Here is a 69,706-nt window from a genome sequence, read left to right on the forward strand (position 1 = left end):
TCCCCAAATCCAATAAAAGGCCGGGCAGAACCGCTAACGTGAGCTTAAACTCTGATATAGGTTGTTAGCAAACAAGACCAGTTTCCATAAAGTGGGAAAATACTCATATACTCCTAAATACAGATAAAGTTAGTGATGTGCTTACTGGCTTTTGGGGAAAATACAGTTATTCTTGATAGCGCGCTAGTTAGCCAAGGCCTTACACTTTTGCACATGTGCTTTTTTTGGTTTTAGAAAGCCCAGAAAAAAAATGACCCGTCAGTACCAGCAGATCTGCCATTCGTAGTTATGAACTAAAATCACGGGAATGACTACAGGGTTCATCAGCTAACGGTCAATTGTTATGGATGAAATACCTGGCTTCTTTATCCCTTGTTGCCATGTTGGTACAGCTTCCTATTTCCCTTTTATTTATTTTTTTAGCCCACTCTGCATCCCAGCCTGTGTGTTGCGTCTTTTCATCTCACTTGGTGTTGTGACAGCTGGGTGAGATGAAAAAAGGTCCTGCTGGGTGCCATCGTGCAGCACAGATATCGCCACGCTTATTTTGCATGTTTTCGCCTCCTTCAACGTATGCCTTCATAAACCCATGAGACTGAAACACGCGGCCCGGTAATTTATAGACTGCGGCGTGAGTGGCGGTCAAGGTCAGAAACTTCAATGTCGTAACAGATTTGTATTAGTCACGCTGGCCTGAGCCGCACATGAAAGACACGAGACGATAAGAGCATATTGTTTGTTTAAATGGATTTTATTGAACATATAAGGTGAGGGCAAACAAATTAGGGCGAATTCTTTATGGTCAGCGCATAACAGATTAGACGCACACCACGGTCAACATGTCACGCATTCCCCCCCCCCCCCCCCAGGCTTCTAACCAGTGGGTGCAGCTTGTTGCGTAATCAAGCGAGGCAGGCGGGTGACATATTAAGGAGACAGGAACGTTGCACTCATCCACAGTCTGTGGGAAGAGAGGGTCAGAGAGTGCAAGAAGGACATTCAATGCACACTACTGCACTATAGCCAATAGAGCTGACACAGCACTACTGCGTGATTAAAAACCAGAGTGAAATCTGTCCTGTAGTATAAGGACAGTGAAATCCATTTCCACTGAGGAAAAGGTTCATAAGAGACACGGGGTTTACTTAATTTCACTCAGTCAGGATGATAAAGATGACAAGTTAAGGTGGGGCTGTTTACCACACTGTAACTCGATTTGGTATTGATATAATTTTATATTCTTGAAAAAGGTTGATACTATTTGAATGGGGAGAGAGGGGGGGGGCTATTGGAGCCAGAGGTTTTGGTTACACCGAAGTGGTCCAATGGACTGTGGGGTGTATTGCCAAGTCCTCCAAATTCATTGAAAAAAATATGTTGGTCATCTGAGCCCCCTAGAATACTTTTACATCTTCTAAACTCATTAGAAATCACCGTTAAAAAAAAAAAAAATCGAGCAGTTTTAACCCTGTGGTTAAAAATTTGGTTTGGTTCAGGTAAAAACGTGACTTAGTTTTAGAGAAAGATCCTGATTTATCGCAACGGCATGACTTGAACAGGAATGTAATATGATGGTATTTTACTGCCTAAATGTCTGTCATGTCTTGTAGGGATGTGTGTTTTTGAAGGTACATCCAACATGTGTGTAGGGAACATGTGGTGTTCATCAATCACTTATAAGGTCATAAGGTCATGTGCCTGCTTAAGGAGGTCTTTGTGTGTTGCTAATAGGCGTGATGAAGATCAGTTCAGGCAGGACAATACACCAGATTTAACCTTTGTTTCAGAATGACTTACATATTATTCTTCACCGAGATGTACGTTTGGCAGCATGTCTGGCTTGAGATCAGGACAAAGAGGTCTTCAGAGAAAAAGCAAATTACAAGAAAGAGGGATTGTGAGAGGCGGTAATTTAGCTCAAAACAGGATGAGAAGAAGATTGCAAGGTGGATAAATGTGAGGTCCACATGTCGTTTTTCTTTTTCTCATTTATCCTGATTGTGGGGTCCGCACCGCCTTCAGATATCTGCAAATTCCTGTTATTTCCTCCCACTCGCTGCTGTCACTTCAGAAATAATTGTTGAGCAAGAATGTCTCCATGTTAACATTTCGATTGCGAATTTCCTCAGTAATTTCCTGCCCTCAGTCTTCATTGCTGCTTCATGTAAACAGCCACTCCTCCCTATGTGTGTTTCACTGACGATATCTAAAGTCCACTGTCACAAAAGTGTGATTCATTTCATTCCGTCACTTTCTCCGATCGGGTAATTAATGCTTCAAACACACTCTGACCCCCTGACAGGTTGATATAGATCTAATTTAAACAAATCCATCCAATCTAAAAAATTCGAATTCTTTGTTTTAAAGATGGCGAGTGTTTATTTTATTTCCCAGACGTGCAGAGTATAATTAAGTCTTCACAAACATTGACTCTGTGTGGGACTCCTGAAATGTAGCCGGGCAGCAGTGACTACAAGTGAATGTGTAATTCGATCAGTACGTTGAAGCTGAGAGAAAATCCTCTTCTAATAAGGTTTGAAACTGCACGTTGTTTACGGTGTAACTTCATGGAAAAAAATAATGCACAAATTAAACACTAAATACATTCCATGAATAGAAAGATTTGCTGCTGTGTTTGTAGCCGAGGCACTTTGGGACAACAGGATATTTGCCTCGAACATCAACAACCGTGTTTTCACATGTTAATCCATCAGGATGATGGCGTGCTCTGTCAATAAACAGAGTAAAAAAAAAAAATGCAAATATTAGTGAAGTTTCTATTTAGTTTCTCATGAGGAAAAGCAAATAAACACAACCACTTTTAATCTTGTCTGATAGCTGAAATCCAGATTTAGCCTCAAAATGAGTCACCTCCCACTGTGTCCTCTTTTTCTGTCCTCTCATCGTCTTAATGCCAAAAAGGTCCACTGTAAATATGGTGACTTAAATGGACTCCCACTGACAAAATAGCCGTTTGAAGCTCCTTAAAAATGGAGGAATCGAAGCATTTTGGGAAAAAGCTTGACACTCTTGATCCTAATTAGCTTTTCAGTGAATATAAATAGAAAAGACTCAAAAAAAAAAAAAAACACAAAACTTGACAAGCCTGCATCAGTATGATGCTGCCTTATGTCCACATACTGTAGCTGTAACTTTAATGAGATCATGAGATAATCCCTGTTAACTGCAGGGTCATGCTCCCGCTGAAACTACACTGCAGCTCACTACACACTATTGTAACATATGGACCGTCCACTGACACATCTGTTGTTGCGGTTTATTTGCTAATCATTCTGGTAACGGTCAAATTGTGTAGTGATGACTGTGCACTTTCTGTGTGGGCTCCCTGTAAGAGTCTGCATGTTGCAAACTGGTAATCCACATGACGCTCATTCATTTTGATGAGCAAAGTGGTTGTTTTTTTTCCCGGTGCATTTTGATAGCAGTTTGAAATATATATTTCTGGCTCAGTAATGCCCACCTACCTTCATAGAACATGTGCAGAACCTGTCTACAGTTTGGACACACCAGCTCATTCAAGGTTTTTTTTTTTATTATTATACTTTTGTGTTCAACCCAGACTTGTGAACACGATATCTCAAGAACTCCTTGAGGAAACTTTTTTCAAAATTGGCAAGAATGTGCACTTGCACTCAAGGATGAAGTGATGAGAGTTTAGTGGTCAAAGGTCAAAGGTCAAGGTCTCTGCGACCTCATGCCTGCCCCATCCATTTGTCTCGTTATTGTGAATATGGTATCTCAGGAACGCCTTGAGGGAATTTCTTTAAATTTGGGAAGAACGTTCACTTGGATTTAAGAATGAGCGGAGTATATTTTGGTGGTCAAAGGTCAAGGTCTTTGTGATCTCATGTCTGTCCCATCCGTTTGTCTCATTATTGTGAATAAGGTATATCAGGAATATCTTGCAGGAATTTCTTCAAATTTGGTACAAACGATCACTTGGACTCAAGGATGAAGTGATTATATTTTGGCGGTCAAAGGTCACTGTTACCTCACATATATCCCATTCTTGTGAATTGGGTTGAAGACGTGTGAAGCATCCAAGTTTTCGATTTTGAGCTTCTTTCCAGCACCATCCATATTGGAAGCAGTGTCTATTGTCATGGCTACACCTTTGTCTTCTATCAGAATCAGCTTTTTTTTACTAAATTCCTTTAAGGTCTTCACTTCGAATACAAGTCTGGATGTAAACTGTAACTTGACTGCTTGGTGGAGGAAGTAATTCTAGATCTTTTTCTGTATTTTTATGTTTATCTCTTGACTTACATGTCAGTATTTCCTACTGATAACAGAGAGGGGGGGGGGGGGGGGGGGCTTTGACAGCAGAGGGCTGTGTCATCATTGAAGGCCGCCCCACTCGCTTTGTACAGGACAGGAATAACCGTATCTAGGTCACCTAAACAGAACCTCACTGCGGCCTTCTCCTGCTGTCCGACTGGCTACGCTGATAAGAATGGGTCTATTGAACGAGGCTATCAGGCCGGTTTGCTTAGTGAGAGTGTGCCAGACCTGTCCTGGTCCCAACCATTTCTTTGTCCATTTGAATGCTCTTTTCTTTCTTTTTTTTTCTTTTTTTCAGATCCGCCTTCTTTCACTCTTTGTGCCTCACTTTTTCAAACTTCTTGAGGTGGAGAGATGTTTCGCCTGAATAGATAACAACAGTCGGTTATTCAGTTTTCTCATTCCCGCTTCTCTTTGGTCCTTTGTTTCCCAATCACGCAGTCTAAGAAAAAAGTCTTGTTTCCTTCTTCCTCATGTGTTATCCACTGACTTCCCCCTTCCTGACCACAGTCAAACCAGCCATGGGCTGGATTTCTGTTCATGCTCCCGTGCTCTCTCGGTGGTATGCTGGCTAGCATTATTCATGGGAGTAGAGTTTCCTGTCCATCTGCAGGAGATCATCTCTCTCATGTTACCACCTGTTGGCTGGTGCCTCTGAAGGTGAAGCGCAGTGCTACGGCGACATTTGCTGTTCAGCTGTTCATGTATGCTCACATGCTTTTATTTTGTTAAAAAGAAAAAAAAATCCTTCATAGTATGAGCATTATTTTTAAATTGAGTTGTATTTTAAAGGGGAGTCGTCGCTGAAATGTCACAGTTAGGCATCAATATTCAAAGGTGTGTATGTGTTTGTTTTAGATTACGTATTAAAGGTCTCATGTTTGTTTTACCTATCTTGAATCACACCAACTGTCAGGAGACTACATGTAATCTACCTGTTTATCATCATTCCTTGTAAATTATTTGGCAGTACTTGATTTACAGCTACTGTGACTCTGAAGTACAAATTGACACAACAATGATTATTTTTTTATTTTTTTATTTTTATTACAATCTAAATCTTTTTTTTTTTAAACAATTTCAACTTGCTTAAAAAAACATGACAAACAAGGATGTACGGAGATATATAAGCATTAATGACACGACCAAAGTGTCATCCAAAGTTGCTAAATCTGAATGTGAGTTGTCATTTTTGTCATGGTTCTGCTTTTTTAGATGGTAAGTAAACAAATATATAATGTTTTATTTTGGAATCACTCACCGCATGTTTTTTTAGCCCACTTCCTGTCTTTGTTAAAAAAAAAAAATGTCCCGCCAGTTTTCTTACCCACCTGTGTGTCGTCAGCCAATCAGCCCCTCCGTGTATATAAAGGGCAGCGAGGTAGCTGGGAATTGGGGAAGTTCCCACAGGCAACGTGGTTGCATGCAGAAAATATCTCGATAGCGGCTGTGAGAATACAGAAACGAGACAATAAATAACCTTGTCATCAAGTGATAAACCAACACGGGGATGAAATTGAGGAAGTCAATATTATTTGACGCTACATTTCTACATGTTTTATTGCCAAGTAGGCTAAGCTAACCAGGTCGGGCTATTTCACCTTGGTGTACATTTCTTCCTTTCACTACAAAAGCTTCCATGTCAAGTGACGTCAAACCACCTTCCACTTTCCCGCTGCAATAGTCCTAGAGGTGTTCAGGTGCTTTGCCACTTCCCAGTTGTCAACGAATGCACCGATAGTCCTGCCTCTCCACTTTTCAGTTGCCAGATTGTTTGCTGTGTTTGTTCTGCATTGCTTTCTAGCTTATGACTCTCATTTTGTAAAATTTTTGCCAGCTCCTTAGTTTTTGCCTTTTTGTGTTTTTTTTCTTTTCCTGAAGCTTGCAGAATGAGCCAAAACTTGCAATTTGCTTCAACCTCCGACTCTTTTGTGTGTTTGGGTCCCCTCCCTTATGTAACTGTGAGTTTATACTGATCTTCATGACTCATGACGATAAATCCCCACAAAATCCTAAATCTGTTTCCCACAAGTGAAGAAACCCAGTTTAACTTTCTGATGTTTGTACCAAGATTGAGTGGAATAATGTGACATAATATCCAACATTAGAGGCACAAAACACAAAATAAGTCAAACAACACAGTGGACAGATTTCCCCTTATTCATCTGTCACCTGTGAGTGGTTCCTCCACAATTACACAGTGAAAACACATTTTTGTAAACACATCAAACTCGTGCTTTGGCGAAACGCTGCGCATTGTTCTCCTCGGAAATACACGAAGATAAAGACAAGCAAAGAAAACCGAAAAAGAAAAATCTTGGGTTCAACACTTATCATATTGACTCGGGACCATCTGTCGCCATAGTTCAGATGTCCAAAGAATCCTTTTCATTTCAAAGGAGCACTGGTCTGGCGCCATGTGTACAGGGAAGGAAATACTATTCGGTGTGAACAGCTACGTACAAAGAGATCACGCCTTTGATAGTCCAACGTAGCCTAAATAGCTGCAGCGTGTTGTTGATGAACTGATAAAGTGCAACAGCAACTACCCCCATCAGTTTTCAAGCAGGACGGAGACGGCAGAGATTCTGCAGGTCTTAATGGCAGGTGACAGACACATAACACACGAGGCACATTTAACAAGCTCGAAACCTCAATGTAAAACCAAATTCACCCACGATTACTGAAATTTTTTACTTTTTTGCTATCGCAGCACTGACATCAAAAAGAGTCGTCAGTCTTTGTGATGATGGCAGTTTGTTTCTATCTGAGCTGTTGGAAATATCAGTGACGACACTGAACAAGTTTAGAGAGAATACTGGAGTTTAAAAATTAAATTAGTCCCAGATGTAAAGTATTAACACAAATATAGACTGCATGTAGAAATGGATAGTCTCCAGGTCTGAAAGGTGAAGCTTATGCAGGATTGTCTTAAAGTGCAGCACTAACTAGTGCCACTAGGTACTGCCTTCAAAAAAACATCTGCCTCCCATTCAATAATACAATAAATTAGATATCAGGATTGATTGACAGGTGTTGGGTGCAATCTGGTTGCCTGCACAGGTGGTCAGGAGTAGTGCCCTCGCTCCTCCCCAGCTCGTCCAAATATGTTCATTTCTGGCTCCAAACAAATCAACATGGCGACAGCTGAAATGCCAGATTTCAAACCAGTATTTCTCAAACCAATAGGTGACATGATGATTTTTGGACACTTGGTGTCTTAAGAAAAGACACATTTTATCAGCTTAAGCAAAAAAAAATAGTCGATTACGAGCCACCAAGAACAGCAAGATCTGATTACATGAGGTAAACTGGCAAAAATATATTTTCTGTTTCACTGTGGAAAACAAATGGCTGTTAAACAGTGGTTAATAAGAGTGTGACATAATGCACAACAGAACAAATTGGAGGTTCACGGATATCCATACCTTTTTTTTGCATATTATGTTTTGCATATGCAAAGCATAATACGTATTCTCTATAGTCTCAAAATTGCGTAAGCGTGAGGAACATTCGAGTATCTCAGGATGGAATCTTGGTGCTTCATTTAACTAAAGCTCATTTGAATAAATGAAACATTATTTCATAATCCAGCATCCAGTTGTTTTACAGTTATCTATCATTACAGAAACCCTCACTCATTCTTGGCATCACTGTCACAAACCTTTTAAGGAAGTTGACTATTGGTTCCCAGACATGTGGGCACAGTGGGTTTCACACCAAATATGTCATCAGTCATCATACACTTTATGCGAAATGACATCTACACTCTTTCCCAGGAATTAGGAGGAACATGTGACGTGTGAATTTCATCACGTTGCTTGAATTATTGCCAAAGGCAGTCCTGCACGGAGAATTTATCGGAGGATGCATTTAATTGCATCGGTGTTGTTTTAAAAGCTCACGGGTTATTAAAGTGTCATCATCAGAGAAGGTAATAGGAAAGATTAGATATAACCGTGAGAGAGTGATGCTGGACAAATGTGTTTGGGTAAATTGAAAATAGGTGAGGAAGGAAAATTTTGGCCAATAAAGCAAATGACAAATTTATGATTACAGATGATTCGATAGCCAAGCAGTTAAACTATCTGACAGAATCAACCAATGGAGGCACGGAATTACTGTTACGTACATATAACACTGACAACTTACTGCTTCTGTGTCGTTACTGTATGTCACTGTTAATGGCTTACCAGCTCAAAATCATTCATAACACTGACAGAGAGTTAATAAGTACAACTTTTACAGCTGCATGAGCTTGAATGATGAACCGAATCATTTCTAAATAAGCAGCTTGTTTACTAAAAGCTGTGAACATGCTGCAGAGAAATGCATCGTATCTGATGCTGCATAGGGTGCGGTTGTTCTTTCCTCCAGACTCCAGACACCATATGTTGTTTCTCTGATAACATACAGTTACACTGATAACTTACTGTATGTTCATTTTGAGGGGAACACAGTGGAAAAAGACGACTCGAATCAGTAACGTACAGACGAAATGTTTAAGACTCAAGAAACGTGCCAAATGTGCTTCATTTTGTTATTTAATTATTGGTATCAACACGATTATTTTACCTTTCATACATATTTGGATTTTCAGATATTTTGTACTTTACACCACATAAAATACAGATTAAATCATCAATCATCTAAGAAGTCACTCTTGGCAATCTCGAATCAGCAGCTCTGCTGGAGCTTTCAGATGTCACAGTTTGATATTCTAATTATAACTTAAGGCAGCTTTACGAAAGTCTTTTGGACAATGGAAATTTAAACATCTATGGTGCCGTTGCAGGAGGCCAAACTCCATTTACTGTGGATGTTTGGATACAATCAAAAGCAGTAAAAAAGACCATGTGGTCTGTTTTCGGTGTCCAAAAGGACATTTTTCGATCTAAAATCCATGAAACACTTTTTAACCAAGTGACATTTGTGACTTATTTTGGGTATTGTTTATTGGCTTGCTTTCTTCCCCCCCTCTTCAGGTCCAAATCTTTGGCTCGTCCCACTTCATTAAAGGATGGTTTTCTCCTGTGGAGGAGTCTATATAAGCTGGTCTTCTCCCAAAATGTCTCCTTCTCCCAACCGTTCGGCTGCTGCCTTTCAGGCTCCCGACTTAGTTTGGTTTGACCGTGTCGGATTCCTCCTTTAAGTCCCGTGTAGCTCTGGGCTTGTACTTACTTGGTTTCTGTTTGGTTTATTTTTTTAGATATAATTAATAAACTGTTCTCCCTTCTTTAGGCACAACACATTTTATTTAACATTTTAGTAAATTTTACAGTTTGAAAATGTTCAGACTACTACTACTATTGTTGATTAACGTTTTAGAGGCGCGTGTCCGTACTGCATCGTGTCCGTACTACAATATCAACATTTACCCTCGGCACAACAGAAGCAAATATTTATATTCTGCAACGCTCCGAACATTTGCCTCGCATCGGTCGTAAAACAGTGTCGCACTGCTCGAGATACCGCAGCATGTGCGTGCAGTCTGACAAAAAATGAGTTTAGCCGAAGTGTCATCGAGCACAGTCGCTCGCCTGCGGGCCCGCTGGGTGTAGAAAGAAATACGAAATGACAGCTTCGTTGTAAAGCTGACACACAGCACGGCCGGGGGAAGACCGCGGGGGTCAAGGCGGCAAATCTGTGCGCTGTTGATGCAAGCGTGTGTGTGTGTGTGTGTGTGTGTGTGTATATAAGTGTAAGAGTTAGACATAGAGCAGGGGCAGTAAGAAGACACAGAATAAACAGAGACAGCTCAGACAGTATTCATGGACACCTTCCAAAGGGAGAGCTGTTGAGTTTCTCTTGCAGCTGTTTCAGCAGATGGACACAACCTGTCCGCCTCTCCCGGGCAGGTGTTCGGCTCAACCTTGTCCTCTGCGATGCCGATACAGTTGATCATACGGTTTTTCCTCCACATATTCCCTTCTTATCGTCGTAGAATTAATTTTCCAACCTCTACAGGCAGGATCCCTTGTGCATTTAACAGTTGGCTGAATGCTAATGCCTATTTTTTTTTTTCTTTCCACTATTTATGCGACAGCCAAAAGCGCAATCACATGGACACGTTTCCTTTCTGCAAAACTGTCTCATGGAATTTTTTTGCACACTAGTAAAGCTTTGGAGCTTTTTAAAAGAAAAAAAAAAAGTGTATTAGCACGCAAGTACGTTGGTATGTTCAAGTCAGGTGTGAGGTTTTGGGGCAACTTATTTAGTTCGAAACATTTTAATTGGTGGCTAACTGAGTCATTGCATCAAATCAGCCTCTGTGATGATAATGAAATGTCTCTCAGAGATTGGTCATGTCTAAGTAAGCGTCAGGAAAACAGCAATGCGATGATCGCCCTGAAAATGGAGGAAAGCAAGCTGTAAAGTAAACTACCGCCTGAACCGATCACCGCCTTTTTTTTTTTTTTTATTATTCGATTCACTAATGGGTTTCATAAAATCAAACATTATTAATGTTATAATCAGTTATGGAAAAAAAAACTACTACAAACTAACTGCAGGGCAAATATACACAAAATTTGATCAAATTCAAAAATTGAGCCCGATTGATTGCAGGCTGGATGTTACAGTGACTCACCATCGCCTCCTAATGTACACAGTGGTATTACAAGACAGGACGTCTATCCTGCATACCGCATCTTTTAAGTTTAAGCATAAAAAGAAGGTAGAGAAAAGCTTCATGTGTTCGTCTGTGTTGAGAACTCTGGCATCTACATCGGCTCCACAAGCTGCAGCTGATGTGTGGCCTCCCCAAAAAATAAAGCATAACGTTGTCTCCGATTTTACATGTTGCAGGGCACGATGCCGACTTCACTGCTTTTTAATCGAGGTACACATGAAGCCGGTGTGTAGAAAACTCGCTTGGAAATACAGCAAGAAAATGGGAGCGTCTGAAGTTATGTAACGGTGGAACTGTGTGCTTCCCCTCTGCTGCTCTAGTGATTTGTTCTGATCTCCTTGCAGATACTGGTGATTGCAGTTAATTATCGTGCAGTAATACGCGGGGGGAATCAGGAAGCCGGTTGGGCTGGGTGCCGTTGTCTATCGCTCTGCATGTGAGATACTGTTCCAAAGTCTGCTGCATGAGCCTGCTGACCTAAATTCAGTTTTATTTTTGTTTTTGTTTTGTGTTGACACACGCCGCTTGGGGTTGTCATCAGCAACAAAAGCTGAAATCTCAACTAAAAATAGAGCTTCACATCATGCACAGTTTTAGGATGATTTTGTTTTCATTATTATGGAGGGACGCGCGCTCGATTCGCGTGACTCTTCTGTGACCTGCGCTTCGGATGTCACCACAACAGCCGTCTTATCTGCCCCCACTCAGATGCTGTGCCTCACTGTTGGCAAAGCAAACACACACATGCCTCAGTCATTTGAAGTAAAAACAGAGACTGAGTAATAACGCAGATGATTGCCATCACACACTTCCTCCCCGGTGGGCTCCGGGCGAGTGTGAGGAGGGAGGAGGGGAGGGGCGGCGGGCCGTCATTGGGCCTCCTTATGCAACCGGTCCGGGACCCACATATCACCGCGAACTGATGTACAAACACCGAGTGAGGCGAGGGAACAGGTTTGTAATGTTTGCATGATAACGATCACACAAATATCTGTTTGTACGTCAGAGTTTAAGGGTTCACGGGACACCCGCTGTAATGGCTTTTTATTTTTATTACATCATCCCCATTTTTTGAATTGGATAAACCCGTTAACCCTACAGGCAAATGAGCCTTGGATAGCTGAAAATATCTCGTGTTTTCACCTAAATTTGATCAGATTAAGATTCAACTTTATTTTACCGAATCGCTGAAAAAAGATAAACTGTATATGACCTTTTGTGGTTAAATCTATAAAAATGAAGATCCACATTGACTGTTTGCTTAAATCCAAAATGATACGCGCAGCCAAGCATGTCAATAAAGGCTCATAAAAATAATATCTCACCTCTGGCAAAATCCATCACATAACAATAACACTGTTGACTGTGTTTCTTGGTTGTTTGTATATAATATATATAGATATATACTGTACTGTATATACTGTGCATTTTATATTTTTTACTGCTATTTTATTGCTTTTCTATTATTCTATTATTATCTTATTGCTTCTGTATGCTGCTGTCGCAAAAAAAAATCCCCTCTGGGATTAATAAAGTAACTACCTAACCTAACCTAACCTAATATGCATCCAATAAATAGGGGGAAAACTTGTTCTTACACCTCACAGGCTAAATGACTGTTTTAGAAGCTAATATTTTGATTCACAACAAACCTCTGTTTCCAGTTTTACAGCGATTACAGCCGCCTACTTTCGCCCTTCTGCTGAAACCACCAGAATATTCCTTGAGAAGATTATGAATGAACAAAGGTCTGCATTTATCAATAATTAAGACAGCTTTAATTATGTTAATTCAGGGGTGATTTTCACCTGGGGCTTAGTTATGGTTGTTGAGGCCACAATTATGGTTCTGATCCAGCCAGTGCAGCACTCTTTCGCCGCTGAACGTTTCTTTAGGAAAAACAATGAAAACGGTTGTCACGAGATGCTGAGTCGGTGAATGTCTCACCCGTCAGCTCTCTGTGAAGGTCGTTCCACATATCCCTCCTCAGAAAGTAGATCTCATTATCTTAATATAGCACGCAACAACGTTAATCCGGAACCTCGCTGCAAACACACAGTCGCAGTCTGTAGCTATCAGACTTTAAGCTCACTGACTATTAAATATCGGAGGCAGACAGGTTTAATGGGATCGGACTATTTGCTGGATGCTGCAGGTTCAACAGCTCTATACGGCCGGTGTGATAACCCCAAACACACGATGTGCGAGCATGCATATCAGACTGAATCATCACTGCATCAGATGTGTAACAAAATGTCACGAAGCTGCATTTAACCTTTTTAGGTTTCACCCCCATGAAGAACCTTCCCTGAATATTTCATTAAAAAAAAAAAAAATGGCTTAATAACTTTAAGTCTGCTGCATATGGTAAAAAGTATGTATAAAGCCTTTTGTACCTTGGTCCCATTTGAGTCGGTACTGGTTGGGTGTGTTGACTGAAAATCCGGGAATGTGGCGTCAGAAATAAGTGTGACACCAGACCTCCGTGGTACCCCATACATGTCAATCAAACCAGGCACGCCCCCAAACATAGCTCTCTTTCAGGGCTAATATTTAACTAATAATTTTCAGAAGGACCGTAAGAACTGATTTTGTATTTCATGAGAGAAATTTAATTTTTTTTTTGATGGAAGTCTTTTGTAGCCAGAGTATTGTTTGGCGCCAGCCCCTAGTGGCCCTCGGTAGTGTTGCACTTTAGCTATAGGTCCATTTTTCAGACCGGCTACGAGCATAACACACATGAATCTCCAGACGAAGTCTCTCCGGCCATTTAGTTGCATAACGGGCAATGTATGCGCCAGTTTTTACAAAGAAGGAAGAATATGTGGAGTAACAAAAACAACAGACATTTTGGGTTCTGCTGCAACAATTTCGACAATTTAAAAAAAAATCTATATGTTGGCTGTCTGCCGTGAGCCCTCCAGTGTTACAGGTCTGCAATCACTTAAGTGATTAAAGGGATAACAATGTTATTGTTAACTTTATTTAACAAAAAAATCAAGTTATTTCACTGAAAGTTACTGAACAACATGCTTTTTCAGGATCGTATTTGGCCTCTCTCTGCCCCATGGCTTTAAGGCCACTGAAGCTCTAGTACATTGTTTTTAATTGCTGAAAGAGGATTTGACTATTAAAGGGTTCAGCAGGAGCAACAATCAGTCATGCAAGAATTAAAGTGTTTTCACGAAGGACCACTACTGCCTGCAAACAACAGGTTTACACCATTTACCCACAATGCTTCTTCTGCCACATTATGCTGGACAAAAACGGGCTAGTGCACACGGAGGTGTATGTTACGGAAGTGGTACAGTACCAAGCCCCGTAAAAATAATATGTGGTGCAAGGTTAATCTTTGACAGGAAATTAGGTCATTGCGGCAATAATGGTTTAGGATTTGATAGTGAACAGGAAGTAAGTATGAGAACACAAACAGCATAAAATATGCAATAAAAAGATAACAGAGAGAAATCTGGTATTTTGATGTATGGATTTCTTTTGTATTATTACTGGTTTTAAATAAATATACTGTATGTTTCTTGGTCAAAAAGGCTAAAAAAAAATATGCGTAATTTAATATTCATATCCAAACTGTCGAATTTGATGCAACTGATTATGTAAATTATAATACAGGGATTGGACCCGACCGAAAGGGATAATCCATCATTTTATAGGCTGAACATTAGAAAATGGTTTCCAGGAATCTAATGGCCTCGTGGTGATCAGCGTTCGCCCCTTTCTGCTCATTTCTCCGAGTCATCATTCATCAGCCGTCCTTTAAAAATTAATGTACCGTATGGTCGCCATTTGGTAACTCTCAATACTCGACGTTTCTAAAACTATCAGGTCAAACAGCCTATTAGACTGTAGTGTAAAAAAATATGGACGTATTAATACAATAAAGCTGTAAGTAGCGTGGAAATGCACAATTGAGTCAAACGATTGCTGGAATCTCAGAAAGAGTCATTTGTTGTGATTTTTTTTTTTTTTTTTTTTTTCCCCATCCATTTTCAACAGATGACCTTCCTCAGAGGAAGACCCGAACAAGACAGTAATGTGCTGCTGTTTTCACTTTTACTGTCACACACTTACTCTTGTTTGGTTGTTGGGTGAAAGAACTCTGTCTTTAACCGAGGAGGGGAGATGTGTAGCTGGCGGCCAGAAATAACCGGTGCACACGCACAGCATTTGCCAAGTCTCCCCTCGAACAGCGATGCCGTACATCGTATCACCGCGAGGCTCAGAAATAAGACCAGCTCTCCATTGTGCTCATCCCCAGCCGAAGTGCCTGAGAGAGAGCACAGAGGACGCCTGCAGCGACGCGCCGTTCCCTTCAGCTTCGACTTAATTCACAGTGTATGCTAACAAGATGTGAATGTGGCGCACGAGCGTTGCAAGTCTGGAGCCTCGTCTGTACAGTCTGTCGCCTGGCTGGCCGGCGATTTTCAGCACCCTTTTTTCTTCTTCTCAGCTCTTCATCAACACCTGCCATCTGTCCGTCACCCGCTGGAAGGGAGTGGTCTAAACCAGCAAACAAAGACCTGAAATGAATGAAGGGATTTAAAATTCTACCCCCGCCGACAATAGGCCCAGTCAGCACACTTTACACTGTAAAATATCATGCAGGAAGTCTTATTGTGAAATGAACATGACATTGAAGTTTCATTTATTTGTAATTGATTTAAAATAACTGGTATAAAAATGCGTCTCAAAAAGCCAGAAATGCAAATTGAAAGTAAATCTGATCTTTACAGTTTTTTTAGGGTAACAAGACATTTTTAGTTTAATGGTCTGACTTGCTGGTAAGAAAGTAGTCTTGTAGTCTTCTTGTAGTCTCAAGTTCTTCTGATTTTACATTTTCACATCTCATCAGATGACTGATGTGTTATTCAAGTTCAGTTGACTTGAATTTTGACGGCAGCAGAAACACTTGGGGCAGCTTAAAATGTTTTACAGTGTATAAAAACAAATTTTATTCAACTTATGTTTAAGCCCACGGGTAACCAGAGAGCAACTTATCCTCCGTGAACAGTCCAAATTTTGTCATCGATTTAGTAAAGCTCTTATGTCCTCGAGTTATTTCATGTTTTTATTTGTAAATTTAAATTATTATTTGCCCTTGTTGAATCTACCTTTTAGAATTTTTGGATTTTAAAATTTTGCAAAAAAAAATAGCATGCTAAATTAGCCTTGATCCAAAATGCCCATAATTTTTTCTGCAATGTGCCGCAGAAAATTCACAACTAGAATTTTCAATTTTATAGTGTTTGCGCACAACAAATGAAAAATGCAGAATTTGTGCGCGAGAGATTTGTGTGAAAAGGAATTTGCCATTGCCTTGGTGATGGTTTGTGTTGAGCATCTGCTCAGACCTGAAATCCCATCGGGGACACAGACTTAAGAACATGAGTGGCATATCAATAGTCCGTGGGTGCACTTTTGTTTTTTCTCACTCTCTCTCTCTCTGCTGGAATATAAAGAAGTGCCAAGACTCCCTTGTTACTCCCTCATTCAGATGCATATGAACCCAGTGAGTTTCTCTGAGCCTCACACTCTGGGCTGATGTTTCTTTTTAGAGTCCAGTTTTCTGTCACTCCGACCCTGCAGCTCATTTCCTGTGAATGTGTTCAGTGAATAGCAAAGAGCTCCTTGCGCTCCTTTTTTTTTTTTGCTGTGGACCCCTTGTCCCTTTCAACAATTACACAACTTGTGCAGAGAAGACGTGCTTTGCATGGCAAAATAAAGAATTTGAATCTATTCATAGCAGGTATTATTCATCTTCTGAGTGTAAGATTGAAGAGTGTTTACATACTTTGATGACTACAGAGCAGCTGGGGGGGGGGAGGATCTTTGTATATGCAGGACTTATACTGCGTATGTATATACAGTAAATATACTGTGTGTGTGTGTGTGTGTGGTGATTTATCTCCTGCAGCGCTTGTTAAGTGCTTGTCTGGCATCCAGTGTGATGCAGCGATTAAAATAACTCCTACTACAGGATTCACTACTGTCAGGACAAGTGGCAAATCTCCAAGTTGTTCAAAGGAAGCTGCAAATCAAATTTTAATCTGAAAATCTATAGACATAAAAAAAAAAAGCAGAACAAAAATAGAATAAAGATGATTTGGTGTGCTGTAATCCACTTCAGTGTGGTTCTGTTCGGTCCGTGTGTGATTTTTAATCCATTTGATCGGTGCTGAAATCTAGTTTAAACACCAACTGGGATTATGTGACACCTTACATAATGTAATCCCTAAAAGGAAAACAGATGAAACCAAATCTGTGTCCTGGCGGAGTTCGTTGGAATTTCATTTAATCCACAGCGGGAGTCTCACAATGAGTTGAACCGCTCAAAAAAACAAATTGTTTTAAGGAAATATGAGCAGACCACCACCATCATCATCATTAACCTGGTGTCAGCTGACCAGATGTACTCACATGCACAACACAACATTAGCCAGGTCATTCTTCATCCGGGATGCCTTTGCAGTCCAATGTTTCACCACATACAGTCTGAGTACTCGATATAGATCATTTTTATTATCTATTATACATTATATATATATATTATATATTATATAAATAATTCCTCATTGTAATTGTGTGTCATGGGTCGGGCTCAAGAGCCCCCAAAATGTCCCGAATCAACGAAGCAATAAAGCAACACAGATCTGCAGTTTGTCATGGTTTTGTGTCTGTAACGTAACCCTGCTAGAATTACATAAAACAGCGTCCCCAATCCAGTTGCTCCCAATGAATCATCTGGACTCGGCTTGTGTATTTTTGGATCCCGTCTGTCGGAGAAGCCTGTCGGGCAGCAGGAAGAGGACAGAAGAGGTCAGAGTCTCTTGCTGTTGTAAGAAAGAAAAAAAAAAAAAAAGCTGTGCTGTTATTACTCCCTCCCCCCTCTCCCCTCTCCCCCCCGCCCACCCTCCCACACCCTTCAGATGTTTTTTCATGCCACTCATCCATCACAATCTCTGCTTTCCTTCAAACCAAATGTGCTCTCCGTACCTTCTGTGTTTAGGGCCCCGTGTGCCTCCGCATTGTGTGACTGCAGAACGACCTTTTCCACCGAAGGCACAGGACGTACTTTGCATTGCTGCACTGCACTCGTGTAACGACATAATTACTGTAAGTTGTAACTGCCTTTTGGAATAAAACAGGCGAGCGAGTAAATATAAGTGCACATACATGAGAAGAACGTGTCGCAAACATCATAAAGAAATGTCATTTCAAACTGTTTTGCAAGCTGTTCAGTTGGAGTGAAAAGCAGCCTTGTCCTAAAGTCGACTACATTTAGTGAAACGATCACAATGAAATTGCAAATGAAAGTTATAGTTGGTTGAATTTCAAATATTGAATCACAAGCCGAGAGGAGTTTACTGCAGTGACGCTAATTAGCTATTAGCTTTAATTGAAGCTGTTGGCTAATAACAGCCATCTGTTTAATGATGCGTGGGTCTGTTTTTTTTAAGTGCACCCAACATTAATAAGAGAAGTGAAAATTAGCCGAACTAGTTCAGGCACTAAAACCAAAACAATGAGCTGAAAGCAGCTAAAAAGGCCAAGTGAAGCTGAGGGAATAATGCAAAGTCAAAATCTTTGTCAGTTCGTTGCCAGCAACCCATTTCACATACTAGCATTCATTTGACCCACTGTTTACATGAAAATACTTGTTAATGCTGCTTAGACGTTAGAATTATTCACATATAAGTCGTGGTCGAGCAGCAACTCTGTAAGAACTGCGCCAGACGAGCAGTTTTACAGTTCAGGCAGATAAGTCGTGGGTTGAGAAGATTAATCATGTCATTATGTGTTCTGACATCACTGACTGTCGTGTGGATTAAAACTGCAAATCACATCACTTTCCCAGATTTTGCACAATTCCCTGACTTTGTGCAGCTGAACTGAAACTCTGTTTAACTGTTTTCTCTCCCTACGACCAGTAAATGTTTATTAAACCCCATCTTAAGAAAGGACACAGGAGGGTGTCATCGGCAAAGAGAACAGAAGATGGGCATTACAATGAGTTGATACACATTTATCTAGAAGTAAAGACAAATAAAAGCTGGATCAAGAAAGGACCTTGGCCTATCCCAACTTCGCCTCATAAACTTCAGGTCATGCAAAATCACCAAACCAAAAGATAGTAATTTTCTTATTGAAATATTATGGCCAGCATTTAAATGCTTTTTGATTCGCCACAAATAAAGATGCAAAGGAATGTATTTTATCAGGAATCCTTTCATCACAGTTCATAACTGAAACTTAACAAACGTGGAAAGAGAGTTAATCTCAACACACTGTATGTTGATGAATTACTGGACATAAATAATGCAAGCAGGTGGCTTAGGAACAATCAATACAACAAACAACGAGGATGTAAATCAGTCATTCTTGTAATTTCGGCCCACCTTGGCTCATAAAAGCTCTGTTAAATTAAATTTACAGTGTTTGACTTTAAAGAGAGCGTGCAAAAAAAAAATAAAACGGTTTAAAAACCGCATCTAGCGATGTTCCTGCCTTTGAATGTAAGTAGATAAAATTATAAAAAATAAACCGGCAACTATTATTTTTGATGGTTATTCGACTTCACTTATTTTCTAAAATAATCTTGATGGTATCTTTCTGTAGATTGAAAAAGATGCTTCACATTTTGCTTTTCATCGCGGCGATCGGATGATGGAGCCCAGTGATTTAGTTGTGGCTGCTGTGGCAGACTGCAGTTGCTTAGGGGCTGATTGAGATGGATTACTCTTCACTCACCGTAGCTCCCAGTACTCGATAAAGTTCGGACTCATGAAGCTGCACGTGATACGTGTGCAGGGAGAGGAAACAGACACTAGATCCATGTCACAGTAGGAGAGACGGTTCGACTTTGTCCTAGAAATTAACAGTTCTGTAGGTAATATAGTAAGTAAAGCTTGTGTGAAGTGATTTATCAGGTTCCCACCCCGGGGAGGGGGGAGAAGGGGGGCTGCTCCAATGTTCAGTATTTGGCAAAGGTGGCATCGGGGATGACGAGGACTTTATATGTGTCAAGGGGCCATGTAAAGGTAGTACCGGCTCGGTTACTGCTCAGTAAAAATGGCACCATTCACACCATGGCAAAAGTGGGAAGCTCATAAAGCAACGTAAGGTATCGGGGGTGGGGAAAGGGGTCATTCAAGGTAAAAAAAAAAAAAGTCATGATTTCTGGCCCTTGTCTGTGTTTCGGTGCCTCGTTCAGACACTAAAGCGTGCCAGCAGTTTGACATTTCGAACGCTCTGTGACCCACTTTGCAGTTTGAGCAGCTTAAAAGACTGAGGGCAAAAAATATGGTACGAGAAATTCTCTCATGAAATCAGAACAAGGGGAAATGGGAACATTAGTCTGCGTGCTCAACAAAAGGATTTAGGATCATAATCTCCCAAATATTATTTCGATTTAGTCCGCTAAATATCTAAAAACGCTGGATGACAATTGCAAGACTTTTACACTGAGATATGATATGGTGTCATGATAAATGTCATAAAGCAGCCATTAAAACAGGCCACTCTTGTCCTCCGAGGACCCCACTTACACTGCGCTGAGCTGCAGTATTGACTCCTTGAGACGGCTCTATAAATAGCACTGCACGCCTGTTTTCAGGGCCCTAATGACTGTCTGCTCACCTTCAAAGGACAACATCACCCTAATTCACCACTTACCGTCTTTCATTTTCCAGTTATCTCTTATTATCTCTGAGCAGGAAACCTTAATGATGTCAGGGATGGTGTTGAAACAGATGTGAAACCGACGCTGTTTTTTTTCTTGCGTAATTTTGTGCAACACGGTGACACAAAGGTTTTTGTGTGGCGATGCATGCAGCCACCGAGATGAGACAGTAAACGATCAAAACAGAAAGAACTGAAGGGTGGCTCTTCCGGAAAATTGATTGGAGCATCCGTCAGAGGCAACGCAGGACTGTGGGAAGTATTAATGATCCTGAAAACCTATTTTATTATTCAGCATCTTACTACGGGGGCAAAAGTTCAAAGAGCTTTGGACATTCAACACGAGAGATTTTCTGTATTTACCGTTTTTTTTCTCCACGTTGGTTTGAAGAAGTTGGAGCTGATGGACCAATCAGGATATAGCAAACACTTCAGTGGAAATATGATGAAAGTCGTATTTCTAACGAAGCAACATTTACAGTTGATTGTGACAAAAACCACACCCACACAGCGCTGCAAAAGAAGATAAACTGAATTTGAGGGTGTAAAGCTTTTAAAGGAACATACACAAACAAACAAACAAACAAACAAACAAAGACAGAAACAGTGAAACAAAAAACGAACAAACAAATAAACAAAGAATTACATACCGTATTTCACGTGTAAACCAAACGATGACCATTTCACAGTGTAAACCATGTGGTTATCATTGTTGCCAGGAGGTCGTTTAAGGTGCAAAGAGTCCCAAAGAGGGCACTTAAAATGCTCACACATGACATTTAGAGAGTCTGTGGAAATCTACCTCTTGCGTCGTTTCGTCAAGAGGATGTGTTGAACAGGATGTGCTCATCAGAGATAATAAAAATCAGCCGCACCTTCATCTTTTGAGCGCTGCATGTGGACTGTATTTATATTTAGACCCTCGGGACGCTACGGGCCTGCAGGGAGCCCGTTCTCGGACCTGATCAACAGCAGATGGTGATTTTGAAACCCGATCAATATGTGGACAACGGTTCATCCTTGAGTTGGATTGAACATTTGCGACTCGTTTGAAGAAATTCTCCCCAGACGTTCCTGAAACATTGCGTTCACGAGCGCAGGCCAATGTGACGGGACAGTGACCTTGACCTTTGACCTTTAACCACCAAACTCGTTTTAAGAAATCCCCTCAAAACGTTCTCGAGATATTGCGTTCACGTAAAAGGAGACAGCGACATACATGGACATGAGGTCAGAGTGACCTTGAACTTCAACCTTCGACCACCAAATTCACCCTCAAGACCGAGTGAACGATTGTGTCGCATTTAAAGAAGTTCAATCCGATGCGTTCCTACGACATCACGTGTTCACGTGAATTTTTGTAGAATTAAGGGCGCAGTGGCCTTGACCTTTGACCTTTGCCTCCCAGATTCTAATCATGTCATCCTTGATATTAAGTGAATGCTTTTGCTAAGTTTGAAGAAATTCGCTCGTAGGGTTTTTGAGATATCGTGTTCACAAGAACAGGACGGACAACCTGGTGCATAATGTACACCTTGTTTGTCTTCTTTTTTTTTTCCCCTCGTAAACATGTTGTAACATTTAAATGTGGGCAGAAACTTTTCACATTCTTCAACAAAAAAAAAAAAAGGCGAATGCAGCAACGACCTTTAAATGACTGCCCAGTTTGATTTCTCCAGAGAAAAATGAAAAACTGGAGAGAAAAAGTGCTGAGGCCCAATTAAGGAGGGGGGGACCGGTGTGGCAGGGAGTAAATGCTGCAGTGTGCTCCAGTGCTGAGATGAAAGGGGGGAAGGGGGGTTCTGTCATCTGGTGTACTACAACAACAACAACCACAAAAAAAAGAACAAAAAAAAAAAAAAAGACTGTAATTATGAAAGTAAAGATCGGTATCTGAGGAAAATGGCGCAACGGCCGAAAAAAGGGCCATTACGGGTCGGAGATCGGATCAGCGGAGAGAAACGGTTTGAGCAAATGAATGGCGCCGTTTTATGTGTTATGTAACTGCTCAAAGAGGTGAGGGAGGCTGAGAGGGTGAGAAACTGAATACATGTGGTGGGAGGGGAGGGGGGGAGGGGGGGGTTGCAGACACACAAAAAAAAAGTACAGACTAAATAGAGGTTTGTCCGTACAGTAGAGGTGGTGGCAGGAGATGGAGGACACTCGGAGATGTTTATCAGCTTCAGATAACTGGAGGTTTTGTAGATGAGAGCCCGACTTTTCCAGGCAGCAGACAGCGAGCCGCCTGTGTGTGTGTGTGTGTGTGTGTGTGTGTGTGTGTGTGTGTGTGTGTGTGTGTGTGTGTGTGTGTGTGTGTGTGTATGTGTATGTGTGTGTGTGTGTGTGTGTGTATGTGTGTGTGTGTGTATGTGTATGTGTGTGTGTGTATGTGTGTGTGTGTGTGTGTGTGTGTATGTGTGTGTGTGTGTGTGTGTGTGTGTGTATGTGTATGTGTGTGTGTGTGTGTGTGTGTATGTGTATGTGTGTGTGTGTGTGTGTGTGTATGTGTGTGTGTGTGTATGTGTATGTGTGTGTGTGTATGTGTGTGTGTGTGTGTGTGTGTGGCAGTTGGGATGTGACCTCGGAAAAATATTGTTATAATGTAAACTTTAAGACTGCGTCTCTGCCAGCTTCTGGACTGTTTGAAAGGGCATGGAAATAAGCAATTCATGCCACAAATCACTATGTTTAGACAGCTGAGTATCTTTCCAAGTTAACCTCCTCTTTAAATAGTCACTTTCATAAAAATAAGAAGAAAAAAAAAAAAGGCCTTTCTTCAAGCTGTTCAAATGCTCACTGCATTTTATTGTTGAGAAACTTAAAAGTTGCCCTCAGCTCAAAAATGATTAGTGTTTCCAAAACGTTTGGAACAATGAAGTCAGATTGTGACACGAGAAGACTGTTTTTCACAATCATTTTATGGAGTTGGACTTTTTCTGATCAGAGCTCACTCACAGTTTAAGACAAGAGCACGTGGGTTTTTGAATTGTATATTCATGTCATATATTCTGTTCTTTTCTATTAAGGAAGGAGAATTTGTAAGATTTTTTTTTTTTTTCAATAATCTTACTGTCTAATCTTTATAAGATATTATAAGGTCATCAGAAAATAGTTCCATCCTTCTGTGAGTAGAATTGAGCTAAAAGATCAACTGAATCAACATGGATAACTTACATTTCTATAAATAGAAAAGAGACAGGAGGAGTTATTTATTTATTGTTTATTTTCCTGTGTTTATTTTCTTCATATATTCTTTCACACATTTCCCTGGTGACATCATTACCATAGATACCACTCGCCTACTCCTAACCCAAACATAAATCTAAACCTTCACTTTACCTGGACCTTAAACCAAAGTCTTCACCCTAAACATGTAATTATTTACATCATAGGAATTTTGTTTTTTGTACCCAAACGAGAGGTTGTAAACAGATTTATGTCCCCCGCAAGATGAGTGATTCAAGAAGATGCATGCTCGTCTGTAGGTATACCTGCGATAACGGCAGTGTTTCAAGATTATTATTTTTTTAGAGGGAATCAGGTGAGCTGCTTTCACGTCATAATTACCGTTTTTAATCATCTGTTTTTGCGTTACTTAATCTTTAAGGTATTTTTCTACATGTTCTCTGAAAGCAACAGGTTCATTATTTTCGAGTCACTGTTGCTCAGCCTCATGAGTACAAAATATTCTCCTTCAGTCCACAGTTGTTTATTTATGTCTTTTTGCCCCGTGCGTAAAAAAAAAACAACCAAAAAAACAACCTGCATCCTCTTTCTTCCCATCTGCCAAACTAAAGTTAATCGTCCCATTATAGCTAATGGATTGTTCTCATAGTTTATTCAGTGCATCCTCCTGCTCTCTCCATTGTCTTTGGCTTCTGGGAAGCTGCTAGTGCAGCGCCAACAATAACTGAGGTAAACTGTTATGTCTGATGACAAAACAGGAGGCTGTCAACAAACACAGGAGACAAAAATGTCACAAACAAATAAGCACGTACTTTTCTTTTTGTATGTGTCACAAATATGAAGAATAAAATGAAAGGTGTTGAGGTGATTTACTGCGAGGTGATGACAATAAGTCATGTCCTATGCTAAATGAATCAGCAGCCACTTACAACCACTTCCTGTCACACTTGCATTCACTTGTTGCTTAAACAAACATGGACAAAAGATGTTAGAGATGGATGGTGGAGGGTGGGAGGGGGGGGGGGGTTTAATCAGGGGGAGTGCACACAAACTTGATTTGGACTCCTGTCATTGTTTTCTAATGAGCGTGGATCCAGTTAACACGAGCATACGTGTCTTTATTCTTCATCACTTTCCCAACTTAAAACCACCGCGTGCTCAGCTACAAACCACCGAAGAGACATTTTCACCCTGAAAGTTCACATTTTCTTCATGGGGTCTTTGCTTTACGGTCCCCCAATTTACACTGCTTAAAACTGATTTATGTCCCGACAACATGAGCCAAACGAGCGGGTGCACACAGAACTCCTCTGCTGACTGATCTTGCAGGAAAAAAAAAAAAAAAAAAGAGGAAGAAAATGTTGTTTTACGCACAATCAGCTGATGACCGGCTCAGTGTTTCCTGTCCTAATGACCTTTTGTCCGCAGCCTGTAAGCTCACTGTATCGCTGCAATAATGTCTGCAAAGGTATGAATGAAGCCATTCATGGTGTTTTGGTTGTACGTGATGGATAATGAGGGGGATGGGAGGGGGCGGGGGGGGGGGCGGATTATTTGCCAGAAGACTGAGATCTAAGCCAAGGACAAGATTTACCCAAATACCAAACTGATAATCTGTCTATAGACAAAACACAGTATACACCACAGGGCTGCTGTCAAAGAAAAACAGGCCGCCTCAGCTGGTTCAAAGTGGTAGATGGTCATGTGCTGCCACCTGCTGGATAAAGACATACAGTACAGTGGAACAATAATATCATGACGAGACAGTAAAAGGGTTAGGTAGGTAGGTATTTACTTTATTAATCCCCGAGGGGAAATTTTTTCGCTACAGCAGCATACAGAAGCAATAAGAAATAATAATAGAAATAATAGAATAAAATAATCGAATAGAATAGAATAGAATAATAGAAAAGCAATAAAATAGCAGTAACTAGCAGTAAAAAATATAAATATAAAATATAAAATGCACAGTATATACAGTACATTATATATCTATATATATTATATACAACAAACCAAGAAACACAGTCAACATATATATATATATATATACAGTACAGTATATATCTATATATATTATATACAAACAAACCAAGAAACACAGTCAACAGTGTTATTGTACTGTGATGGATTTTGCCAGAGGTGAGTTATTGTACAGTCTTATTGCTGTGGGCAGGAATGATCTCCTGTATCTGTCCTTGTGACAGCGGAGCTGGAGGAGTCTTTTAGAGAAAGTGCTCCGCTGTCCCTGCAGCAGGTGGTGGAGAGGGTGGACAGGATTATCCAATATGGACAATAGTTTGTTCAGCGTCCTCCTCTCCACCACCTTTTCCAGGCTGTCCAGTTTGTAGCCGATGATGGAGCCGGCCTTCTTAACCAGTTTGTTAAGTCTGTTGGTGTCTCCGGCTCCAATGCTGCTCCCCCAGCAGACCACAGCGAAGTACAATGCACTGGCCACAACAGACTGGTAGAACATCTCCAACATCTCGCTGCACACATTGAAGGATCGAAGTTTCCTCAAGAAAAAGAGTCGACTCATCCCCTTCTTGTAGACGGCGTTGATGTTGGTCTTCCAGTTCAGTCTGTTGTCGATGGACACACCCAGGTACTTGTACTCCTCAACCATGTCCACCTCCTCTCCCAGAACTCTCAGCGGTTGTGGAGCCGTCGTCTTCCTCCTGACGTCGACCACCATCTCTCTGGTCTCGGCCACGTTCAGGAGCAGGTGATTTCCACCAGCCCACTCCACAAAGTCCTCCACTACTGCCCTGTACTCGTCCTCCCATCCATCCCTTATACATCCTACCACTGCAGAGTCATCAGAGAACTTCTGCAGATGGCAGGACTCTGAGTTGTACTGGAAGTCAGTTGTGTATAAGGTGAACAGGAAGGGAGACAGAACAGTTCCCTGAGGAGCTCCAATACCACTGACCACCGTATCAGACAGCACACTGCCCAGACGGACAAACTGTGGTCTGCCTGTCAGGTAGTCATTGATCCAGGAGACGGTGGGCGCGTCCACCCCCACCACCCGCAGCTTCTCACTCAGCAGCAGTGGTTGGATGGTGTTGAATGCACTGGAGAAATCAAAGAAAGTGATTCTCACAGAGTCACCGGTTCCATCCAGGTGAGACTGAGCTCGTTGCAGCAGGTAGATGATGGCGTCGTCCACTCCCACACGAGGCTGGTACGCAAATTGCAGCGGGTCCAGAGAAGATTTCACCAGCGGCCTGAGGTGGGCCAAGACCAGCCTCTCCAGCACCTTCATCACATGAGATGTGAGGGCAACCGGTCGGTAGTCGTTGAGGCCAGATGGAGTCGTCTTCTTGGGGACAGGAACCAGGCAGGACGTCTTCCACAGCACCGGGACCTCCTCCTGCTTCAGGCTCAGGTTGAAGAGGTGTTGTAGGACCTCAGCCAGCTGGACGGCGCAGGTCTTCAGGACCCCGGGGCTGATGCCGTCAGGCCCTGCAGCCTTGTGCTGGTGGATTCTCTCCAGCTGTCTCCTAACCTGGCCAGTCGTCACAGAGAGGGGGGTGAGGGGTGTATGTGTGTGTGTGTGTGTGTGGGGGGGGGGGGGGGTCGAGGTGTCGATGGAGGAAGAGCCCTTTGAGATTGAGGGCTCTATGCAGTTCACCAGGGGGCGCAGAGGGGGGAGGGGGGGAGGCAGCAGAGGTGTTTGGGAGGTGTGAGGTGTGGAGGAGACAGATGAGGGTGAAGAAACAGTTTAGTTCATTTGACCTCTCCAGGTTCCCCCTGGTTGTTCCTCTCCAGGTTCCCCCTGGTTGTCTCTCTCTCCCCTTGAACCCAGTAATCTCCTTCATACCGGTCCACACCTCCCTCACGTTGTTCTGCTGGAGTTTGGCCTCCAGCTTCCTCCTGTAGGAGTCCTTGCACTCCCTGAGCTTCTCCTTCAGGTGGCGCTGCACTCTCCTGAGCTCCTCCCTGTCCCCAGACCTGAAGGCTGCTTTCTTCTTATTAAGAAGAACTTTCAGGTCACTGGTGATCCACGGCTTATTGTTGGGGAAGCATTTTACAGTCCGGGATGGTACGGTGGTGTGTTCACAGAATTTGATGTATTCTGTGATACAGTCCGTCCTGCTATTGATGTCCTTAATTAATTAATTGTCACCAGTCATCAACCAGGCAAAAAAGAGGTCTGAAATCTGAATTTACATCTCACACTGATCCTCCAATCAAATTTTGAGTAAAGCTGTACTGTTTTTTTTTTGTTTTGTTGTGTAACTATCATTATTTGCAATGTCATTCTGACTTCCCGTTCATCAGTAATTTACTGCTGCATGACCCGACAGTTATAAACAGCATACATATAATCATCACTGAAACATATTAAAGATTCAAATTAATAAACGTGAAATTTAAAGTCTATTTAAATTGCTGCAACTATTGTTATAACATATGAACATTATAATGATCGTTTTCGCTGTTAGAAAAAGAAGCGCAAGAACAACTGTAAAACGTGTCAGAGCTGATTTTTTTTTTTTTTTAAATATGATTTAAAATAAAAAACTTTGTTTGTTTTTTTAAACAGCTTTTTTTCTATCAGATGTTGCCTAACCTAACCTAATTTGTGACACCCCACCCCTCCGGTTCAGCCAGTATTTCCCATCGAGCGCACCGTCCACAAAGGACGGACCTCCAATTCGCACTTTAGCCAATCGGCGTTGTCCAAAACCTGTGGAGTCGCAGCCGATTGGCTGAAATCCCAGCCTACCAAACGTTGTTATATTTCAACAGTTCCGCTTCGCCACTTTATTTTATTTTTATCCACAACAGGCGCTTTTTAAGACGTCTGTGTTGCTTTACGGGCATTTAAATCTTGACATTTAAGTTGTTTTTTTTAATCCACGTTTTGAGGTTTTCGACTCGAAAGTAATCGACTGTAATCACGTGACATGCAAGCAGTAAGGTGAGGATAATCTTCATATTCTTTTTAAATACTACACCCAATACATATTCTGTCATTTTAGTTATTTTTAAAGTATCTTATAGCCTTCATAAAGAAGAAAACAGCCTAAATTGGGGGGCTTAGAAAACCTTCATCACTGCAGTTATGAACCATTTTATGAGTTGGTAGGATGTCATGTCATGTCCTGTTACACCCAGTTTGCCGGTTGAGACGTTCAACAGGTTTTTCCAATATTTTAGAAATCTCTTCCGGGGTGCCTGGTCCTCTGAGGAACGACTCGATGGGAAGACGGTGGTCATCACCGGGGCCAACACCGGCATCGGCAAGGAGACGGCCATCGACCTGGCAAAGAGAGGTGAGGTCCGACTCTTCGGTCAAGACCGCAGTCTAAAAGTTTGGATTACAACCTGCACACCGAGTCCAATAAACATTTTGTAAATCAGAACAGTATTTGTTATATTATTGTTTTATATTTTTGCTGTGTCATGGCTCAATTCAATTCAATTTAATTTATCTAGCGCCAAATCACAACATAGGTTATTTCATGGCACTTAACACATTAAAGTCCTTACAGCAAGACTTTACAATATTATAGAAGAACCCAACAATTCAACAATTCCCACATAAACTAGGAGGTAAAAAAAACCAAACCAAAAAACTCCTCTTTAAGGAAGAAAAAGCTGAGAAAAAGGTCCACATGACAGATAATTTGTGTTATAGTTTGACCTACAGTTTATTAACTAAACTGGTTTAGTTAGTTTCACTTCAGTTCCCTTTTCCCCAGACAAATATTTCAAATGTTTTATAACCTAAAAGAATAGTCAGTTTAAGTCGAATCGATCATTTATTTGATCACTAATGACCCTTCGCCCTCTCGGCTTCATCACCTGCTTGATAAAGAGTAATGAGTAAACAAATAATTATCTTTAATACGACTATATTTATTATCTGTTGCAATACACAATGGCAATAAATTAAATATAAATGTGGTAAAGAAAAACATCCGCCCTTGAAATGCCATTTATGAAACAAACTATCCGGCTAAAAAATGTTATGTTGTCACTAATACACATATGTGGCTGTTCTTATTGTTATTTAAAATGTGCCATGAAATAATGATAGCACTAATGACTCATTATATATGACCTATTTCTTAACGCTTGCAGTTGCTTTATGTAAACATGATTTTAGTCTTTAAAGCCATGAATTTGTGAGGTATCCTTTAAAATGAATACCCATTCAAACACTTTTTTAGTTATGGAATGACTTTGATGAGCCTCAATGAGACCAGACCCAGAGTCACCTCACTGTGCCACATATTGATTTACTCGTTAAACCGGGTCTAATCATTTACAAGGCGCCTTACATGTGTGCACTGAAGTCTTTCATCACGTAGAGATAGAAGAGAAGAACTGTTGGTGGAGACATGCAGCTCCATGACGGGACATCTGCAAAACAAAGAACGGAAACTACACGAGCGAAGGAACTGACTGGAGAGACAACAGATAATAAGAAAAAGCTACGGCAGAGAAAAGGATGGTGAGGTGTGAGTCAGTTAAAGAGTAGGAGGAAAGAAAAGAAGCTCAGCACGTAACGAGGTCCCCCAGCAGCGTTACTATGGTTACATTCATAATGTTAATAATAATAATAATAATAATAATACACTTTATTTGTATAGCACCTTTCCTACAAGAAATGCAGCTTCATGCAGTACAGCAAGAAAACGACATGCAGTGTTTCACATAAAAACAGATATAAAGGAAAATTAAAAAAAAATATATATATAGAAAAGAAATGAGATGCATAAGAAACAGATCAAATGCATAAAATTAAACACAAATAGAGTTAAAATATAAAATAAAGCAATATGCATTTTAAAGGCGCAGTAGTTCAAGTGAAAGAGAGCTTCAAGAGTACCTAGTTAAAGGTGGATGTAAAGAGATGTGGGTTTTTTTTCATCTTTGTTTTAAAAGTATTTCCTGAGAAAGCTTCCCTGATATCTAACGGGTAGTTTGTTCCACAGGTTTGGAGCGTAGCTGACATACTTGCATTTTGTAGCTCCTCTGAGAAAATACCGGGTAAGATCCTGATCTACCGGTTAATGGAGACCCCTCCTAGAGTCAATATTAGTCCTAAACAGCTGAGAACCTCTTTTTGTTGTGGCCGTATGGACTTTTGTTGACTTTTAGATCCGCGGGATGAGAAGATCACAATAAAACTCACCAGAAGCTGAAAAATCAGCTTTGAATTAGCAGCAAAAAAACAAACAAAAAAAAAGTCAAGAGGAACAAAGTTCATTATAAAATCTGTTGTATGACATCTGTTTTTCCTGATACATTTAAGAGTATAATAAGCAGAGGGTTTATGTGCACAGTTTGTCACGAGAGGGCGCTCTTCGCCCATTTAACCGCACATTCACTCTGATATCTGCTGATACACAAAATATTTACGTTTGACCTCGTTTATTGTTCTGTTTATTTATTTATTTTTTTCTGCGTAGGGGCGAAGGTCATCATAGCATGCAGGGACATGGAGAAAGCCGGGGCGGCCGTGAAAGAGATCAAGGAGAGCTCGGGCAGCGACAGCGTCGCCTGCATGAAACTCGACTTGTCGGACACCAAGTCCATCAGAGAGTTCGCCGAAGCCATCAACAGAGGTGAAGACACTTGTTCCTGATGAAAACCGAACACGGGAAGAGACTCCATGACGCAGTTTTACATCTCGATGCTTCCCCCTCCCCTCTCTCCTCCCCTCTCTCCTCCCCTCTCTCCTCCCCTCTCTCCTCCCCTCACAGATGAGCAAAAACTCAACATCCTCATCAACAATGCCGGAGTGATGGTGTGTCCTTATGGGAAAACAGCAGATGGCTTTGAGATGCAGATCGGAGTCAACCACATGGGTAAATAAAACCGAGTTACGTGATCGGTGAGGACAGGACTGACTTTTAGCTTCATCACTGAGGCCTCTTGTTTTTTTCCAGATTTACGATCCAGAACTGCAACTAATTCTCAAAAAAAAAAAAAAATTGCTCGTTGTGTTTGTGGCTAATTATTTGGATTTTCTGTCACGGTGGACTACCAACATTGCTCGAGCAGAGTAGCTCCAAGTCTTTGCTGCTTGTATATCCGACGAGAGAGACATCAGGGCATTTAAACGGTTACTATGCCTACATGTGACGTCCACTAGGTGGCAGACTTGCTACCGGATCTCTCAGAGCTGCTTGAATTCAACTCTCTTTATGTTGCTGTTTGAAGTAAGACTGAATATTTACTGGTATGACAGACGGGGCCATTCAGAGCCAACTTGCTTATAAAGAGAATATATAGTGGGACACGTGCACCAAAATTTCATATAGTCCGTAGTCATATCTGTTGTGAATAAACATTTCTGGTTGTCACATGTTAACGTGGTAGAAATCTGTATAATCTGTAAATTAAAAAAAGACAAACTTTCAAGTTGTGGAAAAATCCTGTTATTTGGTCTGTCCTGTCATTAGAAAAAAAAAAATATTTATTGCCATAATTCATGTTAGCTTTCCTCTTTTTTCCTGAAACTCCAAATCTAATTTTGGAACTATTTCCTTCTTCTCCAGGTCATTTCCTGTTGACGCATTTGTTGATTGACCTGATTAAACGCTCGGCGCCGGCCAGGATCATCACGGTGTCGTCGATGGCTCACAGCTGGGGCTCCATCAACCTGGAGGACATCAACAGCGAGAAGAGTTACGACAAGGGACGAGCCTACTCCCAGAGCAAGCTGGCCAACGTCCTCTTCACCCGCTCCCTGGCCAGACGCCTCGAAGGTTTTTGTCTTAAAACCTCGCGTTTTTACTTTGATCAGTATTTAGAGGATTTTGGCATCTTTCATTAGAATAGAAAATGCAGCACCTTTTTATTCAGGCATTCACCTTTTCTTTCTTTCTTTCTTTTTTTTTTTGTCAGGCACGGGCGTGACGGCGTACGTTCTCCATCCTGGAGTTGTGCAGACTGACTTATGGCGCCATCTGAATGGCTTTCAGCAGTTGGTCATGAAGGTGGTCAGTCCTTTCACCAAAAACTCTGTGCAGGGAGCTCAGACGTCAATTTACTGCGCCGTGGAACCGTCGCTGGAGAAGGAGAGCGGTGGATACTACAGGTACAACATACAGACATCGTGTTGCATTTCCTGTCTCCAGCAACTGTCTTTGATATAGTGGTCCCCCAACATCTTTACACTGGGACCTCTGAAAGTGAAACACAGCAACTTTCAGTGAGGTCGGAAGCTGAGCTGAGGCTAACTTCAGCGTCAAATCCCGCTATGGACACTCAGAAGTATTGTAGAAATCGAAACACGTTTAACATTTCTACAGCAATAAAATCTTATAAATGAACAAGAAACCATGTAAAAAAAAAAAAAATAAAAAAAAAATAAAATAAAAATAATTCTAACCAAAAGACGTAGAAAAAGAAAAATCGACAAGCTGGCTTCATTGCATCAGATTTGAAAAATTATTGACATCATGTTCAGCGGCCCTCCCGACCCGTTCGGAGGCCTCAGATATCTCGGCAAGGCATGCTGGGAATGCAGGCCCTCCAAGGGTACTCGGCAGTATATCAGGATTTCACCTCATTCACAGGAGGACAGAATAGATATCGCCGAACTTAAAACAGCCGACAGGACCACGAATGTGTTCAAGAGATGATCTAAATAAATCTTTGCTTGCAGCGACTGTGCTCCTGCCAGCTGCTGCGCGGCCGCCAAGGACGACGACCTGGCGAAGAAGTTGTGGGAGCTGAGCTGCCGAATGCTCTCCATAACGTGGGAATGAAAACACCTGGATTTGAAAAAAATAAATGAATCTTTACCGTCTGTTATGTTTACTAAATGATGCAATATATCACCAATCCGCCCTGCCAGGAAATGAGGCACAATTGTCTTAACATACTACTTATAGTTCTTGTATGTGTTTGTTTTACATATTATTTCTAATTATTCTAATTAATTATTTCTAATAAAGATAATATTAAGTTTATGTCAAGTTTATGATACTGATTTTCTTTTTCATTCAAGTTTGTATTGATTATCTGAATATTGTTTTGTCTACAGTGTTGTCCACGTCTTGTACATTTCCTGTGCCTGAATTCTCTGACAGTTAACTAATACTTACACTACATGATTGTGTTTTTGTCTGTTTCCAGATGCTTAGTATTTAAGTTTATGGAAAAGAGTTTTTAGCAACTACACACTTACTTATAATGGAAAAAAAAAAAAAAACAGGCAATTTGTAAAGTACATCTTCAGGTGTACATGAACACATCGTCGGTGGTCTATCGTGGTGTGTTTAGGCGTTTCAGGTCTTTTAACATCAGACGTTCTCTCCCAAATGACCCAACGGTGGTCGATCAGCCCAACAGTTTGTGTCTCTATGGGTCTGAATACTTTTGTAAAAGACGCATTTCAGTTATAGATTTTTATTAAATGCGCAAAATTTCTAAAACACCTGTTTTGAGTGTAGAAATGTCCAATTATCGTAAAAAAAAAATGGTGTAAAAAAAAAGGTAAAGGGGATTAAACACTTTCATTTGCTAAATTGATTTTACTGTGAAAATATTTTTGTTTTGGTCTTTTTTTAGTGGTCAGTAATGGTAATATTAGTAATATTCATATTGAGGAAATGTTTTTCACGGCAGACTTGTCACAGTAGATGAAACGCAGGTGCGCCAACGATGGCTCTGTTCCATTAATTGGGACCGACCCTCAGCATGCGGCTATCGCTAATAGAATACACCTGTGCTTAATTACATGTAAGAATATCTGCCGAGAAAAAGGTCTACATGACAGATCATTTTTGTTTTAGTTTGACCTACAGTTTATTAATTAAACTGGTTTAGTTAGTTTCACTTCAGTTCCCTTTTCCCCAGACAAATATTTCAAATGTTTTATAACCTAAGGATAATCAGTTTAAGTCGATCATTTATTTTATCACTAACGACCCTTCGCCCTCTTGGCTTCATCACCTGCTTGATAAAGAGTAATGAGTAAACAAATAATTATCTTTAATACGACTATATTTATTATCTGTTGCAATACACAATGGCAATAAATTAAATATAAATGTGATAAAGAAAAACATCCGCCCTTGATGTGGCCTCCAACAGCGTTCTGTGAAATGCCATTTATGAAACAAACTATCCAGCTAAAAAAATGTTATGTTGTCATAGAATATGTGGCTGTTCTTATTGTTATTTGAAATGTGCCATGAAATAATGATAGCACTAATGACTCATTATATATGACCTATTTCTTAACGCTTGCAGTTGCTTTATGTAAACATGATTTTAGTCTTTAAAGCCATGAATTTGTGAGGTATCCTTTAAAATGAATACCCATTCAAACACTTTTTTAGTTATGGAATGACTTTGATGAGCCTCAATGAGACCAGACCCAGAGTCACTTCATTGTGCCACATATTGATTTACTCATTAAACCGGGTCTTATCATTTACAAGGCGCCATAAATGTGTGCACTGAAGTCTTTCATCACCATGGCCACATATACAGTGAACCATTAATGTTTCATAAAGAAAAGAAGCTGGCTATAAAACTCAACCAAGAGTCTCGCAGTGATACTATCACCGAGGCAAACGGCAAGCAGGATGGATGTAAGGAAGCCCTGGTGCATGACTAAACTGGACTAATTACACCGTTTAGAAATAAGGTCAGAAATAAGTTGATATGATTCTGCCAGGAGGTAAAAGTGATGCAGACGTGACGGTTTATGATTTTTTTTTTCTCTCAGGGAAGTTCTGTGAGGATGGAAGAACCTGAGGACGGCATCGCTGTGGTGGGAATCGGATGCAATTTTCCAGGAGGTGAGCAGAATTTAGGGAACTTCGTTTTTTTGTTTTGTTTGTTCATTGAGTTTTTATGTAACCGAATAATTTGCCATTGAAAAAAAAAGTTCTGCCTCATATGTAAAGAAAAGTAAAAAAAAAAAAAAAGATGTCTCAATGTACTAAAAATAAAGACGCTTTGCATTATTTTACAAAAACATTAAATATCTTCTCTGAAAATTAATTGATTAAAACGTGTTCACTTAAGATCTACAACATCTAAACAACAATCATAATAAGTGAAATTAAGCCCTTGTGATTCTAAAGAAAAGAAAAAAAGATGTAATTATTTTTATTTGATTGAAATCAAGCTACGATGATCACATTTCATTCCATAAAACAATTACTGCTTTGGAGCTTTAAGGCGTTATAACAAATGTATGTTTTCCTCCCATCAGGAGAAGGGCTTGATAATTTCTGGAAGGTTCTGGTGGATGGGAGAAACTGTTCTGTGCCAGTTCCCAGAGAGAGATTTGATTTATCCAGCTGGTTTGACTCTGATGACAACAAAGCGGGGAAATCTCGCACAGCCAAGGCTGCTCTCATTGACGGGTACGATCTTTAAACCTTATCATACAGCCTAGATAGATTAAATATTTTGTGTACTACATTTTATAGCTCCACATGTGTCCATTTGTTTGTTGGCCTTACTTTTAGATTCTCTCCTTTAAGACGGATTATTGAAACATTTAAAAAAAATTGGGATATACTTTAAAGTTTTTATATTGTGTATATATTATATCTGTCAAAAAATTTTAAATATTTTCCTAACTTTTTTCTAAAGTCCAGTGATCGTGATTGAACTCAGGTGTGCTGTAATTTGCTGATGAGGTCACTGATTGAGGATTACCACCAGGTGTGGGATGTCTATATATAAGCCTGGTATCTGGCGTAGGCATTGAACATGCCTTGAGAAAGAGTAACTGTGGGGGAAATGTTAGTGATAGAACACCATCAGCGGTCATCAGTCCTTCAGTATGGGGTGTTTAAACAATGCACATGAGTGCTCATGACACAATGCCGAGAAGGGGGGGAAATGGAAAAACAGTGCAGCTCATGAGATGAACAAAAAGGATAAGGGGTTTTTCCTCACATCAAAAAACTGAGCTATGGCCTACTGAAAAGTTTTCTTTTACTGAAAAAAAACAAGTGGTGTGTGTGTGTGTGTGTGTGTGCGTGTGTGTTCAACCAGCAGAATAAATTTACTGCTGTGCAGATCCCTAATAATGTTCTCGTGTGAAACTGGTTAAGAAGGTTAATTTCACTTTAAGCAATTCAAGATCCCCTTGAAACATCTGCAGAGAAATATGAAAAATATTTTGCTTTTGAAAAGCATTTTGTGTCTGAAAAGAGTTTACCACGCAAATGTTCTTGGGTAGAAATTCATGAAATGACATCTTCCTCCTCCCTCACTGAAAAAAGACCTGAATATGCAAATATATGTATGTATGTATTTATATGTATATATTTTTATTTCAAGTCCATACAAGATGTTCCTTACTTCACTGAAATTGTGCTTTCGGGTAAATGACTTAACTTTTTAGGAGAGCTCAACTGGAAACAGAATTCCAGTTTCAGATTCTGCAACATAAATCTTTCTGTACAATGACTGTCAAACATCCATGAAAAGCAACATTTATTAAAACACGCATTATTGAGAGACTTTGAATTATGAGATGTGTTTTTTCCTAAAGCTGATCTAATTATGTTAAATACTTTCAGATTCAATGAATTTGACAACAAGTTTTTTGGCATCAGTGACAGTGAAGTGGAACAAATGGATCCTCAACAGAAACAGCTCCTTCAGTGTGTTTATAGAGCTTTAGAAAATGCTGGGATTCCTATGGAGAAAGCCAGTGGGACCAGGACAGGAGTTTTTTTCGGTAAGATGGTAAAAACACATCTCCAGTTCTTGTGTTCTTTATCGTTTTCCATTAAAATCATGAACATTACTTTACTTTTACTTTTACTTTTTACATTACATTACTTTCATGTCCTTAAACTGACTTTTTACAATAGATATGGGTATCAAGTTTTACTCCTGTTAAAATCATTATTATACAAAATATTCATGAAAAATGCATTTAACATGTGTTATGTTGCTTTGATTTAAAGGGATAATGAACAGAGATTATGAAACAAATGCTGCACACATGCACCCAAGTATGATCAACCACTGGACTGGCACAGGCCTCGCCATGAGTATTGCAGCAAACAGAATCTCCTACATCTTCAACTTCACTGGACCCTCCCTGTCCATAGACTGTGCCTGTTCATCGTCCCTTGTGGCTCTTCACCTTGCCTGTCAATCCATTAAACAAGGTGTGTGCAGTTTCTAACTGAAGCCAATAACACACAGTGACCTTGCACTGTGGTTTATTTTAAAACCTGGCGTTAAAATATTATCGGTAGAGATCATAAAGTATGTTTTATCTTATCAGGGGATTGTGAAATGGCTGTTTGTGGAGGGGTCAGCTGCATCATTGAGCCACGAGTGTTTGTTGCGCTCAGCAAGGCCAAGATGATCTCACCTGATGGGACCAGCAAACCTTTCTCCAGCAGAGCAGATGGCTACGGTCGAGGGGAGGGCTGTGGGGTGGTTCTCCTGAAGCCAATGAAAAAGGTCAGAATATGGAAAGAGTGGAACAACATATCAGATATCTAATTAGAAGGGCACTCAGAACCCAGACCTCCACTAAGGCCAATAGTCCACTCCTTTATTAGGGCCCAAGCACCGATGGTGCGAAAGCGGGATCCCCGATGTGCGGCGTGCGAAGCCCCGCATATCACTGCTTGCCGTTTTAATTTACAACTGCAACCACTATATATGTCTAGGTATCTTTGAAGTTGTGGCAATTTTACAATTGTACCAGTTTTTGGTTCTACTGACTCTCACCGAGTGTACTGGCCCTCGGGTATACCAGGACAAATCCCAGTAGACCTTCAAAAAAATCCATTATGCTTTTTTCAGCCCTGTCTGCCCCCTGATACAGTCATTTTATTTTAATGTCTGCCTAAGTTTTGTCACTATTTAACTTTACTGCCATCTACTAGATTTGAAGATGTATAGCATCTAATAGTCCAAATGTCACCTCATGTTTCGGATCCACTCTCAAATGTAATGGGTAGTTCCTTAGTCCATGCTACACCCTTCCACCAAGTTTCATGGAAATCGCACCAGTAGTTGTTCCATAATCCTGCTGACAAACTAGGACAAACAAACCACACTGAAGCCATCCCCTCCTTGGTGGAGGTAATTATCATCATATTGAGTTCCCATGTCATTGCTACATTAGTGTCACATAGGCTACTTGATTTTTTTATTTTTTTTTTAAAGAAAAAAAAAAAAGAGTCTTGTTGCTGCTTTACAGGCTCTTCAAGACCATGACAATATCTGGGGTGTCATCAGGAAAACGGCAGTCAACCAAGATGGACACACAGTCACTCCGATCACCAAACCCTCCATGACACAACAAGAGGAGCTGCTGCGCAGAATCTACTCCGAGTCTGACAATGCAAATGTCCAGTACATCGAGGCACATGGGACTGGAACCCCAGCGGGAGATCCTACAGAGGCGGGAAGCATATCGAACGTCATTGCTAAAGCCAGACCTCCTGGTTCGGATTCACTACGGATTGGCTCAGTAAAGAGCAATATTGGACACACTGAATCTGCAGCTGGGGTGGCCGGACTCATTAAGGTTCTTCTAATGATGAAGCACGAGACCATTGTTCCCTCAGTTTTCTACTCTGATGAAACCTCCAGCGTAGATACCAAAGCCTTGAACATTCAAATTCCCAAGGAAACACAAAGGTGGGAAGCTTCCGGTGCAAGAATTGCAGGAGTCAACAGCTTTGGTTTTGGGGGAACAAATGCACATGCTATTGTCAGAGAGCACACACAGTCATGTGTTGGGCAAAAGAAAAACGAGAAGCAAGTGAAGTATTTTGTCATGTCAGCAAATTCCTCTAAATCTCTTACTATGATGATGGAAGACACCATTAAACGGCTCGAGGCCGATAACAAAGTTGATCTAGACTCTCTGGTGTACACATCAGCTTGCAGAAGGAGCCACCAAAAACTTAAATACAGAAAGGCCATTGTGGTATCATCTGTGGTCGACCTTAAAGAGAATCTAAGTGCCACCGTTGGCAAAAATATCAGCCCAGCATACTCGGATCCAAAGCTAGTGTTTGTCTTCTGTGGAAATGGCGTCACTTACCATGGCATGTGCAAGCAGCTACTAAAATATGAGCCTATATTCAGAGAGAAGATCCAAGAGATTACGCAGCTTTTCCAAAGTCTGAGTACTCTAAATATCATGGAGACACTTCAGAGTGAATTTGAGAGTAGCGACTTCAAAAAACCAAACGTTGTCCAACCACTCCTCTTTGCTGTCCAGGTTGGGATTACAACTCTATTCAGGCACTGGGGAGTCAAGCCTGATGCGATTCTTGGACACTCCATTGGCGAAGTTGCAGCCGCTCACTGCTCCGGCATCTTGTCTCTTGAGGATGCAGTAAAAGTCATACATTTCCGCAGCACTCTCCAGAGCAAAGTCACCGGGGGGAAGATGCTTGTGATAAGCAATATGGCGGTATCAGAGGTAACTTCTCTTCTCTCTCTTTACTCTGGTAGAGTTTGCTTTGCTGCTTTCAACAGCCCAGTGTCCTGCACCCTTTCAGGTGATGCAGATGCAATTGAGTGTCTCCATAAGGAGCTCAGTAACTCTGCTCACAGTCAGAATCTGTTCCTTCGTGTGCTGGATGTTCCCGCTGCTTACCACAGCCACTTGATGGACACCATCCTGCCAGAGGTCAAGAAGACAATTGGTTCCTTACAGATGAACGATCTTGACACAGAGTTGTTCTCAACAGTAAAGGGCAAAGAAGTCCAACAGGGAGATTTCTGCACCGGTGAATACTGGGCGAGAAACATTCGTGAGCCAGTAGCTTTTGAGCAGGCAGTGAGGTCGGCAGCTAAAGGGAAGAAGAACCCAGTCTTTGTAGAGATTGGCCCAAGAAGGGCGCTGCAGAGAAACATCATGGAATCTCTGGGAAATGACACAGTTGTTCTTGCCTCAGTGCAACCAGAGAAAGATCATGAATCAGTCATGTCTGTTGTTTCTAAACTGTTCGAACTGGGTGTTCAGGTAGATTGGAACACCTTCTACAGAGGTTATGAGACGATACCACTGCCTTTCCCAAGATACCAGTTTGATTGTTCAAACAGAGATGTCATCATCGGAGTGGCACAGAAAAACACTGCACGTAATCATCCTGTGCTCTGTCAGACAGGAAGTGAGAGCAATATTTTCAGCTGTGATCTGACATCTGACTCTTCTTTTTACTTGAAAGAGCACAAGCACAATGATATACCCATCATCCCTGGTGCCTTGTACGCCGAGTTGGGTTTAGCTGCATTCCTGGCCAGTGCTAAACCAAAAGTACCCCTCAACTCACTACAGCTCAGTGTCAGTTTTCACAGTCCATTTGTTTTAACCCAGAATTCCCCTGAAATGAAGGTGCAACTGGAACCAAAGGAGAAAGAAACTAGTTTCAGGGTACTCTCCCCCTCTGCAGTGTATGCATCAGGCACAGTGGTTTCAAAGAAAGAGAGACTGATTGAGGAGCAGTGCATTTCACTGAGCCCCATCTACAAACGATGCACATCTGTATTGAGCTCTCAGGAGTTTTATGGGTATCTCTCTCAAGGAGGCTTTCAGTATGGAGACATCTTCCGGAACAAGGGGGATGTGCACTATGGGGAAGATCTGAGGGAGGCGTTTGCAGCTGTTTCAGTTCCAGAAGAACTGCAGTCTCATTTGCATGACTACTACATTCATCCCGTTGTGTTGGATTATCTGATGCAGCTTCTCCCAGTTACAGTAGAGCACAGATTTGCTGGTAGGTCAGGATTTCCTGCCAAAATAGGAAGTCTGACGGTGTTTGAACCCTTGCAAAAGGAGATGATTGTCTATCTGAGAGCAACCAATGTGGGTGCTGATCACTTGGAGGTTTGTGGCTGCTTTGCAGATAAGGAGGGCAGAGTGTTGGTTGAGGTTAAGCATGCGATAATCAAGTACCTTGGCAGCCGCTCTCATGTGGTTGAGGAGTACTTTTACCACAACACCTTCAGTGTCATCCCCAAAGGTTCCCCTCCTGCTCCTCACCCAAAGGCTTTGGTCTTCTGTGACAATACTGGGATCTCCAAAGGTCTGCAACAACATTTGGATTCAAAATCTAAATACATTTCCTTCACACATGCAGAAGATATCTTGAGCCACGGGTTTCCTTCTCTCTTGGTAAATCTCAATATCACAGATATTGAGAAAAACTTTGATGAGGTCTTGTTTTTGTGGGGCAACAAAAACCTGACATCAATGGCAGCTGATGGCATCTTGCAGAATCTGGCGAGCTGCTGTGAGATTTTCCGCCAAATAGTCCTCGAGTTGAAGCGAATTCATTTCCCAAACTCGATAAGAGCAGTAACCTACTGTTCATCTGAAATCACACCACACCACATAAGTCCAGGTTTTGCTCTTTCTGGTATGACAAGATCATTCGCTGCAGAGATACCGGATCTTTCTTTTCAGTTGGTTGATATAGGCACTATCTCTGCGAAGGACATTGCAGCTCTTTTTGAGGTCCTAAGATCATATCCTTGCAGCAAGTATCCAGAGTTGGTGGTAAAAGATGGGCTGGTTTTGAAACCTTCCATTGTACGTACCCCACCAGAAGCTAATGACATTTCAGAGGGCAGTTACACCTCTACAATGTCTGAAACTTGTGTCTTTCAGACAGCTGATGCACATAAGATGACCCAACTGAGTGCCATTCACGTTGACAAGGAAGCCGAGCCAATCGGTGACACATCGGTTGAAATCCGGCCCAGTAAAATGTGTGTTCATTCATCGGATTACTTCCCCATCAGCGCTTCACATTTGAAATTCGGCCAGACACTGTACTGGAACAAACATTCATCTCAGAAACACAAGCTACTCACTCTGGACTTCAGTGGAACCATAACAGCAGCAGGAAAAGATGTACAGAAGTTCAAAGTGGGAGACCATGTTGCTTCCTGTTATCCTATAGTGGCTGCTAGTAAGGTCAGAGTTCCAGAGGATGTGTGCTACTGCACCAAAATGTTCTCCTTCCTCCAAAAAACACCATGTGTCTCCTACTTTGTGCTGGCATGGGAGATCATGCATCGAGCCTTGCCCAGAGATAAACATAATTTAGGGATCGTGTGTTCTGAGCCTGATTCTGCTCTGGTGAAAGTCTTGGCACTTACCTCCTACAAATCAGGCTGGAACGTGATTGTTGGTACACAGTGCAATGTCTCTTTTGTAGATGTCAATGCCTTTGTCATCCTGCCTCCATTCGATGAGTCTCTGACTACTAAAATTTGCAACCTTCCCAGCATCCAACATGTTGTCATCGTCTGCGAATCTCAGATGCACTGTTTGCTCACTCAGGACATGTTTCAAAGTGTAAAGGAAAGTGTTCATGTGCAGACAATTCAGATGCCAGCTGTTTTGCAAAAGGGCTCCCTGAGAGCACAGAGACCACACATTTATCACTGGCTAAAGTCCCTGAACCTGAGCAGGAAATTTGCTCTTGAAAGCTTTACCTTTCAGAGTCTGAGATCTGAAAGCAAGAGCCTCAATTCAGAGAAACCACAATCCTACTTCAACTCAAGCAAACTGGCTGTGGTGGTTCTGGAAAAAGATGTTGGCAGTACAATGTCTGAGATTCCTTTGCTGCCAACAAAAACACAGCTTTTTCGAAAGAGATCGGTGTACATAGTGGCAGGCGGTCTATCCGGTCTGGGCTTTGAAACCGTCAAGTTCATCTCGCAAAGAGGCGGTGAGCACATTGTCATAATCTCCAGAAGCAAGCCCACACATGATGTGAAGCTAGAAATAAGCAATGTGGAGAAACGGTGTGGAAACAGCATCACCACCATGGAGTGTGACATATCCGTCTCTGAGCATGTGCACAAAGTTATCAGTGTCATCGGCCAAAAGTTCCCTCAATGTCCAATCAGAGGGGTGTTTCACAGTGCAGTTGTCTTGCATGACGGCCTGATTGAGACTCTTGACAGATCTCTTTACGAGAAGGTTTTCAGACCCAAAGTAAATGGTGCCTTGAATTTGCACCATGCAACGCAGCACTGTCGTTTAGATTACTTTGTGTGCTACTCTTCCATCTCGGCTTTCCTGGGAAACGCATCGCAAACAAACTACGCAGCAGCCAATACATTCCTCGACATGTTCTGTCAGTACAGGCGTAAAGTCGGATTGCCCGGACAGTCCATTAACTGGGGAGCGCTGAACCTCGGTCTGCTCTTGAACAAAGAGCATTTCCAGCGCTTCCTGGAGGCAAAGGGGATGATGGTGTTAGATGTGGCTGAGATTCATAAAGGCTTGGAGCAATGCCTCATCCTCAACCGACCCCAACAAGCTGTTTGCAGGTTTCACTTCAAAAACATCAGGTACAACGTCCTCTCTCAAAATTCGTCCTTGACGCTGCGCCTGTCCGCATTGGTCGAGGATGCCTTCCAGAAATCCAAAGAGACAGATTCTCAAACAAAGCAACCCCCCACCGTTTCTCCAAAAGATTATGTCATCTCTCTGCTCTGTGAGACCGTTGGCATGGACCAGAGTGAGCTGAAAGACGAGTCACCTCTTTCATCCCTAGGCATTGACTCCATGCAGGCCATGACTCTGCAGAATCTGATCTTCCGGGACAGAGGTTTGAATGTGCCTTTGGTGAAACTGTTGGATCCCAATGCTACAATATCAACAGTGGTAGCTTTACTCAGTGAAGGAGCTGAATGTTTCGGTGAAAATGAGGAGTCTGAAGACATGGATGATGTTTCTACCAGACTGTAAACACTTCAAGAGCAGATATTATACTGCACAAGTAGTAGAAACTAAATTAATCCTTAGATTAGAACATCATAAAACTGGAATAGTTGAAAATTATGCCATCAGATTCAACAGAACACTTTTGATGGCCATTCTACACATATTCGGCAGAATTCTTTTGTTAATGCCACTTGTTTGTACTCCGTTTTGTGAAAACTTTGGGCTCTGGTCATTGTTTTGATCAATCTTTGTATTTCAGTTTTATAAATATGTATTGTGTTACTTTACACACTTTTTTGGAAATTTTAAATGGATGTTTACTATCAGTTTTTATTCACTCTGCTTGTTGATATGTTTAAAAGAGGAAGAAAGCATGTGATACAATATTCTGACATGCTCCATAAAGTGACAGCAGGTACAATTTAGGAGCCTGTTGCTATTTGAACTAATATCATATGAACTAAGTTCTCAGAGGGTATTATGACCACATGGACTTGCGTGTCAAACGAATGAAAACAGATACAGTAATCTGTATAAAAATCACTATTAAAAAGTAACTCCATTTCATAACAGAAATGGTTTGAGACTATTCCAAGATGCTTTTATGACACAAATACTTGGTAATGTAATTTCAATCATCCTTCTTATTTGAAAATGTAATGCTGACACATATTGTCATGGCAATGTGTATAATGTTTTGCCTCATTATGACACAATAAATCAATATATCAACTTGATATAGTTTGTTTATTTACAAAAATTATTTCATGCAGGTTACATAATACATAAACTGCTCCAGATTGGTACACTCATGGAGCGTTCACTGCTTCAAAATCACCAATGTCTCAAACTTATATTAGAACAAAACAAACAAACAAACTTAAAAATACAAGTATTCACGCTTTGAAAAGAGATTTTAGTACATTTTAATTTTTAATTCTTTTGTGTAAATAAAGGCATTATGAGTCACTCACTGGGCATCTTTGGGCCACAAAGGGGAGATGTGCAGACTCTAACCAACATTACACTCGACCCATGAGACAATACATAGCAGCAGTGGGATTCTATGGCAAAGAGGCACAATACATATCAGGTTTTGGCTACACAAACAAGTAGAACACATTAATTGTGCGGATTGTCATTTCAGAGGATTCATTCATAATAATAAAATTAAATGATTAACTGCAGCTGCTTTGAACTTGTCTGCAACATGAATACACATTACATTAAAAATCACGAAGAAGTACAATGCATGTATGACAGGAAACTATCCACTGTTCAATACAAGAGTTACCAGGTTGGCCAGTGTGCTGCTGGGATCCAGTATTTTAACCAGAGGAACATTGACTCCCGTCTCCTGGAAAATCTTGTTCTGCAGAGTCATGGCTAACATCGAGTCCATCCCCAGAGCACAAAGAGCGGAGTCATCGTCCAGCTCATTGACACTTACATTTATTATGTCACTGACAATAGTCCTCATGTTCTCATGTGTAGAGGACATGTGCTGAGCTTTGGGTTCATTACGTGCATCATCTTCGAGCTCCATTTCAACTAGACCTGACAGTCGCTCTCTGAGAGACGCGTTCTGTGAAAGCACATGAATGTTTAGGTTTTTTAAGTTGAATTTGCATATCACTTGCTGGGGTCGGTTCATCAAGAGGCACAGTTTTAGTGTCTCGTGAACCTCACACACATCCATTACCATCATCCCTTTTGCCTCCAAGAACTTTTGGAAATGCTCTTTGTTGAGCAGCAGGCCGAGGTTCAAAGGACCCCAGTTGATTGTCTGTCCAGCGAGCCCGAGATTTCTCCGATAATGACAGAACGTGTCGAGGAAAGAGTTGGCCGCAGCATAGTTACACTGCGAGGCGTTGCCTATGAATGATGAGATGGAAGAGTAGCACACAAAGAAATCGAGTTTGTTGTGAAGCGTTGCATAGTGAAGATTCAGCGCACCGCTGACTTTGGGCTGCAGCACTTTTCTGAAGAGAGACTCATCAAGGGATTCAATCAGTGCATCGTGCAACACTGCAGCGCTGTGAAACACACCTCTGATAGGACAAGAAGGGAACCTTTGTCCAATTTTTGAGATGGCATCCACGAGCTGCATCGATACAGACACGTCACATTGGAGGTTTATGATCGCGACGCCGAATCTTTTCTGAAGAAGATCGATTTCAAACTGTATTTTTTCAGAGGGAATACTTCTTGACAGCGTTGCAATACAACCTCCACCATTATGGGCAATAAACTTGACCGTCTCAAGTCCCAAACCAGAGAGCCCTCCGGTTACGATATAAACACAGCTTCGTTTGAAGAGCTGTCTAGGCTCTGTAAGCAATGGGATACCCGATACTGGACGATCCAATTCTCCTCTGTCTAAAACAACTTGTCGCACTGTCTTCACTGTAAAATAGGACTCAGAATTTGCATTGGACTGAGTCTCTCTAGTGCTGGTGAACGTGTACAGCTCTCTTCCTAGACGTAGAGATAATGCATCAAAGCCCAATGTCAACAGCCAGTCGAAGATGTTCCTGTTTTGTGCTTGTAGATTAGCTCTCTGGAGTACATTAGCCACATCAAGCTTAAGTACGTGCACGTGTTCACTCTTCAATGCAAACATGCTAGCTGGGACTGAGGGTAACATGTGACTGCTGCACACAAAAATAACGTGTTTCTCGAGGCCTCCACTGTCGCACACCTGCTGCCAAGAGGGATCGAACGGCGGCAGAAAAACGATTGCATGACTTTCATCATAATGCGAAGGTGCTGTTCTGACGCGTGTCCGAGAGGAAACGTTCCAGCGTGACCTGCACGCTGTGAGAGCCAAAACTTTCATCAGAGCGGAGGCCGGGTTTGAGGAAATGATAGACAACTTTCTGTGCTGCTTTTTCACTTTCGTCAGCATCCTCTGCAGGATCTCCCATGCCAGTATGAAATAAGACACACATGGAGTCTCTTTCAGAAATAGGAGTCTCTTTGCGCTGTAGCACGCTGCTTCAGGAATCACAATCTTTGCGGTGGCAGCAACTGGATAACATGAAGCTACATGATCTCCAACTCTTAGATTACTAACATCTTTCCCAACTGCTGTGACAATGCCGCTAAAATCTAAAGCCAGAAGTTTATGATTCTGTGATGTATGCTTGTTCCAGTAAATTGTCTTGCCAAAGACCAAATGTGAGGCGGTGACGGGGAAGTAATCCGAAGAATGCATGCATATATTGGTTAGCAGAACTTCAACTGACTTCTCTTGGACAGGATTTCCATTCGCGTTAGCAGGGATAGCAGACAAGTCAGCCATTCTGTATGGATCAGCAGTCTGTAGGACAAAGTCTCTCGGATGCGTGGAGTGCATATCACCTTCACAGGAAGCTTTGTCCGCCAATGGAGTCTGTGCAATTCTTGTTGCCGATGACTGCCCTTTACCGATCCTGACCTCTTGCTGTTTGCTGGTGTCGATCACATGAGCCAGTGTTTGAATGTCGTCATTGGTCACAGAAGCGAGGTCAATCAGCTGAAAAGAAAGACCCGCCACCTCTGCTGCACAAGCCCTCGTCAAACCAGACAGAACAAAACCGGCACTGACGTGGTCCACAGTCACGTCTGTTGATCTGTACGTTACGACGCGGACAGTGCAAGAGCGTCTGCTCTCCTTCGCGGCTAAAACAATCTGGCAAAATATCTCGCAGCACGTCACCAGATAGTTTAGCATCTTCTCGGATGACAGGTGACTCACGTCCTCTACACCCCAAATGAAGAGAACATTTTCCAAATCCACATCGCTGTTTAGTGACTGAAAAACTACATTTCGAACGTGAGCCGCCTTCGGATTTTCTTCGCTCTCCACAATGATTGACTCTGGGTGGATATATGGCCTGAGTCCTTTCGCAATGCCAAGTTTATCTTCAAAAACTATTCCTTTTATTTTGCAATTTTGCAAATCTCTCTCGTTTGCAATCGCAGCTATTTCATTGTGGAAGAACAGCGACTGAGAAAGATTTGTGCAGCGGCTCAAAAATGAAATCCTCACTCCCTTAAGTTCCACCAACACGTTACCGTCTGTGGTGGAAAAGCAACCACATACATCGAGGAAGTCTGGAGTCTCTTCAGTTACTCGCATGTACATGACCATTTCCTCCTGCAGTGGTCCCGATATAGCTATACTTGCGATACCTGAAGGGAATCCCTGCTTGGCTGTGAGCTGACCCATCGCTACCACAGCAGTCATTTGCAGAAAACAGTCCAGCAGCACAGGGTGAATGAAATAGTCATGAAGATATTTCAGAAGTTCACCAGGGACTTGAACTGCTGTCACAGCTTCCTTGAACTCATTCCCAAAATGCACATCGCCCAGCTGTTTGAAAAGAGGGCCATACTCAAACCCTGCTTGAGAAAGAATGGAATAAATCTCCTTTCTCGTAAAAAACAATTTGCACCTTTGGAAGATCGTGTCAAGACAAACGGTTGATTCCTCCAACAATGGTTGGCCATCTGTGCACCTGTATGTGCCGGAGGCGTGTGTTGCGACAGAAGAATGTATTTTAAAGGAAGCCTCGTTCTCTGCATGCTCCAGTGTCACTTTCAACTGATGATGGTGTGAGTGGAGTGTAAACACGCTCTCAAATCTAACACCGAGTTGGAGCAGAGAAACGGGTTTCTTCGGCGTCAGGCTTGCCATCACCGAGGCATAAGCTAGTTCAACATAAAACGCACCCGGCACGATGGAAACGCTGTTGTTTTTATGCTCCCAAAGATATGGTGCCGTCTCCAGTGAGAGGTTGCACAGGAGCTCTTTGTTGCCCTGCTTTATTTGGGACATGAGCACGTGGGGGGAAAAAGCAGAGGACTCGTCGCCTTCTCTCAATGCTTCAAAATTCACATCTTTCTTTGGGTTGTCAAACTGATAGACTGGAAGAGCTGCGGGCAACGTCTCGCAACCCCTGTAGAGCTGACGCCAGTCAACATTAATGCCAAGTTCAAATAGTTTTGCCACTGTCGACAGGATGGTGTCACAATCTTTCTCTGGGTGGACAGAGGAAAGAACTACGGTGTCATTTCCTAGAGTCTCACATATGTTCCTTTGGAGAGCCCTACGAGGTCCAATCTCCACAAAGACTACATTTTTCGTGGACTGCTTGCCTTTCATAACGGCACGTAGGGTTTGTTCGAATAAAACAGGCTCTCGGATGTTCTTTGCCCAGTATGTGCCAGTTCCGAAAACCCCATCTGAACACTCGTCTCCCGTCACTGTTGAAAAAAGTTGGCACTCCAAGTTGTTGACATCCAAACGGCCTATGCTTCTCTCAATGTCATCAAGTACCGGATCCATAGAGTGGCTGTGATATGCTGCGGGAACATCTAAGACATGAAGGAAGAGATTCTTACCTGCAAACATGATATTCAGCCTTTCATGGAGGATGTCTACAGCATCTGCATCTCCTGACAGAGTGCACGACTGAGGGCTGTTGAAAGCAGCTACACAAATTTTCCCAGAGAAGGTTGGAAGAATTGGTAATACCTTTTCTACGTCCACATTGCCGACCACGATCATTTTCCCCCCCGTGACTTTGCTCTGGAGAGTACTGCGGTGGTACAACACTTTCACGGCATCCTCAAGGGACAAGAGGCCTGAGCAGTGAGCGGCGGCGACCTCGCCGACAGAGTGTCCGAGCATGGCGTCGGCTTTGACGCCGCAGCGCTTCAGGAGAGCGGCAATGGCAATCTGAATCGCAAACAGAAGAGGCTGGACAACATTTGGCCTGCTGAAATCAACGTCATCATACTTGCCAGCAAGCCATCTACTGATGCTGATGGTTTTATGAACCTGGAAGAGATTCTCAACTTCCCTAACCTTATCTCTGAAAACAGAAAAGTCTCTCATCAGCTGCTTGCACATCCCCTTATAGGCAACCCCGTTTCCGCAAAACACAAAGACCACCTGGAGGTCGGACCTTATCGACTCAACCTCCGTCTTCAGTGCAGATGATAGCTGGTGTTTTAAATCTGAGAGGGAGGATGTTAAGAATGCCTTCCTGTATTTGTGTTTGTAATGACTCCTTCCACACGCTGAGGTGTATGACAGTGCCTGGAGGTCAACCGTTTGATCGCTGCAAAGTCTTTGGTGGGTGTCTTTGATGGACAGGATCAGTGATTTCTCAGAGGCTGCAGATATTACAAAGAGTTGTGGACACCTTTTCGGTATCTGTTTGGTAACCGTGCTGTGGTTGTAATCTCTTAAAATCACATGTGCATTTGTGCCCCCAAACCCAAAGCTGTTGATTCCAGCTACCCTTCCCAGTGACCCGTTTGCCTCCCATCTTTTAGCTTTAGTCGGAATATTTAGATTCAGGGCCTTCACGTCAACACTGGAACTGTCTTCGGAGTAGAAGACCGAAGGAACAATGGTCGCATGCTTCATCATCAGGAGTACCTTAATGAGTCCGGCCACTCCAGCTGCAGATTCAGTGTGTCCGATGTTGCCCTTCAGAGATCCAATCTGCAAGATCTCTGAACCAGCAGGTCTGGCTTTAGCAATGACGTTCGAGATGCTTCCCGCCTCTCTGGGATCTCCAACTGGGGTTCCAGTCCCATGTGCCTCGATGTACTGCACATTTGCGATGTCACACTCGGAGTACATTCTTCGCAGCAGCTCCTCTTGTTGAACCATGGAGGGTTTGGTGATTGGAGAGACCGAGTGGCCATCTTGGTTGACCGCTGTTTTGCTGATGACACCCCATATTTTGTTGCAGTCTTTTATGGCCTTTGTACAGAAAGTCACACCATTAGCCGGCTAGTTAGCATCTCCACTATGTATGATTATTTGACATGAAATGACTGTAAAGAAAATAATCATCCACCTACATTTTTAAGAGGTTTCAGTAGTAGTACACCACAGCCCTCTCCTCTGCCATAGCCATCTGCTCTGGTGGAGAAAGGTTTGCTGGTTCCTTCAGGTGAGAGCATCTTTGCCTTGCTGAGAGCAACAAATACTCTTGGCTCTATTATACAGTTAACTCCTCCACAAAGCGCCAACTCACAGTCTCCTAGTTGAAAGGGAAACCGAGAGAGAAGCCATTTTTAAGAATCATGCAATAATTAGAGTCCCCCTCCAGCCAAAAACGTGTATTTGTTCCTACAATTGAGCGTTTGAACGTACATATTGTGCTCAGAGAGTTTAAAACTGGAGCTTGTCCGAGCTCACTGAAAATCAGATTTTAAGGGGCGGGCCTACAAGCATGATTTGTGACATCACAAATGGTTTGAAAGCTGATCTTGGCCCGATATTCAATTTACACAAATGTGTTGTGAAAACGTGAAGCCTTAAGGGTGCACCCTCACTGAGAATGGACTTGACAATTAAATACATGTTGTGTACAGCAGTAAAACTTCTGAAATAAACAATTTTTGCATACTCATAGGTTTTGGAATATTTTATGAGGGTGAAGAAGTAAATGTAGTTTTGAGAAGTAAAAAAAAAAAAGAGTATTTCTTTATGTCTTAGTACATGTCTGGAGGGGACCTTTAACTTTCTTTAAGGTAAATATAACTAATTACCTTGCTTTATAGCCTGGCAGGCTACATGTAGAGCCACCAAGGATGAGGAACAGGCACTGTCAATGGCAAACGAAGGGCCCGTGAGATTGAAGACGAATGAAATCCTGTTGGCAGCAACACTCATGGCCGTCCCAGTGCCATTGTAGTGAGTTATTGTGTTGGGATTATCATTTCTGAGCATTTCATAATCCCTGTTCATAAGACCTGAAAGCACCACAATCACAATCAAGTCGGGGTAAACCACAATAGGAGGATCATGAAATTATTCTTGGGATTTTATATATAGATCATAGTGATAGGAGTACCTATGTACACGCCAGTTCTGCTTCCACTGATGCTTTCCATAGACACTCCTGCATCTTCTAACGCCCTGTATGTGCACTGCAGGAGGAGTTTCTGCTGCGGGTCCATGAAATCAGCCTCCACCTCAGTAATGCCGAAACACTTGTAATCAAACTCATTAATCCTGGAATATATATATATATATATATATATATATATATATATATAAAATAGATCTACCAAAATTCAAACATCTCTCAAGAGAAGAAAATAACATTTACATCTGATATAATGCTTACCCTTCTATAAGAGCTGCTTTGGTTGTCTGCGTCTTTCCTGATTTGCTATCATCAGCGTCGTACCAAAACGTGGTGTCGAACCTCTCTGCTGGAATATCTCCGACACAGCTCTTTCCCTCCAACAGAACCCTCCAGAAATTGTCCAAACCCTCCCCTGAAATGAAACAGACCCCAATAACTCTGATTTGTCAGAAGGATTACTCAGAAATTACCTGCAAAAGTGTTTTAAAGATGAAGTCGTATACCTCCAGGGAAATTGCACGCAATCCCGATAACAGCTACGCCATCCTCTGCGTCCTCCATTGCTGCTTTTGAGAGGACGATGAAGCTGCTCTGGATGCTTTAGTCAAACAGTGAAATTTTGAGCCTTTCCATAGTGAAGCTTGTTGTTCAGCTCTGGTTGCTGTCAGAACTGATGCTGCTGTACTCGCACAACTCTTTATAGATGTGCCAGGTCAAAGAAAAGAAACAAGGGGACAATGTCCTGGCTTGTTGCACCTCAGCTTCATCTGGAACTAAATACTCTAATTGTAGGTTAAGATCCTTCAAAGGCAGAAGTAAATAAGCTTTTGTTCTCGTTTGCAAATGAACAAAAGAACACAGCATGCTAAGAATCCATCTAAAAAAAATAAATCAAAAATAAGAGTTTTTATTACATAGATGTTCCTAAATTAGTGACTACAACCACATTAATCTGTTTTTTGATGTGATAAAGAACACCAAATGCAGACATGCTTATGAATCAGTGAGTATTGACCGCAGCTAATAACTAATGTCAACAATATTAAAGCTGCTGCAATGAATGTTTTTGAAATATAACTTTTCTGATGTTAAAAGTGCCCCTCGCAGTGCCCTGTGGTTCTCCTCAGCTATTTAGCCCCTTTTAGTGTCTTTCAGCTCCTTGTTTTTTGTATTACAGTTTAGATTTTACTCTCATTAACCTTGTTTTCAGCTGCACCAGGTAACTGAGAAATAGTAGCTCAAATAAACTCAATGCTACCTCCCTGACACCAAACAATAGGCTGACAAAATCAGCTAGAGAACACATTGGAGCATTTAACGGTAAACACAGCTGCCCAAGAGCCTAAATTATGAAGAATGGTTTGCTGGCCAGAAATAAAACTTTAAATTAAAGCAAATGTTTCCTTAATCTGCTGGATGTATAAATATGCAACCACTAACGCATTCTACCACGTATTTATGGTGCCGTGTTTACAGCTTGTTGCAATGTCAAACAATCATGGAAGTCAGTGTTATTTAAATCGTGTGCTGTGCATGACATGAACGAGACAGATTCTTACGAGTAATCTTTATTTGAGCTTCAAGAAGGCCTTAGTCTAAAGGAAGGAACAGAAGCCCCAACCCAATCGTTTTATACGCTTACTGTATGTACACAACTCCTCATTTTTCAGTTAGTCAAGATTATGACATGAGGACCTATAACGCTACTTTCAGGAAGGAAAAAAAAAAAGAGAAAAGAAAAGACACACCTTTGGGCACTTAAATAAATAAGAACAAACAAAAACAGATCCTCAGAGGAAAAACTCTGGAGGAGTTCATCAATAAACAGCGGGATCACCTGTACCTTGCTAGAGCCAAGGTGGTACATTCTAGGAACTTTAAGGTCCTATGGTGTTTGCCGGTCTGTACAAATACGCGAGGCAAATCATAATCTGTGTCGAATCCATATGAAGCCAAATACGACCCTGATGTATAAAACTACTACAGAGGTCTTTTGCGATGAAATTACAGGACAAGGAGCCCTTAAAATAATAAAAAAAAAGAACAGTGTGCGAACTTAAAGTACACAAACTTGTTTATTTTCCTCCAATTACACTGTGAATTTATTATTTTTTTTAAATCACCGTGAAACCGACAGTTCTCTCTAAAGGAAATGTCAAATGAAAGCTGAAACGCTAAAAATGTATATATGATGGGGAAAACAAAATCATTTCGGTGTCGTCTTTACTTTTGACACCGAGAGGGACACAAACAAAATGAAATTTGAGGCCTCACAAAAGGCCCAGGCTGGATTGCACACAGCATCATATGTACATTTGATTTCGAGAGTCTAAAAACCCGAGGTATCTAGTGGTCCAGCGATTTGCCCTCCAGCACCAGCTTGATCTCTTTGGCATCCAAAGTTTCATACGTCAGCAGGGCGTCGGCGAGGTTCTTGTGCTCATTGCTGTACGTCTTCAGGATGTTTTTAGCTCGTTCGTACGAGTCCTGGACGGAAAGAGAAAGAGAGATGAATCCGAAGAATAACCTACAAAGCATCCGTTATTATCCAGCTGGGAATCGAGCGTACTGTGCCGTAATGGGGAAAAGCTCACCTTCAGTAAAACCCGGACTTCCCGTTCGATGGCTGCTTGTGTCTCGGGGCTCTGCTTGGAAATGTCACTGTAGGTCATGACACCGAGCTGCGACGAAACACATCCCCAGGTTGAATTAAAAAAAAAAAAAAAACCTCGTGTATCATCACTGCTCAGCATTACAAACAGAGAGGGGGTGATTTAAACCGTAACTCTGGTTTAGAGAAGAGCTTTTTGTGGTCTTGAGCGTCGCAGTTATTTTAGAGAACTTGAGGTTTTTTATCTCTGTGGGCTGTAATATTTATAAATAATAAATCTGAGTGCAAGAAATCAGCTACTGCAGAATTTGTTTTTAGTTTAAACAACCTCAAGCGAGAAGCAAAGGACATTCATGAGTAAAAAAAAACAAAAAAAAACCCCCAATGATCTGCAGTAAAGATTTAAATTATTTTTACCTTTTCACTCATGCCGAACCTGGTCACCATCATTTTTGCTATTTTGGTCGCACCATCAAAGTCGCTGGAGGCTCCTAAAACACACAACAGCAGGAAGAGATTGAAACTAAGACAAGTTCATCACAACGATTAAAAAAAAAAAAAGTATTATAGCAATGAAACCTACAGGATGTTCTGGATGATCAAACTTTTAAATACTACCGTCATACATTCACAGCTCAAGCATTTTATCTTGAAGAAGGGTGCCCGGTGCGAACAACACCTCAGTACTGACAGCTCACAAAGCATCCGACAAAATCAAAATCTCGCACCCGTGGTGATGAAGTCGTCGCCGAAGATGAGCTCCTCCGCGACTCGGCCGCCCATACTGACGTCCATCTGAGCCAGCAGCTGGGCGCGCGTCTCGCTCCAGCGGTCGTTCTCCGGGAGCATGGACACCTGGAGGACAGAGACGAGGCAGATTAGTTTTAGGACCTGGTTACAAAAAAAAAAAAAAAAAAAAAAAAAAAAAGCTCACATGTCCGAGAGTCGGCCCTCTTGGCATGATGGTGGCCTTATTGATGGGCATTGCATCTTTGGTGTAATAGGCAACGATGGCGTGGCCGGACTCGTGGTACGCGGTGATGGTCTTATTCTTCTTGTCTATCACAATGCTCCGCCTCTCAGGACCTGGGGCACAAAAAAAAAAAAGAAAGAACGAGAGGATTAAATGGTGCTTAAATGAAGTGTGTGTGTGTGTGTGTAATCCGTCTCATGTGACGTGTGGTGAGGGCTGCAGAGCACGTCGAAAGCGCTGTGTGTGTGTGTGTGTGTGTGTGTGTGTGTGTGTACTCACCCATGAGGATCTTGTCCTTAGCGAACTCCAGGTCCTTCATTGTGACCATCTCTTTCCCGTCCACCGCCGCCTTCAGGGCCGACTGGTTCACCAGGTTCTCCAGCTCGGCCCCCGAGAAGCCCACGGTGCCCCGGGCGATAATCTCCGCGTCGATGCCTGCAGAAGAGCGAACAGAGCGTCTTCACAAAGGCAATCACAGACAAGGGAGTCATTAACAGAAACGGCAAACAAAGATCTTCTCTGAGTCCTTGAATGCTTCTTGTCAGTTCTGGAATTTCAAATTGTTTCCGAAGATGCAAATGAAAAAACAAACAAACGTAGAAACAACAAAATATTAGTTTAAAATATCTTAAATATTCATGGGTATTTTACACCGAGACTTACTGGAGTCTACTTTGATCTTGGAGAGGTACCAGTTGAGAATTTCCGTGCGTCCTTTCACATCCGGGCGAGGCACCGTCACCTGCATGTCAAACCTCCCTGGCCGCACCAGAGCGCTGAAAAATAACAATGCAGCAGAAATGAAAAGTCCTGTTAAGATCATATACACTTCAGCTCACTTAAATTACTTCAAAAAAAAAAAAAAGAAATGTCACATCTAAATATACGTCCCTTACAAATGTCTATAAAATGAAGGTTCCTCTTCAGAAGCTGCACAAAGACCAACACCGGTAATTAAGTGCTCAAAATAAAGTTGTTAATTTGAATTGAATGTCGATTTTTAAAATAAAATTTTTAAAAAAAAGGTCCAAATGTCTGGATGAATTAAAATGATTATTCACACTAAACTCCCGTCGCTGTAGCCGAGACCGTAAAATAGAAACGGGAATGAAACAGCTGGAGGATCTGTGAGAGGAATCATGCTACGAAGAGCTGGAAGTAAAAGGCCGGAGAGTGAGCTCCCTGTCGGACCAGCCGATATCCTTCCGCACATGGAGCTGCTTATTCAGCAACTTAAATATGCTAATTAAAGCATATTTAAAAAAAAAAAAAAAAAGAAAAAAAAAGAAAGGGAATTCATCTGAAATCTAAACTTACTTATCCAAAGCTTCAGCAAAGTTTGTAGCACCAATAACGATGACCCCTTCATTTGGTTTAAATCTGTAAAAGAAACAAAAACATCGATGGTTGTTAGTGGAAGTTCTCCACAGCGTTATTGAATTCACACTGTTCAGTTCAGATAAAAACGGACCCGTCCATCTCGGCCAGCAGCTGGTTGATGGTTTGTCTCGAGTAAGGATGCATCGGAGACTCGATCCTCTTCCCGCCCACGCTGTCCAACTCGTCGATGAAGATCACACAGGGAGCGTTCGCTTTCGCCTCCTCTGCGAAAACAAAAGAAAAGAAGAAGAGCTTGTAGTTGCTTTTTGGAGTCATCTTTGAAAATCCCATTTTCTCCTCCCATCCGGCAGACTCACTGAAAAGGTTCCGGATTCGGCTCGCGCCGACGCCCACAAACATCTCGTCGAACTCGGAGCCGGAGGCGTAGTAGAAAGGGACGTCGGCCTCTCCGGCCACGGCGCGCGCCAACAGAGTCTTTCCTGTTCCCGGTGGGCCGACGAGAAGGATCCCTGAGAAAACAAGAGGAGGAAGCTAATTCGAATAAATGACGTGATCGGTATTTCTTCCACTGACAGTGAAAACAAACGCAGGAAATGAAACGGCAACCTTTAGGCAGCTTTCCGCCCAGCACGGTAAACTTCTGCGGGTTCTTGAGAAAGTCGACGACTTCTTGCAGCTCGTTCTTCGCCTCCTCGACTCCTTTGACGTGATCGAACGTCACGTTCTTCATCTGGACGGGGTCGACTGCCGAGTCGAGGCCGGACGTGGTGCGGAACCTCACTGCAAAACCCCCCCACCAAAAGAAACAGTCTGTTCGGTACGGTGTTTCTCTACAGTGGCTCGTAACGACATAGCTGCTGGTTACGATGTGCTTTACTGTCTGAGGCACATATGTGATTCTGAAAAACAACATTTATGCTGCTTTTTTTTTTTAAATTTTGTATTTATTGCTTCCAGGTACTCATATAGCACAGTTATGAAAATATAAACAACTGGTATAGATATGATATTAGTACACTGCAGTATGCACTAGAAAAGTCAGAAAAAAACTCTACATGCACACTTTAGCAGACACGCCGTTGCTTGTAAATTATACTGCGAGATACTTGTCGAACAAAAACATAGTACGAGAAATATGAGAGTTGAAAATTGAAACGCTGATTGTAATTCAACACCCCTCGGGAACGCAACAAAGTTCTGTTTTAATTACAGTGTGCATGTAGGGTTGCGATTTGACTTGCAAGCTTAGGGAGAGAATGAAAACTGAAACAAACCAGCGTCAGAAAAGGAGCCTTTACCCGAGAGAAACGGGGTTCTGGACAGGCCGTAGATACCGAGGAGGAGGAGGACCAGCAGGACCAACCTGGTTCTCCTCAGCGAGTCTGTCCACAGAAAACAGAGCAGAGACCGAGTTAGCCGTGAGATTCGGTGCAACTCGAGATAAAACTGCGGGTGCGTCTCTCCATGCGTGCCTTGTGTTCGCTGAGTGAAGGCCTGGGACCTCATGAACCCCTCGGTGAAGCCCGTCTTGAAAGCCTCCTGCTGGTTTTCTGGAAGGTTCCTCTGTTTTGTCACTTGGTCGAGCGAATGAGCCTCCGGCCCCTTTTCCCTCAACAGCAGCCCCTGTGAGCGAAAACAAAGCCTTATACTTTATAGCTTTATACAACAGCAAAAAAAAAAAAAACATTTGTTTTCCAATAACCAGCAACTGTATGTACACACAGGTACTGCAACAGATACACCCGTCACACGGCCTCAACAGTAACGTGTACCTTCATGAAAGCTGGCGTGTAGCCCTCCGACTCCACCGGGCCGTCGTAACCGGACTCCCTCCGTCTGGTCTTTGATTTCAGAGTCTTAAAACCCCGAATCTGGACCCAAACTAGGAGGAGATACACGTTAAACAAATACGAAATATAACAACGAAGTTTCACACGCTGGTCATCGTAGATTTGCAAGGTCAGCGTCTTACCGGGCAAAAACTGTAGCTCTGAGCAAACTTCTTTAAGGGGGCTGCGGTGTTGTCTGTTGAATAACGGCGAGCTGAAAACCCCCGACCTTCTGTGCGCAAACCCTGCGAGACCAATTGTGTGAAAATAAAAACTCAAGGTCTGTTTTTCATGCATAACATGTGCACGAATAGCAATACACAGTTCCATAGCAACAAGATTGTCCCGGCCGGCCACGGGCGAGCAGCTCACCGTGCTTGTTGTGGAAGAAGCTGTCCGCAGAAACGTGAGTCGTCCTCCATATCGAGGGGACGGCGGGAGGTTCTTCTGGATGCGGTTCAGGCAGCAACCTGCTGACCAGCTCGTTCAGCTGACTCACCCGGACCTCCGACAGGCCCAGATCCCTCAGACTCACGCTGGGCTGTGGTTTTCAAAAGGACAGCGACAGTCGGTTATCTCCACTTCAAGACAATCACGAGGATGACCGGCGGGTGGGAATGTGGCTTTTTAGAGCCCTTAATAAGAACTCTAGGTGACACGTCGAGCTTCTGCTGAACGCATTTAAACAAATGATCTGTGTCACTTTAAAAAAATGTATGTCAAAGTAATTCCATGATGTTATTGGCTGCAGAACCAATGTAACCTTTTCTTTTTCAGCACTGCATCCGTCATGCCGTCACTGAAGTATTACATGCATCCATCTCACCTCTTTTAGAAATGAACTGTGCTCTGGAGGGAAGTCTTTGTGAAGCGTCTGGACTGAAGCTGTGGCGGAGTTCTTCAGCGAGTGGAGGGCATTGATGAGCTGGCTGAGAGGCACGATCATCTGGGAGACACGAGGAGGGTAAAGAAACAGTCCTTCGACACAGGGCTGCAAATACTTTATTTTGCTATCGATTAATCTGTTTCCAAAAAAAAAACCAGAACAAGATGGAGCTTGAAATGTCTTGTTTTGTCTTGACCCTGCGTAAGACAGTCGATAAACATGGAATCTAGTTGGCTAAAAAAAAAAAAAAAAAAATGCCTCCCATCTTGCAATGTTAATAAAAGCGACAAAAAAAAAGGAGTAAATCCACCCCATGATTGATTCCTACACCCTCAAAAATTGAATGGCTTATATCGTGTCCCACGTTACACCTTTCCACCAAGTTTCATGAAAATCGAGCAAGTAGTTTTTCCAGTAATAGACACCCAACAAAAACACACCAGCCTCAACAAAAGCAAAAAAAAAAAAAAAAAAGACCCAAAACAATTAACCAATTATCAAAATAGTGTATAACTCGTTGCTCTTTATTTATGATGTGTACATAACAGATAAGTTATTATTGTTTCAGAGGATTTCCGTTCTGCTGGATGTTATGGGACTCTTCCAGACAAGCTCCCCCGGACAGTTACGTCAAGAGTTGGGAGACTCTGCTTGGAAATAACAAAGAGGACAGTGTGGCGTCCACCATACGTCAGATGGAGAGGAGGATGTGAGGGAGGGGTGGAGGGGAGAGGTTGCGTAACCCCGGCTCTTTGCAGATTAAATAAGCACCTTTTTTTATTTTTTTTTTAAATTGACTTTAAACCCAACCACATATTGAATAGTAAAAGTCCAACAAACAAAAACAAAAAACCTAAAATCCCGCGAGGTAATTTACTACGAGAGCGTGACGTCACCACGGGCTGATTTTTTTCGAGAGCCATCGGACGTTGATGCTAACATTAGCTCGAGCTCATTGACCCGAGAGAGAGAGAGAAAAATACTTATTGGTACGACTCCTACAACAGTTAAACTTTATAACTAATAAGATCGATACGTAGTCAGGAGGAGGGTGGAGGAGGAGGAGGGTGGAGGAGCAAACACACGTCAGTTAGCCGAGAAGAAGCTGCTTACCTGCTGAGGCTGAAACGACGTTGACAGCGAAAACATGTTTTGCCGAAAGAAGACGATATAAAATGGAGATGAAGGAGGGTCGATGTGTGAGGACCAGCCCTCTATATGTGTATAATATAAACGAACGACCGCTCCGTCCCCCGCGGAGCGATGCCCTTTTGGTTCCCCTTGTTACACAACTTTTCAGCGGCTTAGCTAATAACAGCAAATGGTTTCTCCGGCATCCGAGGTCAAATGGACTACAAAATGACGTAGGCAAGAATTACTACCGGGTACGGCTTGCGTCATTGCGTCACCCGCGGAACGGCAACTTTACGTTTATATTTAAAAAATGATGGGCATCGTTTGCCTTGAATTACAACTCGACTTGCATTTTTTTTTTTTCCCACAATGTAACTTAAAGTTTAAAATTTTTTTTTTATTTATTTGTATTTTTTTTTTTTTTACACAATGCGATTTTTCACGAGTTTGTAACTGCCTGCTCGCAATGAATAATATCAAACAATTAAATATCATTATATTCTCAAGATGTTTTTAAGAAACGACGAGACGTACAACAATCGTACATGAAACCTTAATAAAGGATTTATTTATTTATTTTTTTTTAAATTTAGCCGCATGTTTGTTTCGCTTTCGACAGGCAAGTCTTACGAACACCTAAAAAGAACGTCGCGGGACCCCCGCGAAAACAGTCGAATTCAAAATTTCAAAACAAACTCCGGAGTGTCGTTTCAACATGCGAGTGTCGAACCGGCCGGCTGTTAAACAACAACAACAACAACAACAAACCTAAATAATGGACGCGGAAGAAAAGCGCGATTCGGGGGGACGTGTGAAACCGGCGGATGTTCCTAAGCCGCCTTCGATCGACGATTTCGCCGTGTTGAAGCCCATCAGCCGCGGCGCTTTTGGCAAAGTCTACCTCGCACGGAAGAAGAGCAACGCGCGGCTGTACGCCGTCAAGGTCGGTCGTTTTTCGGTCTCCTGGCCAAACTCCTGCGTGTTCAAAACGGAGCTCTCGTCTCAGCTGAAAAGTGTTCTTTATTGTCTTCCTGTAGGTGATGAAGAAAGCGGACATGGTTGATAAAAACATGACGGGCCAGATGAAGGCGGAGAGAGACGCGCTCGCTTTGAGCAAAAGTCCCTTCGTGGTTCACCTGTTTTACTCCCTTCAGACGGCCACCAAGATCTACCTGGTACCGGTTTAAAGACGTGCACCAAACACTTTTACTTTCATTTAGTGTTATTCTATTTTTTTTATTTGTCTGAAATGTGCATTTTTATTTATTTATATCTGTATAAACATGGGCGAAATGTACATTTACTGCGCTTAAGTACAAATTTCAGGTATTTGTAGATCCACTTGCAGTATTTCCATTTGAAGAAACTTCATACTTGTACTCCGCTGAATCTCAGAGGCAAAATATAGTACTTTTTACTCCAAATTACTTCTTACTTTTAACGTTACGGTTTTTTTTCATACCCTTTCTGTCCAGTAAAAAAAAAAACCTCCAAATTTGGTGATGAATTTTTTTATTTTTTTGTGTGTGGATAGACCGAATACTACTTGCATACTTTTTACTTAAGGTTTTGAATGCGAGACTTTTACTCGTGCTGGAGTATTTTCATGAATCTTCATATTCTTTTCACTCGCAGGTGATGGAGTACCTCATTGGCGGAGATGTGAAATCTCTCCTTCACATCTACGGTTATTTTGACCAGGATATGGCTGTAAAATTCGCCTCAGAAGTCGCACTGGCTTTGGACTACCTCCACCGTCACGGGATCATCCACAGGTACTTTGAAATATTTAGGTGTTATTAAATGTGTATTATGTTGTGACCTCACCAGAACTTTTTTTTTTTTTTTTTTAGGGACCTGAAGCCGGACAACATGCTCCTATCCGACGAAGGTCACGTCAAACTGACGGACTTCGGCCTTTCTAAAGTCAAACTTGACAGAGGTGCGAATCCCCTGAAGCTTGAACGTGTTACGAGCATCGCAATGAGCAATATTAGTGTTATTAATTTCATCTGTGCGCTTTCTCGATCAGAGCTGAGTCTCACGGACATCCTCACTACTCCGTCCTTGGCCAAACAAAAAACGGATTACTTCCGCACGCCGGGTCAAGTCCTCTCCTTAATCAGCTCCCTCGGATTCGTAAGTGATTTGACATATTTTCACACGAGAAGATGTTCGATTTGCATAGTTTGTGTTGCGCCAACGACTTTGCTTTACTTCCTTTTAAACGCAGAATACGCCTGCGGGTGAAGGCAAGCGTCACTGCAGTGTGTCCGCTGCCTCCAGCCCGGTGACCTGCGGCAAAATAAAACCGAAGAACAACTCTCTCGGTTCTCCGGTGATGAAGAAAAGCGACGAGCCGTTTTCTCCGGCTCCCTACCTGTGGAAAATGGGTACGGTCGCGGTGGACATGCCGAGACATTTAAAGCGCCGTGTCGCTTCCGGGCGAGGTCCCGGTAATGATGTCGAATACACGCAACTGTTTTTTTTGATTTGTCTTCGTAGGTCCTAACAGCATGTTCAGTCCCCATAAGCTGGCCAAAAACCTGACTCCCACTTTGCTGAAGAGCAGAAAGAGGTTCGAGACGATGAGCGCCGGCAGCACCACCGACACCGAGGGAGGCATCAGTCCGCTGTGGGAGTTTGAGGAGGTCAGTGATCGTCCTTTATGGACTATTCAATAACTTCAAAATTTTGACCAGAAGTGTCCCGACTGCCCCCAAATCTTAATTTAAATCAAATTATGCATCAAAGTCATGTTTTTTTTTTTTTTTTTTCCCCCCCCTTCTAAAAGAATGCAGTCAATACGCCCTCTTGTACTAATCTCTCGGATTAGCTCGCGGATGGCTGTGATCTTGTTTTTCCCGTTTTTACTTTCTCCCTCAGAAAGAAAATGAACACGTCAATGAGCAGAAGCGGAGAGGGCGGTCGGAGTCCAGCAGGCCCAAACAGGACTGCGTTCCCACGAAGCCCTGCGCCTCCGTCTTCTCGGGCGACGCCACCGGCGGCCCGTCCAAAAAGTCCAATCAAGGCGATCTCGCGGATAAAAGGCCTCGTCCCAACGAACCGGAATCCGCGACGGGCGCCTGTCGGCCCGCAGCGCCCCCATCCGCGAAGAGGACATTTTCAGATGTCGAAGGAAGTCCGGAGCCGCTGCAGATGCGAGCCAAGAAGAGGGACGCGGACTACGAGAGGTTCTACCAGATTCCGGACGAGGCGGCGGCGTTTCGCACCGGCCTCACCGGAACATTCTCCACCGTCCAAATCGGCGACTTCGTGGCCTCGACGGAGGGCGTCGGGGCCGGCGAAGACCGCGTCCCCAAACGCTCCAGTCCCGTCCCCGCGGACAGAAGTCTGTTTGGCGAGCTGGAAGAGGCGGCGGAGGACGTGTTTGAAGACGGCGCCAAAGACTTGTCGCATTTGAGCTTCCCGTCACCGCTGGCCGGGAACAGTCACATTTTCAGGAGCTTGTGCCTCGACTCCGACGGGTCGATGCACGAAACGTCCCTCACCATCGAGAGCCGGGCGAGCGAGCCCTCCGGACGCGCGCACTCGGCGTGCTGCGAGGAGCGAGAGGAGGTGACCGACTCGCCCGTCGGCGAATCGCTCCCGCGGACTCCCTCCGCCGTGGCCGAAACGCCGAAACTCGGTCACTTCAGGCGGCGGGGCGAATCTCGGGGTTCCTGTCCGTCCCCCTCGTTCCTCAAGCCGCGGAACGTCGTCGCCTTCCGCAGCTACTGCAGCTCCATCGACCGCTCCAACGCGTCGGCGGTGTCCCGGTTCAGCGTCGGGTCCACGGAGGCCGTGGACACGTCCGCCGCGGACACGTCCGCCATGGACACGTCCACCATGGACACGTCCGCTGCGGCTTTTCATCACTCCGCGTCTGGCAACGCCACGCCGGTGCAGAGACGACCCGACTCCAACAACTCTCCCTGTCAGGTAGGCGCCACGACTCTGACCCGTGTAGTGCAGCAAATTTCAACAGGTTAGGTTAGGTTAGGTTAGGTTAGGTTAGGTAGTTACTTTATTAATCCCCGAAGGGAAATTTTTTTTAATAATAATAATAGAATCATAGAAAAGCAATAAAATAGCAGTAAAAAATATAAAATATAAAATGCACAGTATATGCGCAGGGTAGTGCTGTGTGACATATAATAACTGTTCGCTATTAAGAATTGATGTAATAAGTACTTTTGTGCAGCTGCAGCCTCCCCAGAGGCCTCAATGTGAAAATCCTTTAGATCTGTGGCCCCGCCCCCTTTCCTCTAGCCATTAGCCGAGATGTCGGCCATTGAGTGCCGAAAGTGTTTCGCAAGTATTTATTTATTTATTTATTTTTTTTGGACCGTTTTGAGTGCATCATCCTGGTGCTTGAAGTGCTCTGCATGTTTCCGTACTTGACGGCACTCATTTGGAATCGACGGTACCAAAGAAAGCGCGTGAATTAAAGTTATCAGAGTCACGTTTCTACTTTACGTGAACGTTTTTCTTCACATACTGCAAATCTTGCAGGTCCCTCGAGTGGAAGTTTGGTACATTCGCGGTCCTGAATCGTTGTCCTAGCGCCACCATGTGGTGGACGTACAATTTTTTTTTTTAATGCATGTTGTCCCCTTTTTTTTAATTTATTTTATTTTTTTTAATTTCCTCCTCTCGTCAGACTCCTCAGCCCATGTCGACCTCTCACACCCCGTTCAGGACTCCGAAGAGCGTCCGGCGGGGTGCGCTGCCCGTCGAGGGTGCGCCCATCCTGGGGACCCCGGACTACTTGGCCCCAGAGCTGCTTCTGAGACAACCGCACGGTGAGAGAGGGGGAAACTCAAAAGCCCCCCGCGACGACTCCGGTCTTGTGATGAAAACCCCATTTTTGTTGACCTTGTAGCTCTGATGACGAGGCGTTTTTTTTTTTTCTTTTTAGTTTCAGGAAGTGGTCAGTGTGGTAAGTTTTCACTGTGAAGCTGTTGCCTGCATGTTCACCCGGCCTGCTAATACGCTAGAGGAAATGAGCTGATCCCCTCCTCCCCTCCTCCCCCTCACCTCCATCCATTTCCCTCTTCCCCCCCCCCTCCTGTTTCTGACCTTTTGGATTGGGTGAACAAGCTGCGGGCCTGATTGGAGGGAAGGCGACGGAGGTTTACGTGTGCGATTGCAAAATTGTTTTAATAGTGTTTTTTTTGGTTGTTTTTTTTTTTAACTGCAGGAGAATCAGATTTGTTGATCTCCTTTTTTTCTGCACTTAAAATCCTGGGAAATCTTTTTTTTAATTTTTAAAAAAAAAAATTTTTGTTGACATTTTGCCGCCGACACCTCACGAAACCCCCCCCCCCCCCCCCCATCGATCTGACGTCACGTTTTCCCGTCGTTTGCCATTTTTAAAATTTTTTTTTGCAGCGTCGATTGCCGCAGCGTCGATCTGTTTGACGCGAGTGACGACGCGGCGTCTCGGGCCGTCCGTCGTAACCGGAGCCAAAATCTGCCCGTTAAAGCGAGAATAATAAAAAAAAAAACGGACGGCTCCCGTAAAATATGAAATTCCTGAAGATTCTCCCGAGTTTTCCCCGCGCGCTCCCGAAAACCGAACGCCCGCCGGTCGTCCTCGGGTCTCAACGGCGGCTCCCGCTTCTGCCGCTGCGGTACACTCGGGGCACGCTTTAACAGGAGGACTGAGCTGTTTGAAGCCGGCGGCTGAATTAAAAAAATTTTTTAACTTGTTTTTGTTTTCTTTTCTTTTTTTGCCCCCCCCCCCCCCAAAAAAAAAACCAGACTGCATGGTGGATTGGTGGGCGCTCGGCGTGTGTCTTTTCGAGTTCCTCACAGGCGTCCCGCCGTTCAACGACGACGCGCCCCAGCTGGTCTTCCAGAACATTCTCAACAGAGGTCGGTTTTGGGTTTTTCGGCGCCCGCAAACGAACACGCGTTCCGTTTCTTTTCTTCCCGCCTCACTTTGTCGACCGTTTTCAGATATCCCCTGGCCCGAGGGAGGGGAGGAACTGTCCGTAAACTCAAGGGACGCCATTGAAATCCTGCTGAACATGGACATGACGAGACGGGCCGGTTTAAAGGGTGAGGGAAAAAAAAAAAAGTCCCCCAAAATGTTTGAAGAAAAACGTGTCCCTCAGATTAGTAAAGGTGTAAATGTGTAATTATTCCGCTTTCAAAGGCCTAAAAACGACTTGACCTGTGTCTTATTGTATTTATTGTCGTTTTCTGACTTGTGTACTTAAGTTACACCAAAAGTTTACAACAATGTTCAAACATCCAAAAATTCCAATCTTCAAGCCATCAAGTTATATTTGATGTGAAATGATTTTTCTAATGCTGTTAAAGTTTTTTTTTTTTTTTTTTAACATTCTTAAGCCAATCAAACCTCCTGCATATTTTATTATTTATTATTATTATTAGCTGTAATCAGAATATGACCTGCAGCAATGAGGCGCAGAAGAGCGTGACATAAAAATGGTCTTATTTTTAAGTTCATCGCTTCTTTTTGATTTTAAACCAACTGGATGTTTGTAGGACATTTAAATAATAATAATAATAATAATTAAAAAAAAGGGGGTGTTAAAAAGGGGGGTTGTTGTTTTGTCTTTTGCCTCCGCCAGAACTGAAGTGCCACCCGCTGTTTGACGGCCTGGACTGGGACAACCTTCAGAACCAGCCGATGCCTTTCATACCTCAGCCGGAGGACGAAACCGACACCTCGTACTTCGACGCAAGAAACAACGCCCAGCACATCTCCGTGTCCGGTTTCAGTCTGTAGAGTTCGCGCTCGCGACGTCGTTTTATTGACGAAGCGCTCGAGCGGATCCATTTTGCCGTCCGCGTTCAAAAATCGCACAAATACACCAAAACGAAGTGGATTTGGATTTACTTTTCTCTGTTCGCGATTGTTGTGATATTTCCTCTTTTTTTTTGTTTTTGTTTTAAAACAACATTTTACATATGTGCAAATCACCGGTTAGATAGTTACAAGTAGGCTCCGCAGAAAGTGCATTTCTTTTAAAACGTCGCATTTCTATGTTTTATAGTTATGTCTCTTAAATTGGGTTCCTTTACCGGCAAAATACTTGTTTGCCACTTCGTTATCTGCTGCTGCTTTATTATGTTCTATTAACGTTAACTCTACATGCAGATAGGATTTTTTTTTTTTTTTTCAGAAAAAGGAATTGGGAATTTCTCTTCGAAGGGTACAAACCTGCTGAGGAAAAAAAACCAACCTACTAATATATTCATAAATAATGTATTTTATCTGTAAATCGTGTTGATTTTGTGTCGGCTGTTGTTTTTAGTGAGGAGTGTCACTTTCTATTCCGACAGGTCTGTTTTGGCTGCTTTTTAATGTCGTTTTTCCATTTGTTATTTGGATGCGATTTCCTTTCCGTTTTGTCTACACTACTAGTTCATTCGCTCTACTTGAGAACTTTTATCTCCTTTACTCTAAGAAAAAAAAAAAAGAAAAGAAGGAAAGTACAAATAAAATGTGTTCGTAACGTGATGTTCTTTGTGCCTTTTTTCCTCCCCGAGCAGTTGTTTGAGCAAGTGCATTTGGATTTGAAGTCATTGCGTTTCCAGAGTGGCCTATGTTTTGTCACTATTGAACTTTACTGCCATCTACTGGATTTTAAGAGGAATGTCAATGAAAAGATTTATGGATTCGCCCCCAAAATTGAATGTCTTCTTCCTTGGCCTCTGCTACACCTTTCCACCAAGTTTCATGAAAATCGTGCCGGCAGTTTTCCCGCAATCGTGCTCACAAACAAACGAACGCCAACAAAAAAAAAAAAAACCGAAGTGGCGGAGGTAAAAATCTAAATTGGGCATTTTTAAAGGACGACGAAACATTTTGGGACAAAAGTCGTTCAGCGCGAAGACGCGAAACCTTACCAATGCCAAAGTTTAAAAATAACTTTTACACAGAATAAGTGTGGGATTACTGTTTTTCTCCCATTTTCATCTCCTTGTGCCGAGTTATAGGACACGCTATAACTTAATTCTCATTCTCATTTCCCAAACTGTCCAACAGTGTATTTGAAATAATTTGCACCGACGTAACCGCTTTTGTGAAAACTTTTTATTTTAGGCTGGGATTATTACCACATGCAGACGCCACTCTATCCACAGGCAGAGAGGGCGAGAAATCCTTCATACGTTTCAGTAGAAAGGTAAACTATCGCTTTGTATATTAAAACATAATGGCTCTGGAAAGATAAGTGCGATTGCAGATGCCAAAACTCTGTAAATATGATATATAATATACTACATTAATTATACACAGGGATGCAATTAAAATATTGCCTTTTTGATCTAAACTGTATAGCTATTGTATACAATTTGTATGAAGCTCGCTGCTTTGCACAGGATTCGGGATTAATATCGCTCGAAAGACAAAATATTCGTAGAAACGTAAAACCGCGTAGAAAACAGAACCGCGTGAACGACACCAGACGGGCGTTATGCATTTCATGGTCGAGCAGAAGATTCGCGCAGCCCCACGGCTGTTAATTTGGTCCAGCTATGCACGCCACAACATGTAAATGTAAGAAATTTTTTAATAATAATA

General features: G+C 42.4%; 5 protein-coding genes across 7 annotated transcripts; 3 read left to right on the plus strand and 2 right to left on the minus strand.

Moving 5' to 3' along the window:
* The first annotated feature begins 28,575 nt into the window (after positions 1–28,575).
* LOC138204437 (retinol dehydrogenase 12-like) lies at positions 28,576–33,756 on the plus strand. The gene is made up of 7 exons (XM_069159706.1): positions 28,576–28,745; positions 28,985–29,100; positions 31,246–31,401; positions 31,540–31,644; positions 32,338–32,547; positions 32,687–32,879; positions 33,450–33,756. Exons 1-7 carry the CDS (start codon positions 28,732–28,734, stop codon positions 33,550–33,552), a joined length of 897 nt encoding a protein of 298 aa, XP_069015807.1. The 5' UTR covers positions 28,576–28,731; the 3' UTR covers positions 33,553–33,756.
* Positions 33,757–35,143: 1,387 nt separating this feature from the next.
* On the plus strand, positions 35,144–44,513 carry fasn2 (fatty acid synthase 2). Its single transcript, XM_069159372.1, has 6 exons — positions 35,144–35,595; positions 36,015–36,168; positions 37,339–37,499; positions 37,732–37,938; positions 38,058–38,239; positions 38,988–44,513. Exons 1-6 carry the CDS (start codon positions 35,502–35,504, stop codon positions 44,511–44,513), a joined length of 6,324 nt encoding a protein of 2,107 aa, XP_069015473.1. The 5' UTR covers positions 35,144–35,501.
* A 1,243-nt stretch (positions 44,514–45,756) lies between these two features.
* Positions 45,757–52,930, minus strand: pks1 (polyketide synthase 1). The gene is made up of 6 exons (XM_069159708.1): positions 52,873–52,930; positions 52,628–52,781; positions 52,352–52,512; positions 52,047–52,250; positions 51,354–51,535; positions 45,757–51,252 (listed from the first exon to the last, which is right to left on the minus strand). Exons 1-6 carry the CDS (start codon positions 52,928–52,930, stop codon positions 45,757–45,759), a joined length of 6,255 nt encoding a protein of 2,084 aa, XP_069015809.1.
* A 991-nt stretch (positions 52,931–53,921) lies between these two features.
* LOC138204441 (ATP-dependent zinc metalloprotease YME1L1-like) lies at positions 53,922–61,208 on the minus strand. 2 transcript variants are annotated; one of them, XM_069159711.1, is made up of 18 exons: positions 61,123–61,208; positions 59,950–60,069; positions 59,496–59,664; positions 59,267–59,368; positions 59,067–59,176; positions 58,767–58,917; positions 58,593–58,676; positions 57,901–58,074; positions 57,651–57,803; positions 57,425–57,557; positions 57,271–57,333; positions 56,617–56,729; positions 56,233–56,388; positions 55,915–56,066; positions 55,709–55,835; positions 55,398–55,471; positions 54,964–55,050; positions 53,922–54,856 (listed from the first exon to the last, which is right to left on the minus strand). In XM_069159711.1, exons 1-18 carry the CDS (start codon positions 61,156–61,158, stop codon positions 54,716–54,718), a joined length of 2,145 nt encoding a protein of 714 aa, XP_069015812.1. In that variant the 5' UTR covers positions 61,159–61,208; the 3' UTR covers positions 53,922–54,715. The 2 variants fall into 2 exon arrangements, with proteins under 2 accessions (XP_069015812.1, XP_069015811.1); XM_069159710.1 differs by having other exon boundaries at positions 58,569–58,676.
* Positions 61,209–61,449: 241 nt separating this feature from the next.
* On the plus strand, positions 61,450–68,643 carry mastl (microtubule associated serine/threonine kinase-like). 2 transcript variants are annotated; one of them, XM_069159709.1, is made up of 12 exons: positions 61,450–62,086; positions 62,181–62,318; positions 62,779–62,918; positions 62,997–63,085; positions 63,176–63,282; positions 63,377–63,536; positions 63,649–63,794; positions 64,030–65,085; positions 65,807–65,948; positions 66,910–67,023; positions 67,108–67,209; positions 67,749–68,643. In XM_069159709.1, exons 1-12 carry the CDS (start codon positions 61,919–61,921, stop codon positions 67,904–67,906), a joined length of 2,520 nt encoding a protein of 839 aa, XP_069015810.1. In that variant the 5' UTR covers positions 61,450–61,918; the 3' UTR covers positions 67,907–68,643. The 2 variants fall into 2 exon arrangements, 1 of the variants encoding a protein (XP_069015810.1); XR_011178797.1 differs by lacking the exon at positions 65,807–65,948 and having other exon boundaries at positions 67,749–67,837.
* Positions 68,644–69,706: the final 1,063 nt, after the last annotated feature.

Source organism: Embiotoca jacksoni, unplaced genomic scaffold (genome assembly GCF_022577435.1).
Source record: "Embiotoca jacksoni isolate LCO1_2020_lvr unplaced genomic scaffold, fEmbJac1.0.p SCAF_25, whole genome shotgun sequence".
In the NCBI taxonomy this organism is placed as follows: domain Eukaryota; kingdom Metazoa; phylum Chordata; class Actinopteri; family Embiotocidae; genus Embiotoca; species Embiotoca jacksoni.

What these genes read in the sequence shown, in the direction of transcription:
- LOC138204437 (XM_069159706.1), top strand. An exon ending in CATCGACCTGGCAAAGAGAG is followed by an intron (nt 29,101 to 31,245) that starts GTGAGGTCCGAC and finishes TTTTCTGCGTAG; the next exon opens with GGGCGAAGGTCATCATAGCA. An exon ending in CCTGGCCAGACGCCTCGAAG is followed by an intron (nt 32,548 to 32,686) that starts GTTTTTGTCTTA and finishes TTTTTTTGTCAG; the next exon opens with GCACGGGCGTGACGGCGTAC.
- fasn2 (XM_069159372.1), top strand. Translation starts at nt 35,502, where the DNA reads ATGATTTTTTTTTTCTCTCAGGGAAGTTCTGTGAGGATGGAAGAACCT. An exon ending in CGGATGCAATTTTCCAGGAG is followed by an intron (nt 35,596 to 36,014) that starts GTGAGCAGAATT and finishes TCCTCCCATCAG; the next exon opens with GAGAAGGGCTTGATAATTTC. An exon ending in CTGTCAATCCATTAAACAAG is followed by an intron (nt 37,939 to 38,057) that starts GTGTGTGCAGTT and finishes TTATCTTATCAG; the next exon opens with GGGATTGTGAAATGGCTGTT.
- pks1 (XM_069159708.1), bottom strand. Translation starts at nt 52,930, where the DNA reads ATGGAGGACGCAGAGGATGGCGTAGCTGTTATCGGGATTGCGTGCAAT. An exon ending in CAGAACTGGCGTGTACATAG is followed by an intron (nt 52,251 to 52,351) that starts GTACTCCTATCA and finishes TGGTGCTTTCAG; the next exon opens with GTCTTATGAACAGGGATTAT. An exon ending in TACTGAAACCTCTTAAAAAT is followed by an intron (nt 51,253 to 51,353) that starts GTAGGTGGATGA and finishes TTCTGTACAAAG; the next exon opens with GCCATAAAAGACTGCAACAA.
- LOC138204441 (XM_069159710.1), bottom strand. Translation starts at nt 61,158, where the DNA reads ATGTTTTCGCTGTCAACGTCGTTTCAGCCTCAGCAG. An exon ending in ACAGTTCATTTCTAAAAGAG is followed by an intron (nt 59,665 to 59,949) that starts GTGAGATGGATG and finishes TGAAAACCACAG; the next exon opens with CCCAGCGTGAGTCTGAGGGA. An exon ending in AGAGCTACAGTTTTTGCCCG is followed by an intron (nt 59,177 to 59,266) that starts GTAAGACGCTGA and finishes ATCTCCTCCTAG; the next exon opens with TTTGGGTCCAGATTCGGGGT.
- mastl (XM_069159709.1), top strand. Translation starts at nt 61,919, where the DNA reads ATGGACGCGGAAGAAAAGCGCGATTCGGGGGGACGTGTGAAACCGGCG. An exon ending in TCCCTACCTGTGGAAAATGG is followed by an intron (nt 63,537 to 63,648) that starts GTACGGTCGCGG and finishes TTGTCTTCGTAG; the next exon opens with GTCCTAACAGCATGTTCAGT. An exon ending in CCAGAACATTCTCAACAGAG is followed by an intron (nt 67,024 to 67,107) that starts GTCGGTTTTGGG and finishes GACCGTTTTCAG; the next exon opens with ATATCCCCTGGCCCGAGGGA.